General features: G+C 42.0%; 3 protein-coding genes across 3 annotated transcripts; 1 reads left to right on the forward strand and 2 right to left on the reverse strand.

The window, feature by feature from the left end:
• Window positions 1–18795: 18795 nt before the first annotated feature.
• PDZK1 (PDZ domain containing 1) lies at window positions 18796–25123 on the forward strand (the record flags this gene model as incomplete). The annotated part of the gene is made up of 8 exons (XM_084305982.1): window positions 18796–19005; window positions 19309–19561; window positions 20476–20612; window positions 21738–21933; window positions 22191–22387; window positions 22763–22957; window positions 23751–24050; window positions 25052–25123. The coding sequence occupies 8 exons, from the start codon at window positions 18796–18798 to the stop codon at window positions 25121–25123; spliced, it is 1560 nt and encodes a 519-aa protein (XP_084162108.1).
• A 1320-nt stretch (window positions 25124–26443) lies between these two features.
• Window positions 26444–42353, reverse strand: LOC311222223 (Golgi pH regulator). Its single transcript, XM_084306399.1, has 14 exons — window positions 42264–42353; window positions 40482–40541; window positions 39526–39629; window positions 38019–38125; window positions 37043–37144; window positions 33899–34019; window positions 33533–33613; window positions 30871–30980; window positions 29545–29633; window positions 29083–29175; window positions 28648–28743; window positions 27988–28077; window positions 27234–27299; window positions 26444–27073 (listed from the first exon to the last, which is right to left on the reverse strand). Exons 1-14 carry the CDS (start codon window positions 42303–42305, stop codon window positions 26867–26869), a joined length of 1368 nt encoding a protein of 455 aa, XP_084162525.1. The 5' UTR covers window positions 42306–42353; the 3' UTR covers window positions 26444–26866.
• Window positions 42354–51858: 9505 nt separating this feature from the next.
• Window positions 51859–53061, reverse strand: GJA8 (gap junction protein alpha 8; the record flags this gene model as incomplete). Its single annotated transcript, XM_084306422.1, has 1 exon — window positions 51859–53061. One exon carries the CDS (start codon window positions 53059–53061, stop codon window positions 51859–51861), a length of 1203 nt encoding a protein of 400 aa, XP_084162548.1.
• Between the last annotated feature and the right edge of the window lie 19028 nt (window positions 53062–72089).

Below are 72089 nucleotides of genomic sequence, written 5' to 3' on the forward strand. Positions count from 1 at the left end.
ATCCCACAGGAAGCTTATTGCAATAGATACCCTTCCTCACCCATAACCCAGACAACACATCTCAGCCTCAACAACTAACTTCTAAACAACACTATGCTAACATGCTTTTCTGCATTGCAGCTCCTCTTTACCTGATACCAGCATTGCCAGCAGCCATTTGGACCACGAGAATGGGGCTGCTACCTACAGTCATCTTTTGTGCTAAACAAAAAAAAAAAAAAATAGGGAAAGGAAAAATCATAGGCAGTTACTGGTATGTTCTTCTTGTGGCACAAAGGAGAGCTAGAGAGCTAGCATCACTTTACTCAGCACTGCAAGCCTGCCCTAGCACTTAAGTGAGCAGTCAGAAGTGCAGAGACCTTTCCTTGAAGTGATAAGTCTGTAAATGATATAAAGGAACCCTCGACCTTTAAATCAGAGAAAGAGACATGAAAGTGAGCATATTCTTTAAAAAAAAAAAAAAAAAAAAAAAAAAAAGACAACAGAGGCCAAAAATCAGAACACCCACCCACATGTAATAGCTCTAAACACAAGTAGCAGGCAACAGGTTATTGAGGCTATGAGGACACTAGCTGAAACAAATGGAAGTTACAACTTAGAGCACAATCATGTAATTACTGCTGCAGCTTACAGTGAATTGAACAAATCAACAATTCTTAAAAGACAGCAAAGGCCCTTTGCAATTGTGTCCATTCCTGAAAAGAGCACCTGCACCATTTTTTTTTTTTTGGCTGGAGTAAAGCAAGAGCCAGTCTCCCAACAAACTGACTCAGGACATTAAAATGAACACACAGAACAAAGGGCTACTGGCACCTTTTTTTCAAGGTGGGGGGGGAGAATTAGTTCTTCTTACTAACATGTTACTGTACTTGTACTCTAAGTAAGAGAATGATAATATGTGCATTAGGAAAAAAATGAGAAATTCTGAAGAAAAAGAAAACAAAAATGCTTACCAGGACATCCACCTGTCTTGGTGAATGGCAGAAGTGTTTCTTCACCCTAGAATATAAATTTTGCTTCTCACTAGAAGGAAAAAAAATGTATAGCATAGCCATCATTTTAGAAATTTCTTTGTGTGTCAGACCAGCAGGTAGAGCTTGGCACACTGCTTAGGAAGGAGAAAAGTTTTTTTGGCCTCCATTTTCCAAGTGGGTAGGTGCCTTGAACACTCTGAGTTTAGAAAAGTAACCAAAGTAACCAAAGTAACCAAAATTGAGAACTTCATGTTGTGTTTTTTTGTTTGTTTGTTTGTTCATTTGTTTTTAATTGGTGTTTGCTCCTCTACACTCCACTCTCTCTCTCCTGTCACCTTAGAACAAGACATGGAAGGAAACCACAACAGGACTTCTGCTTGTTCCTTATTGTCCTGTACTTGTAATCTGTGTACTTGTGTGATTTAAATGAGTACTTTTTGGTATGCTCTGATCTTTCTATATGCAGTGGAGAGCAGAAAAATCATGAGAGTGAAAATGACAACCAACAAGCTTTTATCTGCATTTTTCTACACTGCAGAGAAATTCCCTTGTAGGTTATAACTGCAAAAGGTTTAATATCTCATTGGTATCTGTGTTTTCTACAATATCTATTTTTCACTGATTCTTATCTTTCAGCTTTTTACAGAGTTAATTTTGGATCCTTTCAGAAAGGGTCCCCATAAAATTTTTGGTTTCAAGCCTTCAGTTATGAGTGGGCTATCCAGGACCATGAATTTGTATTGGCTTTTATCAAACAAAATCCAGATCTGGTAGCATTTCCTGTCTTAGATGACCCAGTAATTTTGGGACACTTAAAACATTTAGCAGCTTCAGAGGAAAGGGAAAAAGTGCGAGTCCAGTTGTTCCTTTAACAGCTTTAGAGACATGTGGAGTCTCGTGGCTAACGTGAAGGGAATAATCAGAACTGGCAATTCACAGCCTCTGCAACTCATTAAAGCAATCAAAACTCCTGGTATTAGCAGAAAGTAGTTCAGTGTCCCAGATACAGTTACTGAAAATGTAAAGCCTACATCCAACAAAGCCAATAGTTTTCAGATTTGCTTCCAAACTTCCTCAACTTAACAGGACACCATGCTTGTAAAAGCTGTTGACTTCAGAGTTCAGACAGAAACATCAGTAAGTTTGCAGATGACACCAAGCTATGCGCATGTGTCGATCTGCTTGAGGATAGGAAAGCTCTGCAGGAGGATCTGGATAGGCTGCACCGATGGGCTGAGGTCAACTGCATGAAGTTCAACAAGGCCAAGTGCCGGGTCCTGCACCTGGGGCGCAATAACCCCAAGCAGAGCTACAGACTGGGAGAGGAATGGTTGGAGAGCTGCCAGGCAGAGAAGGACCTGGGAGTGATGGTGGATAGTCGGCTGAATATGAGCCAGCAGTGTGCTCAGGTGGCCAAGAAGGCCAACGGCATCCTGGCTTGTATCAGGAACAGTGTGACCAGCAGGGCTAGGGAGGTGATCGTCCCCCTGTACTCAGCTCTGGTGAGGCCGCACCTCGAGTACTGTGTTCAGTTTTGGGCCCCTCGCTACAAGAAGGACATCGAGGTGCTTGAGCGGATGCGGAGAAGGGCGACAAAGCTGGTGAGGGGCCTGGAGAACAAGTCCCACGAGGAGCGGCTGAGGGAGCTGGGCTTGTTCAGCCTGGAGAAGAGGAGGCTCAGGGGCGACCTTATCGCTCTCTACAGATACCTTAAAGGAGGCTGTAGCGAGGTGGGGGTTGGTCTGTTCTCCCACGTGCCTGCTGACAGGACGAGGGGGAATGGGCTTAAGTTGCACCAGGGGAGTTTTAGGTTGGATGTTAGGAAGAACTTCTTCACTGAAAGGGTTGTGAGGCATTGGAACAGGCTGCCCAGGGAAGTGGTGGAGTCACCATCCCTAGAAGTCTTCAAAAGACGTTTAGATGTAGAGCTTAGGGATATGGTTTAGTGGGGACTGCTAGCGTTAGGTCAGAGGTTGGACTCGATGATCTTGAGGTCTCTTCCAACCTAGAAATTCTGTGATTCTGTGATTCTGTGATCAGCCATTCAAAAAGCACACACAAATTAGAGAACAGAGCATGATTTTTTTCTCTTATCCTTCCACTTTCATATGTCAGGCCAATCACAAAGCAACCTCTCCTCCTGTGGGGCAAGCAATGTCTTCTTTAATGTCCATTCAGTATCAGGTCTGTCCATGGAGAGTAATCTCTGTTACTCAGCCTTCACAGTGGAGCCTGGGTATACGTACTCACCAGCAAACAAGACTGAAAGGTCTCAGAAGTATCTCCTCAGAAAGAGGACAATGAGAAGCGTTTCTATTTGAGAAAGGCCTAGAGAGGTTTTAAGCCAGCTCCTTGAGGTACAACTATTTTTTCATCTGAGCTGAGTAACACAGGAAAATACTGAGAGTGCAGTGGAATACCCTCCCGTACTCCCACTATGTCATTTCAAGAAGGAGGAAAAAATTCCTCATTTTAACCCTATGAAAATCAATATATATATATATATATATATATATAAATAAAAGATCTACTTGCTGAGAAATTCTGAATAGATTATTTGTTTTGACATAAGAGAAACATCTTCAGATGTCTCAGGGTTAGTAAATCCATCAGGTTTACTAAAACAGCTAATAAATGTTCATGATAACATTGCATGGCAAGAATATATCAGAGCTGGGAAAAACAAACACAGGATTAGATAATTTATTCTCCAGTGTTCATCCTATGGACATATGCATGAAATGCATATATCCTACATATTTCCTGCTTTCAAACCTCCTCAGGGAAAAAAAAAACAAAAAACTTTCAACCCTTGTACATACTTATATTAAACCAAGAGATATATTTTAGCTATTGAAATAATATCTTTGTTCAAAAAGTAAAAATAAAAAGACAACATCAGAGAAATATATACACTTAAAAAAAAAAAAAAAAAAAGTGTCCTGAGGCTGCTTTAGACAGAAGATTTAAGGATTTGTCTTAGTGGTGTGCAAATAACGTAGAAGTAGCAAAAGAGGAAGTAGTGTTGACTTAAATCATCTGATACAAATAGAGAACAGCATAGTCCTGAGGAAAAACATATACGGAAGATAAGCAACTCAGATTAAGCAGATCACAGCAACTGATCCATAACTGGATAACACAGGTTCCAAGAAGTATTTAGTAATACTTTATTTTTTTCCTTTTCCTAGACACAAACTCAAATAGTTTTAGCTTTCAGCTCTGTAAATGACATGGTGGGAAAGCCTGGTCCTCATTAAATCTGCTTTTTTACCGCTTTGGGTCAGAAGTGCATCAGGAACAGGCACGGCAAAGCAGTGCACAAGACTCTGGATTTCTAATAGCCCTGCTTGTAATCTGTACTAGATACTTGGCCTCACCCTGATCATATGGCGGTACTACTTTTGAACCTGTAGGTCTACAACCCGATCAGGACCAAAAAGCACCCTTTTACCCTCTTTCTTTTCTTCAGTTTAAGCCCTCATTTGATGGGTTGTTTTTGTAGAGTACCACTTCATCATTACATATTGGCTTGTATAAATGACAAATAGGCTGTCATTATTGCTTTCTTATATCCTGAGTAAATATCTACACACACTGAATTAAAGCATTAAGGTTTTTCCATAGTGATTATTTTTATTAATCAGGCTGTGAAGCAGTATAGGACTAGTTTTGAAGAGAACACGAAGAGCTTACAAATTTTATACCTCAAGATGCATGCATTCTGTAACTCTAAAGAGAATAGGTCCATGTGCCAATTACTGAAAAGATGCCACCTTCTTTTTTTTAAATCAAAATAACAACATAAATAATGTAATTCAAATATCATAAAAGCAGGCAAACCTTGAGAAATCAACACTCCACAGTTGCTAAAGCTGATAAAATACAGAGCTTCACAGTATGACAGTGAATCAACAGACTAACATAGCCAAGTGATCAGAACCCTAGGCTAATAGAACGGGTTATCACCATTCACAAAGTTAACAAAAGGAGGTATTCCTGTAACTATTGCCCTAAGAGAATTTAAGACAATGACAACATCCTTCAAGCTTCAACTCCCTACCTGGTGATCCAGCTACAAAAGCACATAGCTAATGAATAGCACAACTTACTTAAGAATATAAATGCCTACCTGATTTAAGTGTCCATTAGCTACTTTTTCTTTACACCTCACTGTCACTAAACACAATTATGGAAAGATCTCATTCCATCATCTCCTTCAAAAGGATGCAGTGGGCTTAAAAGAAGGTATGACAGTTAAATCACATCACATCAGCTTTAAATATCACCATTAACACTACAGAATCTGACTCAATGAGTGACAGGTTGTGGTTTAGCTTAGGAAATCATTAAAGGAATTGGTTAGGAATCTCTTGCGCACACACAAGTGAAAATCAAGAGATAATAGTACAACACACACACCAAATAAAAGGCAAAACAAAAAGCACAAGAGAAGAATTTAGGCTACTTCTACTTAATTTCTTGGGATCTTGGCATTGATTATATGGACACAAGTAATATGGAGCTTATGGCCACAAAGAAGTTTCATTCAGACGTATTCTGGCTTCCCCAGTGACATAAATCTTTAAATTCTTCCTTCTGTGGATACTCTGACCAAAGAAACAGATTAATGTTATTTCAGCTATGTCTGAGGATAAGAGCTTTGTTCCTTTTCAGTCCTTGGTTCCTGAGAAGGCATGCCCCGCTTGCTCCAGCTCACAACCCAGTCCAACATTTCACACTCAGATGGTCACACAGGCCCAAATATTGTCATGCCACTCAGGAAAGGCAATTAGCTAAGATGCAGGTGAGCATTTACTAGAAAGTTTGTGTGTATTCTAGTGGCTGAAAGTGACACAAGTTCTGCTGTTGCCAAAACCAGTGAGTGCCCACTCACAACAAAGCCAACTTTTTTCTCTGTATGAATTTTAAAGAGATTTATTCTGTCTTTAGGCATGAATTTCTGGTAGGATCCATTACTTGTTTGGAGAGGATTTTAAGCAAATAATCATAAGCTCATAACCAACTCTACTAGATTTTATGACACATTAAGATATTTTTTATACTAAAATATTTTTTCCTCATATGAAGGTAATGTTGTTTTCAGATAGCATCTAGATTTATATTCCACACAAAGCTTAGAGTAAATGTTTTCAATGGTTACCAAGGGAAAGGGATGCATTCTGCATCTCTGCAGTGCCTAGCATGGCGGTTGCCATTTCCTTTTTGCAATAACAGATAAGAAGCCTTTCAAAACCAAAAAGTGACAGTAACTAATAAAGAGCAGGCCTTACCCACACCCATGTTTCTCTTAACGCTTCTATAAGTGTCATATAAGCCACATCAGAGTAAAAGACAATAACTGCCCCAACACAAAAGCAGACATAAAATGACCAAGAAGATGGAAATTTCTACAGCAAGTTTGTATTTTTCTTTGTTGTTGAGGCTATATTAAGACATTCTCTTATGATCACAGAAAGCAGCAAGAGGGGTCAAGGAACACTGTACAAGTTTAATTCCTTCTTGTAGAAAGATTGGTTGCACCTAGCAGAAAATATGAAGTAAAAGTTAAATCCTTGGCATGCAGAAAAGAGTCAAAATTATTCTCCTGACTTCATTTATATTTGCTGAGAATAATGCACATTACCCCTCCAGACATCAGTGCAGTCATAGCTTAGTGCACTGAAATGTTATATTATCTTTACTGACAAGGTGAAATAAGATCATAGAATCATAGAATTTATAAGGTTGGACTAGATTTCCAAGATCATCTGGTCCAACCATCACCCTGTCAACAATATCACCCACCAAACCATGTCCCTAAGCGCCATGTCCAACCTTTCCTTGAAACCCCCAGGGACAGGGACCACCTCCCTGGGCAACCCGTCCCAATGCCTGACTGCTCTTTCTGAGAAGAAATGTCTCCTCATTTCCAACCTGAACCTCCCCTGGCAGAACTTGAGGCCATTTCCTCTAGTCCTATCACTAGTTACCTGTGAGAAGGTAGCTGTAGAGAGCAATAAGATCTCCCCTGAGTCTCCCCTTCTCCAGACCATAAAAACCCCAGTTCCCTCAGCCGCTCCTCAGAGAACTTGTGTTCCAGGCCCTTCACCAGTTTCGTAGCCCTTCTCTGGACACACTCCAGGGCTTTGATGTCCTTGCTGTAGTGAGGGGCCCAAAGCTGAACACAGTACTCGAGGTACAGCCTCATCAGAGATGAGTACAAGGGGACAATCACTTCTCTGGCCCTGCTGGTTACAGTGTTCCTGATATAAGCCAGGCTGCTGTTGGCCTTCTTGGCCACCTGGGCACAATGCTGGCTCATGTTCAGACAAGTGTCTACCAACACCCTAGATTCTTTTCCTCCATACAGCTTTCCAGCCACTCTGCCCAAAGTCTGTAGTGCTGCATGGGGTTGTTGTGGCCACAGTACAGGACCTGGCACTTAGCCATACTGAACCTCATCCCACTGGCTTCTGCCCATCAATACAACCTGTCCAGGTCCCTATGCGGGGCCTTCCTACCCTCTGACAGATTGACACTTCCCACCAACTTGGTGCCTGCAAACTTACTGAGTGTACACTCCATTCCCTCATCCAAATCATCAATAAAGATATTAAAGAGGATGGGCCCAACACCGACCCATGGGGAACACTACTGGTGACCTGTCACCAGCTGGATTTCACTCCATTCACCACCACTGTCTGGGCCCGGCTGTCCAGCCAGTTTTTAATTGAGCAAAGAGTGTACCTGTCAAAGCCATGGGCTACTAGCTTCTCCAGGAGAATACTACGGGAGACCATAAAGGCTTTGCTGAAGTCTAGGATACTCAATAATATAGATGTATTACAGAAAGGAGGGGGATTTTCTGGATGGATTACAAACTTTGGGGACTGGGGAGGGTAGGGAGACAGCAGGAAAGGGAATAGAAGATGGGAAGAGAGAGATTCGCACTTGTTGCTGTCAAAGTCTTGGGCTTGGATATCTTCTGTCCCTCAGAGCTGTATTTTTGGAGGAAGAATATATCTTTTTGGTTGTGATTGTATAAGTATCTCTTCCTCCTGTTTCTTGAAGAAAATAGTGAAGTACATTTAATAAATGAAATTGAACACAAGCTACTGTCAAATTCAAAAAATCTGTCTCCAGATGTTTAGAAATGCTCATACAACAGATCTAAAATCAAAACAAAACCCACAGTTTTATAAGGGTTCCTATCCTAGGAAACAGAAAAATATGTGCTGAATGGAAAAAGATGACTGGTAGAATTATATTATTTTTTATGTCTTTTTCATATCTTGCATGTCCAAAGAACATTGAATCGATTAAAAAGCAGAACCGAGGACATGTCAAAAAATGCCCAACATAAAAAGCTGGAAAGAAAAGTCTTCCTGCATATTACAAGTGCTAGACGGACAAAAAGACTGCCAAAGGTATTGCCATTTGAACAGCGTTAATAGAACTTCAGCTTCAGTCACTGTTATCTAAACAGTCCTGCAGACAGCCTGGTTTCTGTGCCTGCATGTAAATACACACATGCACACATCTATTTGTTATGGATGGATACCTCCACCTAAAAGCTGACTCAACTCACTTCATTTTGAAAACCTTTAAATTTTTGTTTTAACAGAAACTTCCATGTTTTAGCATTGATTTCTGTCTGACACAGCAGCAAAAGAAACTACACAGACACTTCATTTTTAATTGTAAAAAAAAAAAAAAAAATCAGCATCTAATATCACAAATTTTTTATCAATAGAGAATATTTATGTAATAACTAAAGAGGAAATAATTGTTTATAGTTCATGTTCTCAAGTAGAAAGAACACTATGGAAAGCATTTCCATATGTAAAAGACACACAGCAAAGCCTGAGGGAAGAGAACTGCCATTGTAATTCCTCACTGACATGTCTAGAGGATAACAGAACACCTTTCTTCACTGTAAATACAGGGACAGCAATTTATTTATTTATTTAGGAAGACAGAAACCCAAAAAACTAGGAAGGATATTCTCCCCTTCCTCACCCAAGACCAGCAGGATGGTAACATCATTCCTGTTTGCTTCTCCTTTATTTCCCTGACTCTTTTCACCATATCAGAAGCATGTGGTCACCAGAAAAGAAAGATTTAATTACCATTTAGCTACGTGCAGGATGACTGATGAATATTCATTTGGTGGATCAAATGGACTTTGCCTCATGATTAAGGAGGACTTCAGTGAGCTAAATATTTCTATTATCACATCACATGGTGTTTTATATAATACTTGTCTGGTCATAGTGGGAAAACATCACTGGTAAAATAAAGGGCAAAAGGAAAGGGCTATACTGATTTTTGAACAGCTTAAATATGAGAACAAATATAAAACATCTCATATTACTCTACTGAAGGAGACCTTAAAACAGTCCAAGGCTCTGATTCACAATCCCTGTCAGACTTAGCTGTAGAAAGAAAGAAGGAGCTGAAGAGGCTGCTGCCTCTTTGCATAGGAAAAGGAACATCAGACACCATACCTCTATGTGATAGAAGTTATGGAGCACAGCCTTCAGCCATCACAGCCCTGTGTATTAATATAAACTGAAAGGGATATTGTGTCTTCTTAATACACTGGGTTATGGTGGCTTAAACGAGGCGTACCACTTTCCTGGACCTCAGTTACAGGGGAAAAATATTCTGCATGGAATAGGGGACAACTTCACAAAAAGAGGACATGAGTAAGAGCTTTTTTTCTCCCAGTGTGCTGCATTTGAAAATCAATTTTCATTAACTAGTTTATGTTTTAAGAACCCAAGGATGGCACTGCAAGGAAATGAGTGAGCTTGTGCTTAGCTAGTACATGGTAAGCAATATAAGTAAACAACCATTATTTAGTAATGCTTCATTACATGGATTTTTAAGTGTACATGCTCCCAGGCAAGAAAGTTCAGCTCTGATCAGTATAGTAAGCATCGTTAAGTATTAGAGAGAGGGAATGTTTTTAATGCAAAATATCCACATAAACCTTTTGTCAAGAGAAAAACACTGGTGGTGATGTGTATCATTTGATGTCAACCTTATTTTCAGAACTAAACATATGAAATATATTCTTAATAAAAAAAAATTACCTTTTAGTCAAAGCTTTGTAACTTTATATATTGGTATTATAAACTTCAAAAATTTACTTCACCAATCTGTCATTCATTACTAGCCCTGTTTTCTATTCCTCTCATCCAGTGGAATGGCCATGAAAGATGTTCCTTCACCATCTTCCAACAGAATCTTAGTGTCAGCCATGATTTAAAATAACATAATAAATAATAAAAGGCTTAAAAAGAAATTGGAAGTGGTTCAGAATCTAAAAAAATTTTTTTTTATTTTTTGTTTTAGACTCAAACATGAGCCTGTATGAACTTGTTAGACATGAATAACAGTTAGACGGAGCCCATCATCTTGGCACCAATGTGCTGTAGAGGTCCATACACACAGCTCACATCTGTGTCCAAAACATGGCCAAAAAGTGACCTGGATCAGGTTTCCTGACAAAGGAGATTTTGGCAAATAGCACTTACTGAAACTGCCCTCTGGCACAATATGAACTGTACTAGGTTTGGCTTTCTTTGCTCCACACACTCTGAGAGCACTGTAAAACCCTGAAACAAGCCACATGCACCCCTACATTTCAGGCTACTAGAACACGTGCAGCACAGCTCTCAACCTATTTCAGATGCTAAGTAGGAAAAATACTATTACGTTTATTGTCACCATTGCTCAGTTGCCAGCAGAAGACACACTCACCCTTCCTTGAAGTTAGACAGCTCTTCAGGTCTTTACAGAGAATGTGTGAACAGGATACAGTGGCACTTTCTGCTAATATGCTCAAGTCAACTCCTTTGAAAGCCTTCAGACAATGAAAATAAGGTGCCTCAGACCTACAATCCCAAAACATCTATAGGTATAATGCTACTATACTATCTGGCCTGCTGGTAGCAAAAGACAGTGCTAAGTTTTTGCTTTGGGGAGGGTTCTTTGTGGGAAGGAGACTAAGAGTTTTCAAAACCTATGAATTTAGGTAAAGTCAGAGATTCTAGTAAGCACCAGTGTTAAAAACACAGGTGCTTTTCTCCATTTACCAATGGCTGGGAAAACAACGTGACTACTCACAACTGATAGAAAATGTTTATTTCCAACATAAATCTAAAATTTAGCAGATTAAAAAATATCTTCTTTGGTAACACAGGATTTCTTCTGAGTGAATATCAGAAAGGTCTTGCAAAAAGAACAATTGCAAGTATTTTGTCAATGTTACCCCTAGCAAGGAAAGGAACAAAGGTCCTTATATTACCACAACTACGTTATAGATGAAGAGGAACATACCTTGGAGTAAGCATGCCCTCAAACTCTAGTCCCTGTGCTAACAGAACCACATCACTTAAGTCACTGTGACTAACTCCTGCAACATAAGAGTCCTGCAAATTTGGAGTTTTGTCCGGAGATCCATATGCTTCAAAATTTTAAAAGATCTTTTCTCTTTTTTTCTTTTTTTTTTAACTTAGGTTTCTCATTTTTGTAGCTGTATGAATATGCTTGAGAACACTCTTCCAAAAGCCTGAAGAATGAGAACAGGAGATATTGTAAGCCACCTTTATTCTGTTCCTGTCTTAAATATTTTTTATTTTGCTAGTGGAAAGGTAGGAGGTTTTGAATTTCTGGTATCAAGAGCTTGTCAGCATTGGATGCACTAGAACACCTTCCACACAATTTACACCTCAGTCCCACAGATGTGAAGATCAGCTCTAATGCATGCAGGGTCCTGTTCTTGAGTGCACATGGAGATAATATCCTCTTTGTGACTTGTCATCAGCATCCCATCCAACTTCTTGTCCAGGGCTAACCACCAGACCAAGACTCAACTCAAAGAACCTCTCCCTCCCCATTCTCATTTACCTTGGTAATTTACCTCACCAGCATTTACCTCATTTACCAGTTCACCATGCCAGAAGCTCCTAAGTGTTCTGCTGACTGCTAGATGTTCCTCCTTCAATTTTCTTTCACCTTATTCTTGAAAAAAATCTTGTCTGGACCCCAGACAACCTCAGATAACTACCACAGTGGCACTACAACCACAAAATACCTTCTGACATCATTTCACATGCTGTGCTGTTTCCTTATGTGCTGACCTGAAATCCTTGTATGTGCTCACATCCTCCCTGTGCTTAGCTACAAAACTGTGAGCTGCTGTGAATCTCCTTCTCTATCTTCCTCCTTATGCAATCTTTGTCTCACTTGTCTGAAAGACTGCAAAACCACCTTATGCAGGGTCTGACTACATTTGTCTAGTGTTTACAACATTGGGACTCACTTGCATAGGTTTCTAGACTACAAGGTATACGAAGAGGAACAACTCGTAATCACAACAGGCTTACAAATCCACTTAGAGTAAGTGGATTACATTAAGGCTTTTATAGCATTGATGCTTTTCCTGTTGCTACACACATAGGTTATGCTTATTTCTATTACCTTTCCTCTGAATTGAACAGACAGCCATGGAAAACACAGGTGTTATTTCTAATAATCCATTTCCACAGCAAACTAATCAGGGAAATCAGTCATTTTAAAGCTTTCTAAAACTGAATGAGCCTTTGTAACACAAACTTCACACTATCAATCGCTAAATACCTTAGCATAGCAAGATCTCCAATTAGGCTTCCCCCACTTCAGAAACACCATCAGTTCAGTCCATGTCTATCAGCAGATCCCGCAGATGTTTTGGTCCGGTGAATAAGATATATTCAGTGGGTTTACACAGGCCAACAGACAAATACACAACCTGCCTCTCCACCATGGGATAGGGAGAAAACAAAAGGAAGGCAAGATTCAGATATTGAGATAACAACAGTTTTATGTGCAGCAAAAGTTGTGCATGCAAACAAATCAAAAAGAAGAATTCACTCACTACTTCCTATGGGTGGGCAGATCTTTAGCCACTCGCTGAGAAGCAGAATGTCAACAAACATAAAAGTTGTTTGGGAATACAAATACCATAACCAAAGATAGCCTTCCTCCCTCCTCCTTTCCCCAAGCTTTTAATGCTAAGTGTGACCTCAGATGGCATGGAACATCCCTTCAGTCACTCTGTGTCAGCTCTCTCAGCTCTGCCCTCTCCCAACAATTTGTTCAACCCAGCCTACTCATTTTTGGGGTTGAGGGGTGGAGCAAGTCTTGACGATCTGCACACAGTTCAACAACAGCCAAATCACTGGTGTGTTCTCAACACTGTTTCAACTGCAAATGCAAAACACAGCACCATACAGGCTGCCAAGGAAGAAAGTTAGCTCTGTCCCAGCCAGATTCCATACAATCTCAACCCCTAATCCCATGCCATTTGCATCATGCTCAGGTCCCACATAATCTGATACAGCTACATGTCCTCTGGACTTTCATGCCATCTGTCAAGGACATCACTCAGGATAGAAGAAGTATCATATTGGTTCATTGGGCACCAGGACTGGCTTGGTCTGGGTCACCACTGTACTCACACAGTTTACTGAGAGGCTCATTCCTTTTTGGTTCAGATAGTTCCTGCTGTATTGCTTACTATACCATGCAAGTCAAATCACACATTGTTTTCCAGCAAGGATAAATATCCTTGAGGTACACACCAAATTTCCCCATCATTCCACATTAACTACCAAGCACACCTTGATCCATGAGCAAAGACAATACCACAAATGGCTCTTCCTTTCCCCAGGGGAGAGCAACCCATGCCGTCTTTCCTGTGTCCCTGCATGCACTACAGGGACCTGATCTCCTCCCACTGGATGAAGAGATTTTATTTTGGCAGGACCAGGACTGTTAGCAGATCCACCAGTTAACACTAGCTAAGTGGCTTCTGCTAAATTTACATCCATCTGCTGCCATTCCCAGAGCTCAATGCTCACACCACAGTCTTCAACAGTCCATTGTATCCAATCCTTCCAGAGGTTTGTGTGTGATAAAAGATGTGGTTCACCAAATTAATTCCTTGAAAAGTAAAAAAAAAGTTTGCTTGTTCGTTTGTTTGGTTTGGGTTTGGTTTGGTTTGGTTTTGGTTTTAGAACTGAGTAGCACTGACTCAGTTCTTTCTGGGGTACTGTGCCACAGAATCTGACTTATAAGACTCAGGATGATGTTTTAGGCAGTGGTATGGTTTACAGCGTGTGCTTCTGGCCACCTAGCAGCAGCATGCACCATGCACATGTATCATGTGCCTTGGCAGACTTATGGAAGTGGCCCTATTCAGCCAATCTGCTAAACCTCACCATATCAATATCCCAGCCACCGCCCTCTATTCCAAGGACGCTTTACTCACATGGGTTGCTTGATTGCGGTGCATGTTTTGCATCCACAGGTAGCTTGTGTGATGTCCTCAATGGTGAATCACCACTTCTCTGTACATTGCATCTCTCACAATTACTCTCAGTGTTTCAGATTCCTCACACTTATTCATCCTATTTTCTTCCCCTGTCCCACTGAAGAGGGAAGTGAGAGAGCAGCTAGATGAGCATCTGACTGCTGGCCAAGGTTAACCCACCACAGCCCTTTATCTGGCACCCAACATGGGTGATTTGAACTGGGAACATCTTGATCTGCAGTCAAATACTAACTAGTGGACAACACACCACAATGCAAAACTGCTCTTTTTAAGACTTTTCTTATAGCTGGAGAAGGTTCTTGCCCAGAGCAAAGATCAGGCTTGCCTCAGATCACCTCCTTGACTGAGTTTCCAAATATAATTATGAGTAGAAGAGAATCCAAAGCTTCTGCAAAATGCATGTGATTTGCAATTCTGCAGGCAAGGACAAGGCAGCTTATCAAGGCATTAAACATATTCAGTGAAACTTGGTTAAATAAATCACCTTTTAAATCAACCTTTGCCCAATCAAAGTCCATACTTACCTATAGGTACAGCCACAGGAGGGAGAGGAGCAAAAGAGAATTCCTGTGAAGGCTTCTCCACACAGACATCACTGACATACAGGTAAGACATTCCTTTTTTTTTTTGCTAATCTCTCTTCCCCTATAAAACTCCATTTAATGAACCTGATAATCTTGCGTGTAAAGCTTGCATGAGGTGAAAATAGTAGTAGTCAGCCCAACGTAACCTTCCTTCCATTTCTACATATGAAGAAATACTCTTTCCTCTAAAAGCTTACTCTTCCTTCACCTTTGTGTACCACTGGTTTAACACAAGGTCCCAGTGTTTGTCAAGAAAAACTGCTTTGAGCTGTAGTTGAGGTCAATATGATTTGATGCATACCAATGTCCAAAGAATAGGGTGGGCCATCCCTGTATGGAGTTAGTCCCAATGCAACTATGCATGGACTCAAAACAGCATTAAACACCTCACCATGGGGAACAAGTCATGATCTGCAGCCTTCCTAACCATGTATGATGAAATTCCCTATATTCTCCAGCTTCAGTGACATCTGTGTCAACTCTCTCACCTTCACACTTTTCTATGTGCTGCCCAACTAACCCTACCAATGCACTTTTGGCTTCAAAAACAATCTGTGGCACTGGTAACCAGAGAGGTGCTTCAGCAGTAGGCTGCTGTCTAGATCATGGAGAGACTTGACTGATTTTTCTAAAAAATAAATAAATATAAGTTTCCACATATATTATTCATATGAGTGATATAAATTAAAAAAAATAATAATAATAAAATAAAATAGAATTGCAAGGAACTCTGTGCATGCAGACATGAATTTTCTTAGTATTCATTAGGTTGTGATTAATGTCTAATCTCTGCAACAGAACTTTGGCCTTCTCACAAACTTCTATCTGGAGAGAGAAAAAAAAATCCACCCAGTAAAACACAGACCATCAGGTTTGCTAATTACCTGGACTTTCCAACCACAGCAAGTAGTCATCATTCATCTTGTTCCTATGTGATCACAGATCTTTGGCAGGATTTCCTAAGACAGTGAACTTTGGAGTTGTTACTTGGCTACAACTCTCTCTTACTTTCCAAATCTAATACCCACCCTAATGATGCACATCACCTAAAATGGAGTTTCACTATATAATAAAAGCATAGAATAGGTTAGGTTGGAAGGGACTTCTGGAGGTTGTCTAGTCCAAACCCCCATGCAAAACCAGTCCAGCTTGGATGAGGTTGCTCAGGGTCTCATCCAGGTATGGATGAGACCTCATCCCCATCTCAATCCAAGGATGGATTCCACAGCCTCTCTGGGCACTTGTTCTAGTATGTGACAGCGCCCAGGATTACAAAGCTGCCCTTAAGACCATCTAATTGGAATTATTACAGACAATCTTCATCTGTTTCCTCTCATTCTGTCAGTATTAACCTCCAAGAAGAATCTGTATCTGCGCTGTCAACACAATCCAGTTAGGTAGTTGAAGACTACGTAAAGATCACCTCTTTGCTTTCTTTTCCCAAGACTGAATGAACCCAGCTCTCTCTGCCTCTCTTGAAATATCTTGTGCTCCAAAATCTGAACCACTTCAGTGGACGAGCTCCAATATCTTAATGATTCAGAGAGTTCAAAACCAGAGACAGTACTCACAGGTGGTCTCACAAGTGCCAAAAATAGAGAAGCAATGCCTCCACTGACCTGTTGGCTACAGGTCAGATGCTCCCCACTATACAGTTGACCTTCTTCACTGCAAAGCTACACAACTGACATTCAGCTTGTGTGTTTGTGTGTTGTCCTGCAAAACTGTCTTCTGGACAGCCAGAAGCCAGCCTGAATTGTTATGCATGGTCTAGATACAGTTTCTTTCCTGTTTTTCTTTGTTGAACTTCAAGAGTTTTCTGTCATGCCATTTCTCCAGACTGTAGAGGTCTCTCTAAATCGGTCCTTCCCTATCCTCTGTTCTATTGACCTCTGTCCCTCTGTTTGGTATTATCCATCAGTTTGTTGAGAATCTATTCTGTTTCACTGTCCATGTCGCAAAGATATTAAACAGCATCAGCCACAGTAATCAGCCCTAAACAATGTCACTAATAGCCAGCCAAGAGCTGGATTAAATATTATTGATCAAAACCTCCTGAACCTAACGGCCCAGCCAATTTTCTGCCCGTCTAATTAGATCCAGTCCATATGTCACCAAATCAGCTACATTGGCTGCACAAGAGACTGTCTCAAAGGTATTGCAAAAGTTAAGGAGATCAGCATCCACTGTTCTCTGCCTGTCACAGAGCCAGTCCACTCATCATGAAGTTACCAGGTTCATCAGGCATTGTGAAAAACAGTAAAACTGTATTGCACATCCTCAAACAACTTCCTGGCCTTGACACGTGCCTTGACACAGCCTCTAGGAAGATTTGTTCCTGAACATTCAGAGGACAAAGGTTGCTGCCTAATAGCAGTTCAGTAGCAATCCCCAGCATCAAGTCCTTAACCAGCTGGCCTCGACTTCTCTGGGAAAGTAACACAGCACCCTGGAGACACCAACTGGAAATTCTGCTCCAATCGTCACAAATTCATTGGGAAATCATTTGAATCAAACTGCTGCCAACATTTCTGCAGCTTGCCACATCCAAAACCAAATTTAATTTCTTCCCTTCCTTTCCCACACAGCGTTACATGTTTATATTGATTGATGTCTCATTGCATTGTTAAGGTCATTATGGTTGGAGACAAAGTTTTGCAGACAGGCAGCAAACTGAGGCTTTATGGTCATTTCAGGATTCATTTGATAATAGTAAGATAAGTATAGCAGCCCAAGTCCTCTGTTTCATTTCACACAGACAGACAGTATTAAATTACCTCTCCTCCAAGTGATTACCAGATGGCACATTCACACTGTCAGCAGGTGTATGCCTGAATATTCCACGCTTTTGTTAGACCTCATAATACAAACCTATATTACTATCTTACCAAAGTCTCACATATCACAATATACTTCGGTAAAATGTCTCTGTTAGCTCCTCTTCACAACAGAATCAGAGTCTTTTTATTAAGATTCTGAGGCGGAGGAAAACATGGGCAACTCCAAGAACTTTGACTCTACCAGTAACTTCTAAAGAAAACAGAAATAAAAAATTAAATACACCATTTTGTTTGGAAACTGAGATGTAGAGCTAACAAACAGCTGGAAAAGCTTTGTAGCTCTTGGAGACAAAGGTCTAGCTAGTTCCTTTAAAGTCTTTCCCTTCAACCTTCCAATGCAAGTCTGTCACCAAGGGTGACCTCGTCAACAACGCTCCAGTTACAATTTCTTTTCCTGAAGTTTAATTTTGTTTAGCTAAAATAACTAAGAGCAGTAATGCCTCATTAGTATGAGGTCCTTCCTTGATTCCACCTGCTCTTCCATCTGCACAGGTTGCCCAAAGAGGTTGTGGAGTATCCCTCCTTTGATATATTCAAATGTCACCTGGACGTGGTCTCAGTCAACCTGCTTTAGGTAGCCCAGTTTGAGCAGGAGTTGGACCAGATGACCTCCAGACACACCTTCCAACCTCTACCATCCTGTGAAAACTGTCTGTTACTTAACTTCTCTATAGTGTTCCAATATTTTGGTGCAGCCATTAATTTTCCTCTGTAAGACATAATTCTGTTGTTAAATTCTCACCTCAGTTTTCACCATCTTACCACAGGCAGACAACTGCTTTCTTCCAGCTCTTCATCTTGCTTAATTTGCTTTTAGATAGAGCCAAAATAAGTGAGGAGGGGGAAGGAAAAAGGATTAATTCCTTCTCCCTTTGTACAGCTGGATTTCCAGAGCAACAAAACTCCAAGAATTCTGAAGCAAATTGTCTCAGAATATATTTAGAGGGAACACATCTAGGTCAGCTTGCTATTTTCGCTCACACTTACCTTTTCCATCCTGTTTGGTAGAGATGACTTCTGTTCTCCACCCCCGAGAATGTAAAGTGACCAGAAAAAAACAAAAGAGCTACGGATTCTCCCTGCATATTGAGAAGGACACAGCAGGACATCTCATCCAGAATGTGGAAAAGAACAGTCCAGCTGAAAAGGCTGGCTTGAAGGATGGAGACAGAGTCCTCAGGGTTAATGGCTTGTTTGTAGACAAGGAGGAACATACACAGGTACATCTCTGTTTAATCTGGGATCCACACCACTCCTCCATGACCCAGACCCACTGCCATTATGGAAAGCTTTCTCTTCCATTTTTATGGCATTTGCAGCTAGGAAGCCCAAGAGCTGAGTCAATTGCTCTGGATATCTCCCTGCGTCATTTATCGCCCACTATGGGCCTTTGAGGTGCCTCCATATTGCATAAGCAGAGGAATGTGACAACAAAACCAGTAAAACAGTGTAATCCTTTCTGGAGAAATCTTATAGGTCAATCACTCTAGCACCTGCTTGCCATTTCACTTTCTTCACTACAGGTGGTGGAGATTGTGAAGAACAGTGGGAAATCTGTTGTACTTCTTGTTCTGGATGAAGCATCCTATAAAAAGGCAGAAAAGGAGGGAGTGAACTTGGAAGACCTGGGTCAAAAGGTGTCAAAAGGACAGCAGCAGAAGCAGCAGGCCACACCACCCATGGCCAATGGAGCAATCACTCCAGCTCCACAACCCCGGCTCTGCTACTTAGTGAAGGAGGAGAAGGGCTATGGCTTCTCCCTGAAAACCATAGAAGGTGAGAGCTCTGGGAGGGGAGATGGAGTATATGTGACAGCAGAGACAGAGGAAAACACTGTTGTAGGAGCACACAAACTGTTACTGCTAGCAGAGGGGAAGTAAGCAGTGAGGTGGTTTCAGATCCATCTCCAGCCCATTTCTGTACAGCATATGTTGGTTTTTTTTGAGGAGCACATTTTTATGGGGTGCAGAGATCAACTTCTGCAGCACAGGCTTGAATATCAGACATAGATTAAAACTGCTGCTTTAAGTCCTGTTCTATTCCTCCAAATCACCTCAAAAACTACCACACAAGGTTCTGGACAGCTGTAATAGAAGGAAGACCAAATGCTTTTCCTGACTTATTTCATTTAAAAAGTGAGGAGTTTTCAATCTCTTTCACGCATGCCTATTTTTCCCCAAGGCCAGTCAACAGAATAGGTAAGCCTTCTGGAAAGCATCAACTCTATAAAGATGGTATTTATTTCAGAGCACAGTATAATTGAAAGGCCAAACATGGAAGCCTTCCAAACACAGGAAGTTCTGAAGTGTATAAAACAACATTAAACGCAGCTCCTTACTTCAAACTGCCAAAAATAAATAAATAAAAACTCTTTCAGCTATCTTCATCAGCCCTTTTGACAGAGAAATGCATGTGAAATATATGCAGAACCCTTTTGGTAGAGGAATAAGATTATTTGAGCTGCAGGCAATGAAAAAAAGAAAATGCTTTCCTCCCCCACAGAAGTGATTTTTCCAGGGTAGAATAAGAGACAGAGGTGTGACTACATTAAAGGTTTATAGTGCCACTACAATTTGCACATAAGCAGAGATCAAAAGTGTCTAAGGACACCAGGGCTGGACTTCCTTAACCATCAAATGCAGCCATGTTTCAGTGAATTACCCTGTGTACTGAGTTTTCATCTATTTCAGGTAAGAAGGGGTTGTTCCTAGTAGATCTGTCATCACAAGGAGCAGCTGCAAAGGCTGGTGTCCAGAATAACGATCGCCTCATTGAAATCAATGGAAAAAATGTGGAAAATGACACACATGAGGAAGTGGTGGAAAAGGTATTTGTTTGCATACTGATTCATCTCCTGTTCTGGCCCGCTTTCACAGCAACTTGTCAGGGTTACTGAGGAGACAGATCTGGCTAGTTTAAATGTTTCACTCTAAATCTCGGAAGCTATTGTTTGTATATGATCAGCACGGCAGAGTACCCCTCTGCTCTGGTTGCGATGTCATGCGGCCTCTTGAATTGACTCTGAATGAATACTGCCATCAAAACAGGGAAAAAAAAAAAAAAAAAAAAAAAAAAAAAAAAAAAAGCTAAATAGGAGAACTATACTGTTGCCAAGAATCCTGTTAAATAAAACATGTTCTGTTTCTAGATGTCCTGGAAATACTCCCAATAGTAAGAGGACAGGACATCAGATGTGGCTTTCAGGGCAGGAAGAGGGGGAACTCTCTGATGATACAGTTAGCATGGAACAGGGTAAATTCATGTTTTTAGACAGCAGTTCCTTTCTCCTACTAAGAAGTCCACAATTAACGAAAATTAAACTGCAAGTAATTTCACTGCCTGGCCTCAGCTGCAAAGAACATTGCTAATGAGGCTTCCAGCTTCCCACTGTTGGCATTGCTAAAGCACAGCTGGAGCTGAAGAGATTTCAGAGGGCCGTGAGGCAGGCAGCATGCTCTGGCGTGCCAGAAACACTATTGAGTGCACACTACTATGGAACAGGCTGCCCAGGGAAGTGGTGGAGTCACCATCCCTGGAAGTCTTCAAAAGACGTTTAGATGTAGAGCTTAGGGATATGGTTTAGTGGGGACTGCTAGCGTTAGGTCAGAGGTTGGACTCGATGATCTTGAGGTCTCTTCCAACCTAGAAATTCTGTGATTCTGTGAACACTTCTGTTTCATGGGCTACTACAGCATCAGCTGCAGACTGATGTCAGTTAAGATCAGTGAAGAGGGCACCCATTAATCTAGAAAGGAACTGGAGAAAGACAGAATTAGACAAAGAGGTTGAACAGACTCAAAAGACTTTAGAAGCAGTAATAGAGGGACATGAAAGAGGACCAAGGGTACTCACACCATTAGCCTATCAGTATACCAGTTACTGAAGTAGCTACAATTCCTACATGTTGTTGAAGGGGTCTCATCTGACTGAGACTGTTCGTGTACTTATGCAGGTAAAGAATTCTGGAAATCACGTAATGTTTCTACTTTCAAACGAAGAAACAGACCGCTATTACACAAGCCAGAAAATGACACTGAACAAAGAGAGAGCCAACCTAGAACTGCTTCCCCTCAAACCACGACTTATTGAGCTCCAGAAAGGAGAAAATGGTTATGGCTTTTATCTACGTATGGAACAAAACACCAGTGGTAAGAACCAAATTAACACACAGGCCATGACTTTTGCTATACAGCTTATTCCTGTACAGGGTTTGCAAACCTCATTCTCCTTGTCTGGCTTCTTAGTACTCACCTCAAAGAAATCCTCAACAGACCTGTTGCAAACAAGACTACACTGGGGAAACTGCTTCAACCCTCAGTGAACAATTAGTCTTTACTATACAAAATAATGTTACGCTTACCAAGCGTACTCCTTCACGTTCATCTTTTTTCTTTTCTGATCTTAGATCATGTAATCAAGGATGTTGATTCCAAGAGCCCAGCAGCCAAGGCAGGTCTCAAAGATAACGATATCTTAGTAGCTGTCAATGGTGAGCGAGTGGATGCTTTGGATCATGAGAGCGTAGTGGGAAAGATTAAACAATCTGAGACCAAACCCACACTACTGGTAGTGGATAAGGAGACTGACGCCATGTACAAACTGGTAAGAAAATGCAAGTTACTGCTAAAGATTCATAATTCATCATTAAAAAGAGACAGAAGCAGCAACAAAACAACCAGTCTGCTCTGGCAGAGACTTCTTCATCTTGAAGCAAATGTCTAAGACGTACCCATACTTCAGCAAAATCAGAGCTACGTTGCTGTGTACCCTTTTGAAGAAAACACTGAACAAAGCTTATCACATGGATCAACATTCTAGTTTTCTACTTGAACAGAAAGTAACAGCAAAAAGTAGTTCATTGCAGTTTAAATCTGAATCATTAAAAAAGGTTTCAAATAAAGCATAGTTAGCATAAAAGCTACAAATTTTGCCGTAGAAGTTTCTATATTAAACTTTCCTTTGTCACTGTTTTTTCAGGCTCAGATTTCTCCTTATTCATACTACAACAGAGGAAAAGATCCAGCTCCAGCTAAAACAGAGGAAAAAGTGGAGTTGCACAGTGAGCAGAAAGTGAACCACAAACCAAGAATCTGCAAGATGGTGAAAGGGCCTAATGGATTTGGCTTCAGTTTAAACATGGCCAAGAACAAACCTGGACTCTTTATTAATGAGGTACTAATGCAGGATGATGTACAACAAAAAGCCTGGGTAGTCTGTTGGGCAGTGTCCTCCCTTCCGTGGTGTAAATGCATTCAAGAAATGACACAAAAAAGACAAGTCTCTTCCTCCAGCTCACTTGGATATGAGCTGTAATTGTTAAAGTCAAACCGATATTGGAGGACCAAGATTAAATGTTAACACCAAAAAAAAAAAACCTCATTCCATTAGATACCTAAAAGGAAGCAGAATCCAGGTTTTGCCTCATTTTTATTTTTATTCATGAACTTGGCATGCTAAAATTAGTATTTTAAATAGGTATTTTTGAGCTATAGGTTTCCCTAAAGACATTAAGACGTCACCTGTGGAATTCAGTGTGTCTAAGAGTCAAATTTCTGTTATCTCAAATTTTATCTATGTCCTTAGTTTTACTGAGGGGTTCCACTCATTAATAAAGAATCTGTCAAATGTAGTAAAGTTAAATTTAAGTTACTGCCAATAATACAAAAATTGTTTTTTCACCTTGTCTTTATGATTCTACCATGCCACCTATAAGGAAAGTTTATAAAAAAATCCAGATGCATCTTAAACCTCAAACAGATGGGTTCTATGTGGATAATGACTAGGCCTATTACTTCTTCCAATCTATTTGTTTCCTGCCCCACACATCCCTCCTACCATGCTTATTTTGCTGTTACATAAACTAATAACAAAAAATGAGCAGTAACACAACAGTCTAGCTAGCCATAAGTTGCTAATGCATCTCCTCAAGTTTTATGCTAATATCAATTTGAACTTGCCTTTGCAGGTACAAAGCCACGGGCCAGCTGACACAGCAGGTGTAGAAAATAATGACTTTTTGGTGGAAGTGAATGGGGAGAATGTGATGAATGAGTCCTATGACAAAGTGGTGGCAAGAATCCAAAGTAGTGGTGACAAGCTAACAGTACTGGTGTGCAGCAAAGATGCATACAAGTACTTCCAGGACCAGAACATTCCCATCACAGCCTCTATGGCAGATCCAATCCATGACACTTCTGAACCTGCTGCTTATGCAGAAACCATACCAGCAGAGTCCGAACGAACCTCCCCTGAACCAAGAGAAAGGGTGAGTAACATTGTATTTCACAGATGTTGAGGTACCATTTAGCAGACAGGAAAAGAACTTTTTTTACCTACTATGTATACCTGAGCTAGGATCTTTAATTTGTGTTGTTCTTTTCAAGTCAGTCTGTTATTAATAGGGAAGCTGTGATTTGATTATTGTAAACAACTCATCCTTTCCCCCACATACTGCAAGTGAGTATCTTTAATGCAAGATAAAATTGCAGAAAGAAACATACAGAGGATATTGTGAAATAAAATAATCCATACAGTGTGAGCCTTAATGAGGCAATACAAATCATTAAAGTGCAGAAGAAAAAAAAAAAAAAAAAAGGTGCTTAAATACACCAAAAAGCATAACCTGCTTCAGGGGAAACAAGGTGGAATATTTCAAAACAAATCATTTTGTAAAGAGCAATTGACAGGTTATGATGACAATTTCTAAGAAGTGTGCAGATTTTAAATTATCTTGCTCACATTATGATAGTAAAAGGAATCTGAAGCATGACACAAGTCAGAAAAACAGCAAGGTATTTCTTCTTGAAACAGTCATTTTGAACCCTCTGAGTGGTCAATCTTCAATACTTTTTTTTTTTTTTTTTTAATCATGCAAGAGAGACAGTCAGGGAAGAATAAGACCAATACTGCCTCCTATCTATTTTTCATTACCTTTGTCTGCAAGTGTCCAGCTGCAAGATTTTTTCAAAAGTTCCTTAGTCACCAAGCAGCATTTTGCAGATCTGAAGTCAGCAGCATTTTTGTGTGCAAATTCAGCAAATACAGGATTCAAACAATAGGAAATCTTTGTTAAACAATTTTCTCTGTTAAACATAAGTAACCAAAGAGCACTTCAATGACAAAAATCCCATTTGCTGGCTCATTTTGTCATCCAAACAAATGTATGATTAGTACAGATTAAAGCAAGAGGCCTTCATGACACTGCAGACTACCCAGCATGTTTATGAACTAAAAATAATTCAGAACTTATTTATTACTCCTCTGCAGGCAAGTTCATCCTCTTCTTCACATTCAGTCGCCTCAGCAGGAACAGACAACAGTGACGACACAAAGTTCTGAGGAGTCAAATTATGATAAGAACAAATAAAAAGTCTTCCAAATACTTCTTCTTCAATCATTCTTTGTTACTACACCTCCAAGACTTGGCTACCCCTAGGAGACCTCCATACCCGTAAGGGACCACAATAACTTGCTGAAATGCAGCTGCCTGAAATAAGCACTTCAGTGTAACATGCAGTCATTTAACATGCTGCAATTGGCTTTCTGCTTTGTGAAGTGGGGAGTCAGTCATTTACATCCATAAAGGCTTTAATAAGTAGAGGTATACAGTTAAGCATGCTGTAGCAAAGGGAGAAAACATTTCATAAATTCATAAGTATCTGAGCCTTTTAAGGATAAGCTCTTAATAAAGAGTAACTGTTTCCTCGCCATCTCCCAGGTGAGGCAGTTCTCTTTGTAATCCAAGCCCATTAACTTGATCTCGGTGGCAACAATCTGTGCTATATTTATGGCAGTACAACCACTGTGATATGTCATGAGCTGATGTACGCTATTACACTCCTTTCTCCTACTAACACTGCAGAAATTTCTTTCAAACATTAAGCTAAATTCATAATTTGTAATGTAAAATCGTTAAGCACTACTCTCTCTGCCTACAGTTGTGGATCTTGGTAGTTAGAAGTGTAATTCAGTCACGCAAGTTTGTCTCATTCCAAGTTAACATCACATTGTCTTGGATGTGACATAAATGGCTCTGTAATACTGCTATTGTACTCTTTGCCTCCTTCCTGTACACCAAAGACAATACAGAAATAAATTGTTTATAAAGTGGTTATTTTTTTCCCCCAGGTCTTACCCTTATCACCTATGAGCTGTGTTCCAGAAGAATTTCATAACAATGTCTGTGAGAGTGTCTATGGGAAGCTGCAAGTTCAAGTCACATGAATAAAATTTACTTTTATGCCTTGAATAACATCAAGAAGGGGAAACAGGCTACTGTATAAGAATATGCAGGTAGTGGGGAATACCAAACTTACAACATATAAGGTAAACACATTTATAACAGAGAAGGTAAACAAGGCATAGCTGTGATCTTTGACTTCAAGCTGAACTCAAGCAAACAGGAATCCAAAGCCTCTGTTCCATTTATACAGGCAGGGGAAACTAAGTTGAGATTCAGCAACAGACAGTTAAGTTCCAGCTGATAACAGCAAGTACTAACGATATACAGATGTTCCTTCAACTTCTCTCCATTTCACTTCTGCTAGGCAGTAAACCCCAGCCACTTTCTAGCTCACTTCCAAATAAATATTTCATGCTGACAAAAAACAACTCTGATGCTTGCATGAGATATTACAAAAGCTTATTTAATTCCACAGACACCCACAACCAGTTCAGGAATTATCATCCTCTGAATCCCAATTATGAGTTGCTTTTCAAAAAGAAAAATCACATTTCCTTGATGCCTTCTATGAAGATGTTCTTCTAAAACCAAGAGGTCTTATATCAGACAGCCTATTATGTAATTTCTGATCCCCCTAGATACTGGTGTACTATGGATTCCCTTTATTCCTCGGCAATGAATTATCTCACATTCAGTTGTGCGTTCCCTTTCCTTCAGGCTGTGGCACCTAAACAAAATGAGCCACAGGGCTTGATTGAAGACCTGTGGAAGTTCGAAGAGCCAGTTACACTGCTGGAATGTACAGAACAGTCATTGCTGTCTTCAAGTTTTGCAGTCCACAGGAGTTGCAGCAGTCCAGCAGAAAGGACAAAAGAGCAGTGAGTGACTGCAGTCCTTACTCAGAGGGCCATATGCTTTTCTGGAGCTTGTTTGTGTGCTAAGTAGAGAAAGAGGATACTGGATAGTGCACTAACTAGGAATATCACATCAAACCAACGATGATAGAAGTTGAACTGGAGCTCTCCCAGGACTTCTGTTATAATAGTGCGATACTCCAGAGGCATACTCATCCGAATCAGGAGCACTGATGATACAAAATACATACCCTGTAAATTAAAAAAAGATAAACTAGCAATTGTTTCACAACTGGCTATGTGGTTAAGATGGGTCAGCACATAAAGACTATTATCTCCATATATATGCACACAAATGTGTACATACACATAAAAGTATACAGGTGTTATATGTATGGTTCTGCATACTCACCATGATCTGTGCTAAAAGCAGTACAATAACATTGGAGGACTTGCTGCTGGAAATGGCATAGAAGAACTAGAAAAAAAAAGAAAGTACTGGAAATAAGTAATTCAACAATGATTCCTTACGATATCATGAAAGCAGCATGCCATTCAGTAGATTTAAAAAACAAAACAAAAACAAAAACAAAAAAAAAACAAAAAAAAAAAAAAAAAAAAAAAAAAAAACATAGGCATGTTTTTTGGAGAAGTGCCTGTACCTACTTTCAGAAACCTGCATTCTTAAACATGAATCTCCTAAGCCAGTGGCGGGCACCACATTATAGAAGTCATAAAAAGATACATTCATATTTAAGCTTAGGCACCAAAAGTCAGGTCATCATGATAAGTCACATGTCTCAAGTTAACGCCTTCCCAGTTTGATAAAAAGAACTAGCAATTCAAATTAGGCCATCTAAATACTTTTAATCACGATCTCAGCAACTTTACTAATAAAACCATGGCTATAGCATAATTTTGAACCCATGCTTACATTTAACATCACATTGAACATCTACATTTCTTCCTGAGAATAACAATAAAAACTGACTGGGGAAATACAGTGCAAAAGATGTTTTGCCTCCCTCTGCATGGATTTACATTCAGATATTAAAAACATAAATGTGTACTGAACGTTTACACAGTATATGCTCTGTCTAAAGTTAAAGACCTGATAACAGTTTTCCTCACCAAAAAACACATAAGATGGTCCTGGCCAAACCTACCTTTGTAAGTGTAATTAACAAGCCTCTGATAGAGGTGACAATGATTATTCCAACGAGAATAAAGGAAATGTGTTGAGACCAGAATTTCACCTGTATCAACAAGAGAAATACAATTAAGTCTCTAACACTAACCCCATTTACACCACATTGTATAGCTGCCAATTCTTCAGGATCTCTTTGTTTTCTAATTGTACTGATATCCATTGCAGACAAGTTTACATAACAGACATTTTCAAAATTATAATAGCAATCGATTACTTTTAACACACAAGGAATATAGATATAACATACACAAATCACAAAGAACCCTGTATTTATAGGGATAGATTTTAAAAGTGCAGACTAGGGAAAGTCTACATGTACAGGCAAATGTAATTACTCTGCAGATAAATATATTCATCTAAGCAGGGCAACTAGCATGTTTCTATTTGCCCAAAACAAGCACGCACATCACTGCCTCTCTGGCAAGACCACATCACCCTCCCAGCATAATATCAGTTTAAAAACAAAGTTCATGGTGCATTTTCCTTTCCTCTTCCATAAGTCGGAAGCCAAAGATGCATTCTCAGGGCTCTATCACTCCTACGTTATTGGCAGTATGATTTTATTTACTTAAGGTAGGAATTACTGAAAGGAGTGTAAGGATTAATAAATTCTCACATCAAACTGGATTCCCAAATAATTTACAGTGATCTCAATTCCTCTTGTGACTGGATCTGTCTTCCCCACACGGTCAAAGACGATATTGATAGTTGCCTGCAAGACAGAGATGGATTTACATTCAAACACGTACATAAAAAGTGCACCTCGCTGCTACCTGTGAGACTCTTGCTTTGCATGACTGAGGGAAGGAGCAGCTGGGTACTCTAAAAAGGTGCAAAACTACACACACCTAAGAAATACTTGTCTAAGGTTCTCCAAAAAGACAGATGCAGAGCTTTATTTAAAAAAATGTGTTATTTTCATTCAGAATTTCCAGAAGCAAGGTTTTAAGTAGACTAGAACCTTACTTAATGCAGTGCACATATAGCATAATCTATGCAGGGTATGACACTTGCATACATCCATATAAATCACAGTAAATAATTTACATACCATGAAGATTTTCCAGACACAGTAGATGGAGAAAAAGTAACCCAGAAAATTAAAATATTTTCCCTGGAAAGTTTTGGAGTACTCTATTCTCTCCTGGAGATACAAAAGGGAGGAGGGGGAAACAGAGCACAAAGAAAAGTATCATTACCATGATCATCCACAACACAACACCATACATTTTAATGGTGCACCAACAGTGGCAACTACACCTTTATCCTTCTACAGCTCTAAATTCAGAGGTTTCTGAATGACTTTAGGAACAAGGGGCATGCTCTAACGTATATCTAAACTGGAAATAAACCGTCATCAAGACCCGAAACTAAACAAACAGATTCTCACTCCACCATATCACAATATTTCAACATTCACCTACTAAACAGCTTACAATTTCCTGTAACATACATTCTCTTTCAAGCCACTCTGGCCCCCAGCGCCCATCTGGGCAGTTACTTTGGTTTGTACCTTTGTTGCATGCAGGTCAGCAGTTTCCAGAAAAAGCTGCTGACTCAGCTCTTCTAGGGCATCCACTTCTTGCTGGATAAGGGACAGATCTGGCAAACCAGCATAGTCAAGGCTAGCATACATCAGAAATTCTTAATTAAAAATAAAACATTCCCTGCCTTCACCCCATAAGCCACGTCTAATAGTCTGACTACTTTTATGATCCAGATCAGTTTTCTGATTCAGTCTTAGTGCTCCTTGCACCAAGGGTCCTAATGCACCCAAAGAAATCTCAAGGATACCTATCTTGCACAGTACTCTATTTTAAGAAGGCAAGTAACAGACAGCATTTAGGCAGTTAAACAACAAGCTCTTTATTCCTCTGCCTAGGGAACATGGTGCAGAACCAGAGCCCTCTAAGACCACTGCTCCAAAGTGATCAGTATCCCTTGTCATCAGAGTACATTATATGTCACTCTCCCATCATCTTCAAAACCAAAACCACTGCCACTGCCTAACTGCCCCAGGAAATTAGTGACTATCATGAAAAGTCTAGTAAAATAGCAAAATTTTGATTTTAACAGCCAGTGGAAAAGGAAAGGAAGAGGACTCCTTGGCCTTAAATATACAAACTGTGCACTTGAAATGGTCTGGAAAAAATTCTTGGTAGGCAATAGCAAGTTAGAGAAATACAGAGCCTTGTAATTGCTCTTGAATTCCTTCTACCCCTTTCACATGGGCAGAACAATGTCTGTTCACCTGCTCTTATCCACCTTTTTGTGAAACTGCTCATGGCTTGCCAACACAGCCAAAAAGCCAACTATGGGCTGGGTAAATTATTCCTGCACCTCAGACGGTGCTGTTGTTTTGCCCAACTATGCCACTAATTCTCCACCCTGGAAGACTGTATTTCAAGTTATGAAAAAAATATGCAAGCAGGTAAGTTGCGTGAGCCAAGGATACATCAGAACAGAAAACTTCCTCCCACTCCAGTGTTGTGACAGGGTAGACATCTGCAATGTGACACAGCAAGTGTGTACATATGTCCTGCAACCTGCTGTACACCTCGACTGTGGTAATGTAACAGCACATTTATATGGTCGGGCAGCAGCATACAACTCCCAAGTGTCTCTGTAAAACTGTGTGTTCAATCCCTGGGCAAAAGGTGAGACGATACAGTGCTAGAGAGCAAACTTCCCAGAAGCCATGAAGACTTTCACTCTGACCTTAGAATGTGTGGAAACACAAGTGCTTCATAACCCGCCTATCTACGGCTCTTCCTTTCAAAAGAAATGAAGACTTGGAGCCGCCTCCCAAGGCAGGTGCCAGCATGCAGATGAAGGATACTTTCACTGCCTGCAACAGATGTTGTAACACTTTTTATCATTCCCCAGAAGCCAGTGGGTTTGTTGTGCACTTCTCCTCTCTGGAACATTGTCCTGTGAGCCACTGCTATCCTGCAAGAACAGAAAACACAAGACTTTATTCCTAAAGTCTTTTTATAGAAAAGAAAAAAACAACAACAAAAACATCAACAACCAAAAAAAAAAACAGTTCCTCAGAAGACACTGTTAAACTAAATTCACTGCAAACAGATGCCCCCTTTTTATTTCCCTAAGCACCAATCTTGCTTCATAACATTATCTTGATTAGCTCTGGAATAGAGCCCAGATCTAATCAAGCAAGATTCAATGAGACACTTCCTAAGACTTCTATTCAGAATTCTGCTTCAACGCTTGAAGGGATTTACATCCAATTAAAAGTAAATATTCAAATGGCTTTCTCAGTCACGTGATTAGTCACTTTCTTCAAACACACGACTGTGCTAACTCAAATTTAGGAACTGAAAAAATTCTCATGCCCCTCTCTCCCCTTGGACACCTCTATCATGTTCCGCCTCCTCCAGAGAAGCGTGAGCACTGGGTGGTTTGCAGCAGCACTCTCTGATGTGCTGTCACTCACTACTAGGCTGCATGACAAGCTCTTATGAAGCAGAAACACATAAATCCATTATTGGACTGAACCACTGGACGCTCACAGTGAACTGAACATGACTTCTAAAACTCATCCAATACTACAGCAGCAGCTGCATATTGTCCCTCACACTCTCATGTGTACTGCAGCATAATTCCTAAAAGCACTGTTGGCTTCTGGCCTTGTTCACTCACATTTCTCTCTACTGAGATTTGTAAGCCAGCTATCCATCTACTCCTCAACTGAAAACTGTTCATAGGATTGTCGAGGCAATCCAGTTTGACAGTGTTTAGTCCCTTCTTTGTAGCTGCAGCCAGCATCACTAAATTTGGCACTGAGCCCTCTACAAGGTTGTTGATAAGCAGTGTAATAAAAAAATAATAATAAATCACTTCTTCACACACAGAAGAAACACCCATGGGGCACTCCTCACAGCACATATGCCCATAGACTGCAAATAACAGAGATCTAAAATAATCTAATCCCTCGCAGTAGTTGCAAAATATAAGCAATAATTGCATTTTTAATCCTTGTTATCTGTCCAGTACGTGGTTCCCCCTTTCCATCCCAAATGAACAACAGCATTGCAGCAGAACTGCATCTACGTCAAGGTGAAGTATGATACATGCGATATATCCATTTCAGGTGCTCTGATTTGACTTTGATATGAGGTAACATAAAGCAACGGTGTCACATAACTTAGGCATTCTGAACTTGAGACTTAGTTATGCAAAGTCTGCAAGGATGAGCATAAAGAACCTCCAAGGTTAAAGGCAAGTTTCTATAATGCTTCAACTGAGTACACTCAGGAAGGACAGAACAATAATTCCTGCGCAAAACGAATTAGTGAAAACAACTTTCAACAACTATCTCCAGAAAATGCTAGTCCCAGAAATCCTTACTTTTAACCCAACGTGACCCTCCCCCAGATCAGAGGTCCAAAAAATGCTGTACAAAAGAGCAGTTGGAAGCAGCACTACCCAGAAATCTTTCAGCTCCAGTGCCAGTATGTTGTTATGCTCCCAGTCAATTATATCAATCAATTAAACCTCTCCATTTAAATAAATTCTCTCTCTACTTACTGTCTCACACATCACCACACATACTGAGTTAACATTTGTTCACCACTTAACATTTCCAAAAGGGAAGAAAGAAGATATGCTTTGACTACACTTTCATATGCTAATACTGATCAGCACATATGCATGCTGGTGACTAATTCAGCAAGGTTATGCTATCTTGTAATACGTTAAAAGGTTCCATTAAAACATGAGTGCACCAAAAGTAAAGATTTGGGGGTTGTCATGAGAATTCAATGTCAGACGCACAGACCTTCAAAGAGACATGGATAATTTTATTTATTCTGTACAACTGGTAAGGTATGAAATATGCCATTTGTAACAGCACACTAAAATTCTTTTAGTGTAAATGCAAGTACATTGTTTTCTGAAAGTAGCTTTTTCACTTGGGGTGCAGGGAATAAGCTAGATCAACAACAGCAGAGTTCTGGCAGGATGCCTGTACACTACGCTACATTCACATTAGCAACGTTTTGCGAATCCACTGAACTTAACTAATATTTTTGCAAATGGCAAGGTTTATATAGCTGTGTCCACACCAGCTCACTAGTGTGCTTCAGCTTTGACCCAGAAACTTCAATATGTGTGAACTAATTGCTGTACCAAAACTGCCAGTAAGAGAGACCGACTGTGGTGGATTAAGGGTTATTTATTCATCAGGAGAGAAAAGTACATGTCTTAGACTAGTCAAGTTGCCATCAGAGAGAACTTGTCTGGGACGCCTAATCTGTGCCACTGTGGTAAGAAAGGGTGATATTAGAGCACAGGACTAGGAAGAAACCAAAGTTGCTTATGCAAAAATAAACCGTACAGCTCCCACCTCACTCAGCCACCTGATTTACTGGAACATCTAGCCCTGAGAAGACTAAAAGTTTCGGTAATTTGAAGACTACCTTACACCATGCTGACTGCAAACTCTTGAAATAAATCGTCTCATGCTACTGCTGACTTCTCACCTTTTTTTCTTGCTAACAATCATATCCATAGTCTGAAGGAGTCGTCGCTCCAAAGCGAGAATATCTGCATCTGTCACATTCCTGCAAAATGGAGACACCCAGTTAGGCCTGCTATCCCATTCCAGGGGAAACACGAATATGCTTATGGAACAAGGAAGAGAGAAACTTGTATGAATAGAACACACTCCAGTGATGGAAAATGGCAATAGCTAGAGTCAGCATACTTAGAGCATAGAAAACAAAAAGTTGTCACAAAAGCCTAAAGGATGGGAAAATGGCAACAAAACAAAACACTTCAGTCAATCCACCAGGAAAAGCAGAATAATCTCAAAAGGTGGACAAAGTATTTCACAAGGCTGCAATTACCTGAGAAAGTAGGACATGTAAGTGTATGGACAGTTGACAGCACCAAATCCTGACAGCAAAGCCATGAGTGTCACCCCAATCACACCCACGCGGCTGATGAGCTGTTCTATAGACAGAATTCCTGCGAGATGAGAAACACAACATCAATAACCAGTTGCTCTCTTCATTCTGCTCCACAGTTACACAATGTTAGGGATTGGACGGGACATTGAAAGATCATCTAATCCCCAAGTTGGTGCCTTCATGAAACAATACACATACAGAGCAGTCTAATGAAACCAGCTACCTTCACACTGCAATGACCAGAGATAATATGAAGCATAGACACAGAGTACGAAAACAAAGAGGTGACATTTTCTGATGGAGACTTTCTACCATGCTTAAAAACAGGGATGGGAAACTCAGGCTATGAGGAAGCTTCAGAGTGATCTGAAGGGGACTACCGGTCAATGCTATGGTCCTAAATTATTAAAACACTAGTGATTGGACTTTGCTGAGGTGGGAAGACAGATTATCTGCCAGACACTATGAAGCAGGCATCTTCGGCAAAGCCACTTCTGCAAAAAACAGGATTAGAATTACTAAAGGAGTTGCTCCTGGAAAATTGGCCCAAAAAAACCTCTCTGGACCATAGCGAGGAAGCCCTATCCTGCCAACCATCAGACATCCTCCCCGTATCTGCTGCAACTCGTGCTTTTAAGTCAGTAGAGGTGACCACAAAGCAGGCATTCTATCTGAGCACAAGATGAACTTTTAAACATATATTCACTAAACAGCATGAAGGTCAACCCTGTGCTGCAACCAGCAGCAAGCACTGAGATCACTTTTATTCTTCCAGCCTACACAGAGCTCCACTCATCTTCTCAGGACACAGTACCATGTGCTATTAAGCATCACTCACTTTTTAGAGAGTTCCTTATAGAGTAGCTGCTACACACAGCACATTTGGAGCTTACATGGTTGTAAAGCTGAGATGGCCAAGCGCCAAGCCGCATTTCATGCTTCAGAGAAGAGGAATAAATGATGAAAACACAGCAAAAGGTCTTGACAAAGGGAGACTGAGACACCCAGTCATGTGCAGCTGCACAGAGATTTACACCAGCTACAGAATGTGCTACAACATACTGGCCTTTTGCCCCACACACTGTCAGATAGCAGCAGTTAAAACAGAGGTGCCTTCAAAATGATACGACATTCCACCAGCTAAAGCAATGCTCCCCCATAACACTCACAGCATCCCTGCTCTTGTGATCAGGTCACATAAAACACATGCTTTATAACCTCAGATGAAGATAAGGGTCTCACACCAGTACGTAATCCAAGTAAAGAATAACCTTCTCTCTATGCTGAGCTCCCAAACTCAAGTCTACAAAGTCCTACTACACAAACTGCATATAGTCATACTACATCATCTAGGGCTCCTGACACAGAGCCCTGGTGCCCAGTGCATTTACCAGCTGCAGCACAGTGCCAACACCATCCCCAGGTAAAGCAACTCCAACTAAGGAAGCCAGTGCATGTACTTTAAAGGGCTTCCACAACAGGATCCTACACATCTGAATCAGAACAAAGCCCTGCCATTGCCTTGTCAGTACATCAGCACCCCAGCAGTATTGCAGGACAAAAAGTTCAGTATCCTTTCCTCCTAACTTCTGTCTACACCTGGCAGGATAAGGCACTGTGTAGCTGTTAAGTGGAGGTACTATCTTGTAAAGCAGAAGATAAAAAACAGAAACAAGAGAAACACTACCAGTTATGGAAATCTGCAGTCGTTACTCAATTCCACAGAACCTTTTCAGCAGTCTGAATTGGGATTACCTAAACCCTATAGCTAAACTCCCATTGGGTTATTATGTTCTGCCAAGTCAAGCTCCTTCTGCAGTTGAAGTGGATACACTTTTTTCTTGGCAACGAAACACTGTGCAGAGTGATCTGTGCTATTTACAAGCTACTGTACTTCGCTGGCAAATGACACAATTATAAAACACAGATACACACTTTCTCTTAGGTAACTTTCAGGATCACAGAGGAAAGGGTGAGCAGACTCTATAGCAATTGGTATCCTTCGATTTTTAACCTTATAAATGAGCACGAAATAAAGTAGCCTCACAAAGAATAGAGAGATTAAGCTGATGGATATCTATGCTGACAGACACGTTAACCAATTTAAGTGAAACTGCCTGAATCTTTCCTGTTGAGAAAAACACAGAAACAATTCTCTGGCACTGGGGATAATGGCAGGATAAGTTACACAGGAAATCCAGGTAACAACTAGTCCTTTCTAGGTCTAAAGCACACCCAGGTGTCCCTTACAAGACTGTAGAAAGCCTCAGTTATGCACATGCTGAAAAGATCTGTCGGGACCCCAACTATTCCAGGTCCACACAGTATCTTCACACTATAAATATTCTTGATTCCATGAGTGCAATGCAGAGATACCTAAGCTAATTCTGCATATAAATAGCTCCGGTATCCAGCAGGACTTATCAACTCACATTCTAGTACCATGCAACTGTGCTGTCTGTGGACTCAGGTGGTGTACGAAGCTGTACCGAAGCTAATATGCCCTGCCAGACACATTGCTAGCTACAGTCTAAATAGCTCTGCTGTTTGGAACTCTGCCATGTTTCATCAACTGGCCTGTCAGCCACCTATGTTAAATTGATCTGATTTCAGTCACAAAGAAAAAAAGATAATCAGACTGACAACACTCAGATGAAGGATTGCTTGTCAATTCTATTTTTAGAGTACATTAGTCTCCACAAGAAAAATAACAAGTGAAGAAAAACTGCGATCAACTTGTAACCACAAAACGTCATACGTTTTGTGGAGATGAAGGAAACTCCTCAAGAAGTACAGTGTTCCTGCAGACCTTAGGCTGTTAGGACTCATCCACTTCCCTAAAGTTTTTCTGTGGTACTGGGAGAAAACTTACGCAAATAATTCAGGTATATCCAACTACTTCTGTCTGACAACATTCAGATTCCATGTTTCAAATCAGACCGAGTTGCAAGAACTACTTTCTACAGTCCCAAATGTAGAGCTAAATTAAAGCTCTAAGACTGATTAAAGCTCCAAGATAAAGGCCAGATTAGCAAAGACTATTTTCAGGAGGAAAGGGATGAACAAGGATACGCAACTCACCGTGTTTTGGGCTGAGGATGGGAAATGGATCCCCCAGCTTCCAGAAGAAATACATGAATGTCAACCATAGAACACATGCAAAAAGTAGTTTCTGTCTGTGCACTAATGGAAAGGAAAAAACAAAAACAGCGCTTTAAAGAAGTTCATCCTTTAAGGCTTTTTCAAGCTTGCAAAATCACTAAACATTGGTCCAAAGGCTGCTTTGAACACAGGTAGCCAAAACAGGTGCCACCAGACAAACCCAGAGCTAGCAGTATGCACCCCTTCACTTCCTGCCAAACTCCTGCTCGAGACACCACCACCTTTTGAAAGAGCTAACACAGCGACACACCACTTTGGCTTTTCCCTAGGGATGCACAAAGATGCCTGTGCTGTGAACAGGGAACCACTTGGCTGCATCTTTCTTGTGAGACGCTGAACATGAAACTTGGAAACTTCATTATAATGCCAAAACCACATATTTAATACTCCCAACCTATATACCTGAGTGTGATGAGTATCAATAGCTTAAGGTTAAATGTGCATTAGCACATGGAAGAGGCCTCAACCAGACAGTAGTACACATGCAAAAAAAAAAAAAAAAAAAAAAAAAAAAAAAAAAAGGTCATGTATTGAGCTTTCCTGCCTTATTTCTTTCACCCCTTAACAGAACACAGGCTTGCCAACGTCTCCCAGGCTTGGCTGCAAGCTTAAAATTGTAAAGGAACAAATTCCAGTAACATTACTCCCAAGCACCAATCTTTGTCAAAACCCAGAAAGAAAAGCTACATGTGTTGGGGTCAGGTAAAGTATCCCCTAACTATTCAATAAATAGTTAATGCTCAGGCACTAAGTTCCACGCAGAAGTTAACTAGCTAGGAAAAAGTTAGGGGAAGAATAGAAATACAGGAATAGTGACACCTCTCTCAAAAAAAAAAATCTCACTTGTATGCATAGTCTCAAATTAGCAGCCCCATTGTGTAAACCAAGTACTCACATAATCTGATATTGCTCACAACAAAGTAACCGATGTAGAAGGGTACCATGAAGACTAGGATGAGCAAAATGACACACAGGTTCAGCTTCCAGTGAAAATATCGAGAGCTAAAACAAAGCCAAAATACAGATCAGCATGCTATAACACAGAAAATTTCTCAAAGAATCACATCTCAATGAAATTCTTGCAACTAAATCGTACGTTGGATAATATTGGCCTAGCATGTAGCATATTCTGTTGGTTTTGGTTTTTTTCCACCATACACAGCTCAAGAATGCGTATTTCAAAACTAACAACTACCCCGAAAAATCTGCTATTTTCAAAAATACTCTATTTTCTGAAGTGATTAATGCTGGTTGCATCATGATTCATCTGGTGTACTACTTGCCTAGTTGAACATTAGGTCAAAATGATGTATAAGAAATAATTAATTTTGAAATGAATGGCCGAGTCAAAAATGTCTAATTCAAATAGAAAAGATTAAAAATACTTACTGTTCACAACTTGATATGTTTCAAAGTGCATTTTTTCACATACAAGACATTGCCAAGAGTTTAAAACACACACACACACACACAATCAATACTCCTCTGACCAAAAGATATTAGCCAAATCAAGAAGATATTCATCTTGTTTGAATTGACTTTTCACTTAGTTTTCACAGAAAAATACATGTCCAGTTCCCAATACACACCCATACCCTGTTCATTCCTCAGGGAAGAAGAACATCAGAGGATCCATGTCACCTCTCCCCTAGCTAATTCAGAGGCAGACATTTTCATCTACACTGATTTCCAACCCTTTATTGAAGCTCATGAAAGCATTCTCCACAGTGATCTCTCTGACTGCAAGCTCTACAGATTAATAACGTGCAGTCAAAACTACCATTACCTTTTTATCAGTTTTGAACTTTGTGCCTTTCAACTCCTTTGATTGCTCTCTTAGCCTTGTATGATGAGAGACAATGAACAGGAATCCCAGATAACCTCTACATGTTACTGTTCTACCTTCTCTCTCCTGGTGATTTCTGAAGTACTCAGTTTTTACCAGCCCCTCTGTCAAGGGAGGATGTGCCTTTGATTCACAAAGACTGTAGTACTACATAAGCACAGTTTTCACTCCACAATTAGCTTCACATCTTATTGTTTTGACCAGTGCAAAAAAAAAGTGCTTACAGTTTTTACAGTCCTTAACATCTAAAATGTGCTCTTCAGCATGATCTGAAGTTTCACAACACTCCCATGAAAGAAACTGTTCTTTCATTTCACAAATGGAAAAAGCCAAAGATTAAAGCCTTGCTATTAGTCCACACCAATAAGTGGCTGCATGGAAAATCAGGAATTTAGGGCTTCTAGTCTCATGTTCTGACAAACAAATCCAGTCCAAATATCTTTGTTGAGTTGTTGACAATTTTCTCACAGAATTTCTGCAACCAAAATCTCATCTACCCATGAAGCTGCTGCTGAACACTAGGCAGGCTAGTCCTTCAGTCAGCTCCCAAACTCACCTGCTGTTCAGCACCCCCAAAATCTCAAAGATGATGAGCTCAAACATAGTACAAGAGAAGGCAAAAGTCACAGAGAAGATCACCTGCACAACATACTGTCGCACCTGCAATGAAGAAAATAAGCCAGAGATTTCAGGCATTTCCCTTCATAGAATGGCATCCTGATATCCCTGAGGTAAAAAAAATTAGTCACGAGGTAAAATTGCACACAACTCTTGCTTCAAGGCACCTCGCATTTTATCGAAATGGAAGAACAACAGCCTGTTAGAAATCAGAGGGCAAACCCAGAAGATGCTCAGTATTATACTGATTGAAGCTATCATCATATTTAACAGAGATGCCTTACACAGAAGGGACTTCAAGCGTGTAATGCCCTAGGGCAACTTGACTAACAATAGGCCCTTGCTATTGAGCTCCATGCTCTTTACCTTAGATTTAAAAATAAGATATGTATCAGAAAAACTTCGGGGGGTTGAAAGTGGCTTGTACTTATGCCACCTCTTGTCTAGACTATATTTTCTTACAGCTCCCTAGGGATAAGACAGTTTTGTCCCAACCAATCCTCAACAATTCAGCCATAACAAACACATCCCACCAAGGTGAAAGTTTAATTTGATTTTGACTCAGAAATTCTACAACTATGTAAGGCAAGCTTACTCAAGCAAAAGGGAAAACCTTCTATTACCCCAGGTCTTCCTCCACTTGTTTTTTTTAATTTAACAGTTTCCAATATAGAAACTCTCAGTGGCCCCAGAAAAAAATACATTTCCCTAGATACCAGGAGCCTTTTAAATACAAGCACAGAGGAAATGAAAAAGAAAGTAACTGTAAAGACAACTAGGAATAAGATAAGAGAGCTTAAAGAGAGGAAAAAGGCCAGAAGCAGTTTTAAGGATATTGCAATAAACAGGGCGTAATTTTAAGATACAGAATTGTAATGAAAGGCCCCTTCTTACCTCGTAATCTTTGAAGAGCTTGCGCATGAAGAATAGCCATCCAAATCCAAAGAACAGCACCTGCAAAAGAGGTGAAGCACTTGACATTTATATCCAGCAACTTGCAGAATATGAAGCTGCTCAACTCCTGACTGTAGATTAAAGAAATGGAAGGAACAGAGCTGAACCAACACACCCAAGCTCTACAGAAGATTAACCCTGCCATGGTACCACATAGAGAAGAATATTTTAAATATTCAACAGTAGCAGGTATAAAAGCCTATCATCTTAAAGAAGATTGAGCCAAGACAGCTTTTCTCTGTATTCCTAACTTCTCAGTACCTCAGTTCCTGGCCTGCCAGAACCTTTGCGCTGCTGTTTCTTGTTTCACACTCCTAATCTACAGAAGCAAAGTTTATAGTTTTTGCAGGAAACACAGTAATGGAGGCAAAGCAAACACCTGAATGACCACATTATGTCTCTTGCAGTGATATGCAAATCTTATAAAAAAGTCTACTTCCTTAGCATGGCACATGCATTTGATTTTTCTGGAGGGGTCTTAACACTAAATCAGACTATACTCTGACAGAATGTGGGAAAAGGGTGTTAAAAGCATCTCTATGGTAGGAAAAAGACAGTGCTGAATGGCTCAAACTTTAATCTGGAGTTGTAGAAAGCCACATAGAAAAGCTAGCTGAAGCAGGACAAGCTAATAATGCTTTGCATTTCAAAGGATCTCAGAGCACTCTCCAGGACTTAGTTATGTTTCAGAACACACCTGAGATGGACTTAACATCCCAGCCATTTTGCAGAGTTTTGCAAACTTAAAATAAATACAAATTATGCAATGCAGCCCAAACTAATTACCCTTCTTAACCCAGAAAAAGGAGCCTATGTTGTCAGGCCTTGGGTAACCACATCTATTCCTCAGAAGACTGAAAACAAGTGTAACGATTCAGAAGAACCCAATCCAAAAGAGAATTCACGATGTATTTAAGTTATCTTTGAATAAACCAAAGAGAAAAATCATTGTATGTCAGTAAGACAGCATCTGGACAGAGCACGTGGAAAGGCCAGAGCTGTCTCCCCGTGAAGGCAGGGCACTTTCAAAGACAAAAATTTAGGGATGCATGTAGGTGATTTCCTCGTGCATGAGAGGCAACTGGATGCCAGCAGTGGCACAGCAGAACACAGTGTAGATGTAGATTTCAGATGTATAGCTTAGTGATACAGTTTAGTGAAGGACTTGTTAACGTTAGGTCAGAGGTTGGACTAGGTGATCTCAGAGGTCTCTTCCAACCTAGCCGATTCTGTGATCTACAAGCAAGGAACTCCTGGAGGGCTGGGCGAGCACCACCAGGCTCATTGCCCTGAGAACAAAACTGGGCTAGGACTGAGGCCTGGAGACTGACAGCAGGTAGCACAGCTGGTTGGAGAGGGCTGCAGGCGCTGACAGGAAAATGACGAGAAAAGGCAATTTATTGCACGAGCCCCCTGTAAGCCAAAGCATGGTAACACGGTCATATTCACATACAGACGATCCACATTTAACAGCTGGGGAGGAGAAAGGAGAGGAAAACTTATAAATAAATAAACGAAGTAGAGCAAAGAGATGAGCAACAACGCTAACGTATGACATTATACACCAGTATCAGGCTGAGGAAGAGACGGCGGCCACCACTGCGCACGCGCGCCCTCGCGCCCCGCCCACTCCCCCCCAGAGTCCCAACGGCCGCTTCCGCAGGCGGCCCGGCCCGTCGCGGCCCGGCCGGCTCAGCGCCCCCCTTCCGCCCGCCCCGCTACCTGGGAGGTGACCATGATGGCGGAGTCGATGAGGAAGCTCATGGCGGACCCCGCGCCGCCGCCGGCCGCCGCCCCGCTCCCGGCACCGCGCTCCTGCCGCTGGCTGCAGCGCGCAGGCCCGGGGAAGGGTGAAGGGGCGGGGCGAGGGCGAGAAGCCGCCCCCCGCCCGGGGAGAGGGTGTGGGGAGTGCCTCGGGACGCGGGCAGCCACCCCGCGCTGAAAGCCTCCTCGAAACTGATGATGGGGATGTTAAAAAGAAAGATAATAAAAACAAGTGGAATAAAGTTGGTTATAATAAAGAAAAATAAAAATAGTAAAACTTTAAAATGCGTGTCCCTCACGTTTCTCCTCGGGGGAAGCGGTCCCGCCAAAGATGGCGCCCCTGGGCAGAGCCCACGCAGCCCCGTCCCCAGCTGGGGAGCAGGGGGTGAGTGTGAGCTGGGCGCTTGCTGCAGGCAGCATTAGAGCCCACAGCCAGGCACTGAGTTACTTCCCTGCCTGCATCCTGCCCGCTGGCGGAGGTGCCTGTCTGCCCCCAAGAAGTGCATGAAGGAGCCGAGGGAAAGGGACTCCGTGCAAGGGCGATGGTGGCCAGTGTCAGGGGCGAGGCCTGTGCAGCTGCATGGCGCCGTGTCCCGCGTCCGGCCCTTCCCGCTGCAACCCCAGCCAGGGGTGGCGGTCAGGCCTCGCAGCGTTGCTGTCAAGGAACGGGGCCAGAAGGGAAGCAGAAGTTCAAACAGGGAATTTCCTGATGCCTATCGGTGTGAGATCCAATCCTTCATGTCACGGTCCTGCCCTTGTTTGAACCTAGTGGTGTTTGTGAATTTTTTTCCCTCTTAAAAATATGCCTGACTTTTGCCACTCAAAACTGACTATGGTTGGGGTAGTAAATCACAGGGGAAGAGAGGGAATAAAGCAGGGCAAGTCGGGAGTTCAACAAAGCACGGAACACTTGCTGACTGAAAATCAGGAACCTTTATTCATTACAACTCATTTCACTAGGAAAATGGTTCTGCATTTGGTTGTGTTGAGTCACCGGATTAGTCCCACAGTCTCTGATAGTTTGGCTTTCTGTCTTGCTGTCAGTCATCTTGTTTTGAAATCTGTCTCGTTGTCTACAGCAGTGCAAAGAGAAAAAAAGCATTCACCTTTCATAGGGAAATGAACTGAGGGAGCACATTACTCTATCTGATCTGAGGCCCTTTTTTACAGCTTCTGGTATTGCTGCCAATTAATGTCAAGCTGAGATCAGAACTTCCCCATTTGTTCTTCTGTGCCTATTGCTTAGAAATTGATCTTTCCTAAAGTGATGAGCCTGTTGAGCTTGGAGGGACCTGTGGTGGCTCTGTTCTGCACTGGCGGGTTGTGGGGCAAGGTTGCTTGCTTGGTTGGTTGGTTTCTAAAGACAGAAATTAAATGGAAATCTTGTAAAAAAAATAAACTGTTCAAAGCCAAATTCTGGTCTTGTTTAACCTTGGCAATTCTGCTCATTTCAAAACAAGGGGAAAAAACAAGGTAGAGTTTGGCCATAGCTCATTAAACTTTCTTCATTGTGTGTATTTATAAATAGGCTTGAAACATGTCTGTGCTAAGCCGTAAATTACTAATCCCTGAGCCTTGGGAGAAACACACAGGGAAGAACATGATTCCTGTTGGAAACCCTCACATCCACCCCTCCACCCCTGCCCCAGGGCCTCTCCTGTAGGAAGACAAAAAGTTTAAAAGGCAAATAGGAAATTTATTCCATGTCGCTCCTCCTTCGACAGCCACGGGCATGCGTGTGTGGGGAGAAGAGTCCGTGGCACGTCACGGACACAAAGGCAGCTTCCCAGCTGTGACAGGCCAGTAGTTTCACCAGGCACAATATTGATGAAGGTGCCTGGAGTGGCAAGGCAGCAGCCGAGGAAGGAAGGCTGTTCAGTGCATTTCAGGCTTGTGCTTAGCTCCATCTTTTATTCTTCCACATATTGAAGTGTGAATGTGGGAATTTTATGTTCAGTTCATAGCGGGAACTAGATTGAAGTCTTTCAAGTAAAACGGAAAGGTGGAGCATATTGAATTAAAACAGTTTGTTGGGCTGGAGTATATTTAGAGATAGCATAGGTTTCCAGAAGGTGCTACAGGGCATATTCGTGACAAATAGGCTTAGCTGGCAGCTGGCCATCCATTTTGTTTTATTTTCTCTCCAGAGCTTTTCATAAACAGGAGCTCTGAAGCTGCGAGTAATCTGACATCATTCTGATTTCTGAATTTCTTTTGAATTTATTTGTGGTGAGTTCTGGGTCTTGATTCTCACCAGCAATAGATGAATTCCTTTGTGGGGTTGTCTATGGCTTTTCTTTGAAATAATATATGTATGAAGAAATGCCTGAGAGTTTTTGTCCCAGCAATTCTTCATACTCCCTGGTTGAAGGATTTGGAAAAAAAAAATAAAAATTACCTACACTAGCTCCTCTTCTTGGTTCTGCCAGATAAACCCAGGATCTAGGACTTAAAAGTTAAATTATTTTAATGTCACTGACCTTCTTAAAATCCAGTGATACCAGATCTGATAATGGGCAGGTAATTCATTGCTTACTTTGTCTTGCTATACCCTTGCCATGAGACTATGAGACTTGCCATGAGACTAAGACTATGAGCTCACGGGCCTCTTAGCATCAGCATTCGTCTGCAGCTGCCCCTCAGCTGGTGCCCTGAGCTGAACCTGGGGTTCCCTGCTGCCCTCCTGCAGGGACTGTGCTCAGCAGCTGCTTGCAGTCCAGGATTTTTTTGTGTGCTCATTTATTGAGCACTGAAACCCAATGAAACTGGGTTTCATTGTTCTGGTCATCTTTCCATCCAGCTCTCCCCTGGACTTCAAAGAAACTCAGTAGGAGCCAACTTTTCTGTTTAATGTTTCTCCATAAATTCTTTGCTGTGTTGACTTATGTTTTCTGGTAGGCTATTCCATGATTTTTTCCAAGCAATATAGCCTTTCCTCCTAGGGAGAAAAAAAAAAAAAAAAAAAGCTTGTTTTGCTTTAACTGGGCTAGGCTGGATCCAGCAAGGCGAAGGCCAGCAGTCTTTGTTTTTTCAAAATGTTCTGTCAGTAGCTCTGTAATCACCTTTTCTATTCAGTTCTATTTCATCGCCGATCAGCAAGCTTTAAAATGCACAGTTTTTTTGTTGACAGTACACTAAAATGCAGTCCTCTACACTTTCAGATGGATTTAAAGGCACGGTTGATACTGAAGTACTGGAGCTAGCAAGGTCTAAGCCCCTTATATTTCTTTGAGTTTCTCAGTTGACAAGTTTACTCATATATTCCTAATTTGCAGTGGTCTTTCCAAACCAGTTACAGGACACATGGTTCTGGCCCCCTGGGGCTTCTCTAGCTACCAAACACTGTTTGGTTGTGTTTGTGCATTGGCCTCTGCTATGATTAGTTGGGATTGCCGGCTGAGACAACGCAAGCAAGCTCTATCAGAGCACCCCAGAGAGGCAGAAAATGCCCCACCCATCTGGTTCACTACACAGTGGCTTCGCTGAGTTTTTGGCCTCTGGTGGGATAGGTAGTTGAGGCTGGAAGGAGGCAGCTGGTCCAACCTCCAGCTCAATGCAGCACCAATTTCAAAGTCAGACCAGTCAGGCTTCTTACTCTAAGGATGGAAAGCCCACCATGACTCTGGGCACCTGTTTCACTGCTGAACCCCTCTCCACCTGAACATTTTTTTTCTTGTCAGAATTTTTAGTCAAAATTTTCCTTGCTGTTACTTGTGATCATTGCCTCTGACCCTTTGCTGTGCATCTCTGTGGAAAGTCTGGCTCCATCTTCCCTGTAATTCCCCATCAGGTAGCTGAAGACAGCCATGAGGGCTCCCCATCCCGTTAGCCCTCTCCTCTCTAGGCTTCGAACTGTCTGTTAGGACAGCTGAAAGAACAAATTGCTGAGAGAAAAACTTGCATTGGTGATAGAGACACGAGTCTTGCCCATTCTACTGAAATAGGTTTATGCCAAGCTAGTTGCAAGGAAAGAACTGTGTGCCAGGCTATGTCTTGGCAAGCCAACACACATTTATTTGCCATGGTTGCTACCCAACTGTATAATCACATTTGGTGTTGGCAAAAAGCCTTTCCTGAGCCCTGTTAAAAGGTGTAGCACACACAGAACCTAAGAAATGGTGCTATCATTCTGTCTGGGGAAAAAATAAAAAAATTAAAAAAATAAAGAGTCCCATACTTAGACGACTCCCCTGATTTTGGTATGCTCATCCAGCCCTGGCCCTCAGGAAATCTGGCACCATATGCCATTTTATCACAGCAGCCTTAGGCTTATGGGAAGGCTTTAGTCTAGTTTTCATGGGTATTCCTGTCTTTATTAAACAAAACTGCGCTTAGGCTGGGATTATTCTCAGTTGTACGCCTGAAAAGCCATTTTCTATACAAACCAGCAATCTGCCACTTTTTTCAGCATTGTGTGACATGGCTGCTCTCTCAATGTAAAACTGCACAGTCAGTGAGTTACCGAGTGACTGGCAGGAGTGACTGGACTTTCCTCCCTCAGTAAGTAGATTTCAGACCCACTGAAACATGAAGACATGAAGAGCAGAATTCCCCTCAAATCCCTCCCATCCTACAGAAGTAATCTGTACTTCATCATTCTTTTCAGTGCTAAGAGATTGTTGATATCTATCTCACTTATTGGAAATAATGTGTAATATGACAATTTTTGTGTTTTTACGTTCACGAAGGGTGTTTCTTCCTGCATGCCACGAGCAATTGTAAACTCTTCCATAGAGTTTCTTCCACAGAGATTCTGAAAAAAATCACTTGAAATTTGCATCGAGTGGTTTTAAAGAGAAGCCCAGCAATATGATGCATTATACAACCCTCTCCCAGATGCCTTGTGAGGCCCTCAAAGTTGCCAAAGCTCCACCAACTTGCACCCCCCTCCAGAATCTGGCTTATTTAAGCATAGGTGTTGCCACAGAATGATGCTGGGATGGACAGGAGGGGTCCGTGGAACCTCACTGTCACTATGACTTCATACAGCCAAGCCAAGGCTAAGGTGGGAGAAATGGGTGGGGAATCAGCAGAGTCTTCTCCATTCATGGCAAGTCCACATCGGTGTTAATGTTGTCAGTGCAATGCAGTGTTTGCATTTTCAAAGTACCACCTTTCTTAGTCAAGGAGTCATATTAACCAAGTGAGAAGTTCTGGCAGGAAATAACAAGGATACAATGCATTTCAGCAGTGCTTTTCATCAGATCATTCCTACTTACTTTACAAACAGAATTAAAGAAGCCTCACAACATCCCTGTGAGGTAGGTGGAAATTCTTACACCCATTTTACAGGTGGAAAAAGCAGGCACCGAGAGGTAAAGTGATTATCACAGCAAGTCAGTAGCAGAGCTGGAAATAAATCTAAGATCATTATCCTAGGTCCACTGCTCTAGACACTAAGAACACCAACTCCCACATGCTATCGTAAGCTAACACTACCTTTCTCTTCTACTTTCACCTCCTTTGGTGAATTTGACACTTGCATCTTGTGCTCCTTCCAGAGAGCCACGTGATCAGTTAATGATGTATTTGCACAGGGAGTCAAGGGGGTAGTACATACCTTTAAATGATCCAGGCATGACTCGTTGTCCAGTGACTTTCCCCTTCCCAAGATAATTTTCCCTGTTCTCTCTCTATATATGTTTTGCTTAATTATTTTTGAATACACTGAATCCACAGCTCTGAGGCTGCTACGCAACTTCACTAGCAATTTCTTGAATAAATGATTAAATTTGTCTCACTGAGGGTGGAATAAAACACATTTATATGCTATCACATTCAGAAATAATCCTTTGCTCATCTGTAGGGCTTTCCATCCAAGGACCTCCCATCCTATTACTAACACAATATATTGAGCCTCACATCATCTTCGTGAGGTAGAAAAATGATTCCCAATTGTACAAGAAGGAAGAATGACTTGCTGACAGTCCCACGGTGATTTCACTGCAGAGATGAGGCTGAACACCATAAAACCTGACTATTAGTTCCCTGCCCAGTTTGCTGAGAAGTGCTGCTTTGATGCCGTGGCTCATACTTGGCAGCTGCAGCTTCTTCAGCAGCCTGGCAGGGCACTCGAAAATTGGCTTGAAAGAAATCAACAAGCAGCTGACGGGATGCAGGAGGAAAACATTGGCTTAATTCATTGCACTGTCATGACCTGGAGGAAGAAATGAGCTTTCCTGTGGCAGCTGTGAAAGAACTACAGAGTGTCCATTCAGTATGTTGCATGTAGTGTATTCTACCGAGGCACTCCACTGAAAAAGAATGACATACTCAACATCTTGTGATTAAAGACTGGATTGTCTGACAGCCATATTATGAACCATAAACCTCTGATGAATAAGCACTCATCTCTAAGTAGTCCAATGATCTAATGAAGGTAGGCATGTCAGAGGTCAGGAACAGGGATGGTTATTAAAATATTTTGCAAGTATAAGGACTTTTCATGTAATTAGAAGGAAATGGGGGTTGGGGGGATGTTCATCTACTCTGGTAAATTGGTATCTGGAAGGGTCAGATGTTCTGAAGAAAGTAGAAGATACCTCACACTGAATGGTTACAGGTTACTCTCTCCCTACAGGGAAATGTGTTTCCAACACCCTTCAATGAGTAGGATCTTTTATGATCAGAACTATTACAACTCTCTTTTACCATCTCTGTGAAGAAAAAAATAAAATGTAATGCATCCCATCTAGTACAAATGCGGTGGTTTTGCTGTTCATCTAAATCATTGCTCTTTCTGGGATTCTAGCAGAGTGTTGGACACAATGGAATCTTTTCATAGAATCACAGAATGGGTTGAGTTGGAAGGGACCTTAAAGCCCATTCAGTTCCGTGCCCCAACCATGGGCAGGGACACCTCCCACCAGCCCAGGTTGCCCAAAGCCCCATCCAGCCTGGCCTTGAGCACCTCCAGGGATGGGGCATCCACAGCTTCTCTGGGCAGCCTGGGACAGGGCCTCACCTCCATCACAGTAAAGAATTTCTTTCTAATACCTAATCTAAACCTACCCTCCTTTAGATTAAAGCTATTACCCCTTGTCCTGTCACTACACCTCCTGACAAGGAGTCCCTCCCCAGCTTTCCTGTAGGCCCCCTTTATGTACTGGAAGGCCGCTATAAGTTCTCCCTGGAGCCTTCTCTTCTCCAGGCCGAACAGCCCAACTCTCTCAGCCTGTCTTCATAGGAGAGGTGCTCCAACCCTGTGATCACCTTCACGGTCCTCCTCTGGCCTCACTCCAACAAGTCCATGTCCTTCTTCTGTTGGAGGCCCCAGAGCTGAATGCACTTTTCCTTCTAAAAAACTCTTTTCTCACTTTAGTTTTGCCAGGTGTCTTTGTGTTTACTATTCTCGTTTCTGTAGTAAAAGAATGAGTAAATGGTAGCCTCCAAATTCTCCCCCTGCATGTTCCTTCACATATCTTGCTTTGCCATATCTTTTCCCAAAACTGAGGAGGTACCTTCCAGTCTTCTGTCACAAGGATGTCTCTCTTAAAAACCTAGCAGCCTTTCTCAAAGGAGCAAAGATTATGACCACGGGCTGCAAACCTTGGGAAAATACACAGTCCCAAGGGGAGCAAAAGGATTAATAGTGTAAAAAATACATGGCACTGCTATGGTGCTGAAGAATCCCAATGCACCCTACAAACTTTCTACATATGTACAGCTTATTACTTCACACATCAGTGAAGTTCAGCCACCTTTGTGCTAGAACATGGCAGCTGCGAAACAAGGAGTGGGACCTCCACCGAGCAGGTTACATCAGTGACAAAGGTGATTGTACCAGGGGTCGCCTGGGCTGGGACGCAGTAGAGCAGGACAGCTCGTGTGAGTCCAAGCCCACCCGAGACCCATCTCAGACACCCGTTTGACTTCAGTGGGCTTTGAGTCAGCCCTGCTACAATGGGAGTCGGCAGGGGTCTTTTCTAGCTAATGTCAGGATGAGTTTTATGCATTGTGCCAAAGACTGTTTTTTTTCCTGACCTGGATTAGAGCCTGCCCTGGGAACAATGGAATGGGCTGCAGCCCAGCAGAAAGAATTCGCTGAGCTGGCAGGGTCTGAGGTTTGCAGAGCAGAGCAAATGAGAGTGCATACCTGCACTTTTCTGGCATGAGGCTCAGTTTTAGGAGGGACACAGCTGGTAACCTAAAGCTTTTAAATGTACTGCTGCACTGTCCCAACCCAAAGGTGCTGCTGCAGTCGTAAAAATAAAAATCCACAGACATTTAAACATTTGCAAGCACATGCTTTTCTGCCTTTTGTAACCAAAAAGATTTATCGAGGCTCTGAGAGTTCTGCACAGACCTGTTGGCACAAGAGGTCTAAATGATCTTTTGAAAGGTCTTGTTTTATTCAAGACTTTGGCCTTTTATGTTGAAGTAGACCACTGGATGGCTCCAGTCTGTCAAATTAAAAACAAAGGATGTCAAAAGACTATTATCATATCAGACTTTTCAAACTTGAACAACCAGTTTTGTATTCAGAGGTTTAAATTGTCACATAGTCACCCAGACCTGTGGTTTAGGTTCACAGGTGCCTTCAGGACACCATACCTGAGATTTGCTGAGTGCCTGTAAGTCTGGGAGCTCCAGGAACTGAGCACATGTCAGGATCGTGTCGTGAAGGCTTGTATTTGGTTTCGTGCTCAGGGGACTGTAGCTGTCCCTCCTTTCACAGAAAACTTCCCACGCTTGCTTTGCTAAATCGAGTTTCAGACCTTTAAGTCACAGGACTACAAGTAAAAAATATATCACTTGAATTTATTCTTCCCAGTACTCTGAAGTAGGCTTGGGCTGGATGACCCTCTTGGGAACAAATAATCCATCTGTGGGCATCTGCTAAATCCTAGAAGAGAGCTAGTGTTAACCTTGCCCACTGTCACTATCACTTGAAGAGTAAAAATATTTTTGAAAAAAAGGAAAAATATTTTTACCTAACTCAAATTTGCATGTATAAACAAGTTGTGGACATTTTTGGCATTTTCTTTCTGAATAGAGAGGGGAAATAGTGCTTACTGTTATAGTGTGGTGATGCTAAACACAGAATTCACTTTGTTAATTAAATAAATGCAATTCCATGCCAACGGTGAAGGGGAGATCTGCTCAGTATGCAATAGGTGAAAACAAAAAGAGAAATACTAGATATGGTCGTGTATCAGCTGTCCCCCTACCTGGCTGGCTCATGAGACAGATCCTCCCCATGTTCCTAGAAAAATTTGGAACACAAAGCTTCCAGTAAGTACATTCACAGTGGTGGCATTTGGGTTTCACTGCTACATTTGGTCTTAAAAGATATCAGTTATGTTTACAGCATCAATATTACTGTAAGGATTGAGCTGGCATGTGGAAACAGGGAAAATGTTTTTTTTTTCAAATGGACATATAGGGCAAATAAGGCACAGTTACCATGATAGTACCTTTCCAGTTGAGAATCTCAAGCAGAAATAATATTCAAATGACCATTTAGCACTTTGCCTAAAATAACTTTTGATTCTTTCTCTCTTCTTTTCTTTTACTCCTTTTCCTTTTCATGTGCTCCCCGTATCCTGTACCCTCATACAGTCAAATCATCTGACCTGGCCCGGCTGCTGGCTTTACTTAGCCTGCTGAGAGGTCTCATATCAGTGGCGAGTTCAGCAGGTGCTGAAGGCCCTTCCACTTCATCGCTCGCCACCTCCTCCTCTGCTTTCTTCACCCCTGGCTCTTCCTGAGGTCCTGGCTGTTCCTCTTCTTGTTCTTCTTCCTCCTCTGCTCTTACCTTCTCCTGTTCCGGTTCCTTTGCTTGTGCATATGATGGTAACCTCTCATCAAATGCCCTGGAGAGATCTTCCAGTGGCCCCATCCCAATCTTCTCCTCGAACTCATTGAAGGCAGACGGAAGGGGACTGGGCTCAACTCCTACTTCTGTGAGAGGGAAATAGTGGGACACTGGCTTCTCTTCTTCTAGCAGCTTGTAGCCTTTGGCCTTGGAGATGGAGGAGACTGTGATGGCATGGAGGGGCTTCTCTGGCACCTCCCCCACTTGCTCCTCTGCTGGTCTTCTCAGAGCCTTCCGGATCCTTTTCAGGATCAGGTGACTGATCTCCACCAGGTTGAGGAAAAGGGACACAGAAGCCACCACCAGCATGAACATAATAAAGATGGTCTTCTCTGTGGGCCTGGAGACAAAACAGTCCACAAGATTAGGACAGGGCCACCGCCCACAGCGGTAAAGGGGGAGAATTCGGAAGCCGTAGAGGAAATATTGGCCAACTATGAAACCCACTTCAAAAAGCATTTTGAAAATGATGTGGGAGATGTAGGTTCTTAGGAGGGTCCCCTCCAGGCGAAACTTCTTCGTCCCATCAGGGTTGTTGCCTTTGTTTTGATTTGGAGCCAGGGGCAGCTTCTCTTCATCCACCTCAGCTTGCTGCCGCCTCTCAGCTTCCTCCCTCTCTTTCCTCTTCTCCTCCATGCGGACATGGTGCACCGCATGCCCAAAGTACACTAGCGAAGGTGTGGATACAAAAATGATCTGTAGGACCCAGAGCCGGATGTGGGAGATGGGGAAGGCCTCATCATAACAGACGTTCTCACAACCAGGTTGCTGGGTGTTGCACACGAAGTCTGACTGCTCGTCTCCCCATACGAGTTCGGCAGCTGTCCCCAGGATCAGGATGCGGAAAATGAAGAGCACTGTGAGCCAAACTCTCCCGATGACAGTGGACTGCTCATTCACCTGCTCTAAAATGTTCCCCAAGAAACTCCAGTCACCCATTTCTTACTGTCTAAGGAAAGAAAAAAGAAAGAGAATGACCACAAGTTATGCTAATGTTTTCCCACTGATGCCTGTTGTTGCTTTCAACTAGTATTTCCCTAACATGCTTTGGAAACAGAAAGAAGGATTCTTGCTTGCCCTGATCACAACGATTTATTAGCAGGAGAAGTTCTGAGAAGCCAGAGCAAACTGCTTACCAAATTCTTTCTTCTTTGGCTCTAAGCAGTCACTTACTTTTGAGCCAAGGAGTATATTTAACTCCTTTTCCAGATAGGAGTCTTCTGTGGTCTCTCGTAAGCTCAGTTGTGTGTGCCTGCTTAGAGTTTATACACGTACAGACACTTGCCAGCAGTACAGAGGAACACATTTATCAGCATGCAGCTGCAGCAGTTAGAAGGAGTGAAGCTTTCAAGCACCCAGGCTCTTCTTCAGCAGAGCCACACATGGGTCAAACAGATCTCAAATTGGTGCCCGTCTTGTATATATACAAACCTGGACTCTCTATAGGTTGCATATATTAAACGCGTATTAGAAATCACTGTTAGGTAACAATAGCAATAGCAACAGCATTACTATGTAAGTAATATTTTATAAGATTAATAACTACCTTATTTACTATTTCTGCTATACAATAAACATTATATATGATATAATTATTTAGCATTATTGGAGTTACTGAATCTGCCTTTCAAGTCAGTTGCGTCACTGACATTGGAACCAACCTAGAGAGAAACACAAAGATCTGTCACTGGAACCTAAAATACTAGTTTCTCTGTAAAATGTGTGTTGCTATCCCAGGCTAACACAGAGACAGAAGCCAGCTACAGATATCCTATTGGAAAGCTAAGAAAGTAGTCAGTTTTCAAGAAACACAGATCAAACATTACATCCCTCAATATTTTTACATAATAAGGGGTTATTCCTGGCCAGGGCTTCATCCTGTGTATCCAAAACTTCCTACTGTTTAATTTTAGGTAAGGGAAAAATCTATGAATGCAGGAATAAAGAGGAAACTTTTTAGGGGTTGTCTGATCTAATATATCGCAGTAGTCTGAAGTCTCTGAGGAGTGCAGAATATTACAGTGACCCAGAAAGAGCGACTCGTGGACAGCACCAATAGAAACAGCTAACATTATTCATAAAATAGCTGTTCACAGGGACCTAGAAGTCCATCTTTCAGATGCTACCTCCATGTATAGTTTTCCAGATGCAGACACACATATACACGTGCTAGGAAAAAAGAATGTACAGTCAACAGTATGGAAATCTGAGTATTTCAACTTCCCTCCTCCTTCAGATAGCACTGGGATATATTTGTGATGCCATATGTTATGACACACCAACGCATACCAGTCTGTTTCAGCTACTCTGTGTACATATTCACACATAGACAAACACACAAAATATTGAGAGTTCTGTGACTCTGGGGAATTTCACAAATTTTCAACGAAAAAAATCCTTGTGATGTCATTTTTCTAAAACAAGATGGACTGATTATTCTCATCTTCAAACACCGTAAAATTTTAACCCCAGACATTCACGTTAGAAAATGAAGACAAAACACAGTCCTTCAGCGTGCATAAACACCTTGCAAGCACAAGCAGCAAACATATAATTTAATCACTGAAGAAAATTGCTACTTTCTCAGTCATTAAAGTTGTGTAAAGGAGTGTGTTAATGTCAGCACTTACATTAACAAGTCTAGCAGAAGATTATGCTGTTTACATACATTATCTAAACTGATTTAAACATTCTCTTTCTGCAAATTCACAGAGCAAAGTACACCAAACAGTTACCAATCATGTGCAACTCTGTAAAAAACATGACTGCACAATATAAACTCCATTGTTCCCAGGCACTGCAGTGAACTACATCCCTTTCTTTCCTTGTGAGTCACACTGCTATCCACAGCTACCAGTTGAACATTTCCATTACAGCATGGAAGAGCATTCTAGACATGATAAACCTTATCACACAGAAAACTCACTGTAGAAGAGATGGAAAAATGTTTCCTGACTCTATCAGATGCAGCTTGCTACACTTGGCTAAACTCCTGCGATCACTTGCCACGTTTTTCAACGCTCTGTCATGGCCACCCTATTTCCTGCAAGTGAAGTTACTCAAGGTTTCTCAGTTGGCTTAACTTTAAGGAACAATTTTGGGTGGATTGGAGATGAGTAGTACAACCAATTCAGATGCCTAGGACTCCACCTGCAGTCAGCCAGCTCCTCAAATCTCAGAAAAAAAAAAATAAAGAAAAAAAAAGAAAAAAAGAAAAGAAAAAAAAAAGATTAAAGAGATGAATTTACACAGTCCCCTTTTCCCTTAAATTGCCTGTCATGAGGAAAAGAGCAGGAGTCCACCTAAGCCCACTCAGAGTTGACAGACTCATATTCTAACTCACATGGGCTTTCTGCAAACCCCCTCCCTGCTATTCCAGATGCTGCTATCTGAGCATGCTACCAGCAAGAAAGATCGCATAGATTAAGGATGTTGAGCAAGCAACTTGCCACTGGGAAAGGTTCCACCGAAGAATTGTGTCCCCCTCCTCTCTTGGCACTCTGCAGTGAAGAGTGAACTTTTGTCTCTCTTCTTCCCTACCCTAAAAGTCCCAATCTTGTCGCACGACTGAGCAGATATGACTGAATTGGCTCTGATGGCAGGTTTTAGTTGCCCTGCAATATTTAAGCTCTGAGCCAGACGGCTTTATGAAGTGAGTGGCAGTTGGTGATGTGGGGAACAATAGAGAGAGAAAAAAAAAAAAAAGAGAGAGAGAAAGAGAGGCAGAGACACAGAGAGGAGAATCCACTGAACATGAAAAAGTGGAGGGGGGAGAGGAGAAGGCAGTGGGCAGTAAAAACCTAATTCATGCATAAAGGGGAGTTTGCACAGTTGAGCAGGGACTGAAGCATCTCTGCAGATCTGCTGTGGTTCAGCACAGCTGTGTGTGTCCCCACTCACTAGTCTTTGGGTGTCATCATGAGACAGGTGAAGACGGAGCACCCACATCTCTGGTGGTGGCAGAACTAATTGAATTAATTTATTACCCTAGTCTGAGCTCTGACAACCAAGGCATACGGCTGATTTCCAGCACAGGTGGTCACTAAGGCACTGCATCTGAATTTGGCATTCTTGGATGCTTTGGTCTGCTCTTTAACATCTTTTACTAGGAAAAAAGAACCATCAGTCAATCTTATCCAAAGCTGAGAAGTACTAGTTTTACTGCCTAGCCTTTCAGCGTCTTTGTTCTGCTTAGTTTTTCTTCCAAATGCATTTTGCACATGCATCAAAAATGTCTAAAACAAACTGTTTTGTTAAGGAGTGTAGCTGAATTCCATCAGCCCAGCAAACAGGAATGTTACCTCAGGCATACTTGCCTACCCTCAGCCATCTGCAGAAATGCTGGAGACCCTACAGAAGAGAAATATCTCACGTTCAGTAATGCATCTGCAAGGACAACTGCGCAATGAGTTTTGATTATGAGGTAAAAGATATGACTTTATGCTGAGGTGGTATTTTTGTAGGTTTTTCTGTATGAATTGTTCAGAACATGCTCTCATTGCCCAGCTCCTAAGAAAAAGAAGATTATGGATGCAAGATCTCCTAGGCAATGATACAGGTACCAAGCTTATAAAGTGACAAGTCAGCAAGTTGCTCTGCTCCCTCTTTACACAAAATCACCACGGAATTTAATTTCCCAGAATAGCTCTGGGAGATGCTGTTTCTAGAAAAGCTGTCATTTGAAAGAGATATTATAAGATGAGGGCTACAAAATTATTATATCTTCAAACCAATCATTTGAGGCCTTTTTTAAGCATTTCTGGGCATTTGTGCCCAAGTAGGTTCAGAGCTTCAATTCAACAGCTGTCTTCCCAAGCAGTTTTTAAGCTGAGTTGCATAGTCCCAGTATCTAAGGCACAACTGGAAGCAGAGAGGATGGTTTTCAGGCTGGATTTCAAAAAAGCTAGAGATGGAAGAGAATCAAATTTTGCAAGAGGGACCAGTTTAGAGACAAAGAAAAATCAATCTCTATGCATGAAGTTGGAATAAAGGTCATATTCTGAACACCTTAATAAATCACTCTCTTAATAGAGAAGTAGTAGAGGTCTGGTACATGACATTTTTCAGCTCAAGCTATATAAAGCATTGGAAGAGACTTCCTGGCGAGAGGACACACAGAGGAGAAGATACAGAGCCCAAGAATATGCACTGATTAAGAACAGGCACAGTTTGTTCAACGAGAGGAATAAGGATGGTAAAGAAGAGCAAGGAATTATTTTGTTGTTTTGTTTTGCTAGACGCTGCTGAGATAAACTAGGATGAGTACATGAGTCATGTACTAATGGTTGTCACTGCCACCCTCATCCCCACTTTGGGAAACAGTAAAAGACAGAGGACTGACTGACACAACCAGGAGCTAATGTCTGTAAATAATGCCTGCAAGCTGCTGTATCACAGAGGCCAAATGGTTCAGACATTAAACTGCCCATCCCTTTTCAGACTGAAACTATTCTTTTGAAAAACAGCGCTGGCTGAACATGCATATCCCTTTTCTGGGCCCTATCTCTCTAATTAAATAAGCCAAAACTGAGATCTGGTATGTAACTACATGGCTACAGTCCATCTCTTAATTACATCCAGCTACTGTCAGAGACATTTCCCATTAACTTCCTATCTGCCATTTGCAAATACTCTCCAAATATCAAACACTTTCTGGCAAGATGCAAAACTGCTTGCAAGATGTAGCTGATGCAGAAATTGTGTTCAAGTTACTCATCTTTGGGTATATGTAACCTTCACTTGAACGATCAGTGTGAGTTTTTTGCTATCACTGGGGTGCACAGCCTTTAATATGGGAACAGTGAGCTTGCTGGACATTTCTGGTTTGGGGAAAACCACATGGTGCCTTTAACTGGATTCCTGAAAACAAACAAACAAACAAACAAAAAAAAAAAAAAAAAAAAAAAAAAACAAGGCAACAAGGCTCTGGGACAGATTTTCCAGCTCACTAGGGCCTCCTCCTCCTGCACAAGTACAGAACATAGCCTAAATAAAGATGGCCAATGAGGAATTCCTCTTGTATTGGGACTACACAGGGAAGTGATTAAGATGGGGATGGAGAAGAGAGGGCAGAGCAGGAAAAGAACAATTGGACTTGACTCTCTCAGCCATCGGGGAAGTGCTGGGAGTCAAGGCTACCTTTGTAATATGAAGGTGGTGGCTGTGAAAGAAAGGAGGAGAGACAATAAAACCAAAGGTTTAGAAGACTGGACCTAACAGAGCATGGGACATCTGTGTGAGTCTGCACAAGAACTGCAACACTGACAGTGCCAAATCAACTCTGATCAACACTTCCAACCTGTGTACCTGGCCTAATTTTTATGCTTTCATTAAGTAATGTGTAGAAGTGCTGAGTACATCCATCACCAAATACCAGTACAAGAAATACTTGTGGCTGATGTGAGTAACATTGTTACAAGGACTTCTTGCCTTCAGAAAAACCATGGATGTCTCTAGCACTTTTAAGACATTATTTTCTTTGGAAATAAGCTTGCTTCATTGAGGAGAACTCATAGCAAGCTCACTACCCAGTACTTCAGGAGAGCACACTTTGTCCTCTTCAGGGATCTGCTTGATAGAGTACCTTGGGATAAAGCCCTGGGGAAGAGGAGTCCAAGAAAGCTAATATTCAAGAATCACCTCCTCCAAGCTCAAGAGTGATGCATCCCAGCAAAGAAGAAGTCAGGCAAAAATGACAGAAGGCCTTCACAGATGAACAAGAAGCTCCAGGACAAACTCAAAAACAAAAAGGAAGCCTACAGAGAGTGGAAACAAGGACAGGTCGCCTGGAAGGAATACAGGGAAATTGTCTGAGCAGCCAGGGAATAGGTTAGGAAAGCTAAAGCCCTGATAGAATTAAATCTGGCCAGGAATGTCAACGTCAATGAGAAAGGCTTCTTTAGTATCTCAGTGATAAAAGACTAAGAAAAATGTGGGTCCTCTCCAGAAAGAAACAGAAGACCTGATTACCTAGGATCTGGAGAATGCTGAAGTACTCAACAGCATCTTTGCCTCAGTCTTCACCAGCAAGAGCTCTAGCCACACAGCACAAGTCCCAGAAGGCAAAGGCAAAGACTGCGAGAATGAAGAACCACCCACTGTAGGAGAAGATCAGGTTCAAGACCAGCTAAGGAATCTGAAGGTGCACAAGTCTATGGGACCTGATATGATGCACCCAAGGGTCCTGAGGGAACTAACAGATGAAGCTGCTAAGCCACTATCCATCATATTTAAGAAGTGGCAACCTGGCGAAGTCCTCACCAACTGGAAAAGGGGAAATGTAACCTCCACTTTTAAAAAAGAAAAAAGGAAGACCATTCAGATGAGAGCCACAAGGATGATCAGAGGGCTGGAGCACCTCTCCTAGGAAGACAGGCTAAGAGAGTTGGAGTTGTCCAACACAGAGAAGAGAAGGCTCTGGGGAGATGTTAGAGCAGCCTTCCAGTACCTAAAGGGGACATACAAGAAAGCTGGAAAAGGACTCTTTATAAAGGAGGGTAGTGATAAGATAAGGAGTAATAGTTCTGTACTAAAACAGGGTAGGTTTAGATTAGATATGAGGATGAAATTCTTTACTCAGAAGGAGGTGAGGCCCTGGCACAGGTTGCCCAGAGAAGCTGTGGATGCCCCATCCCTGGGGGTGTTTCAAGGCCAGGCTGGATGGGGCTTTGGACAGCCTGGTCTGGTGGGAGGTGTCCCTGCCCGTGGCACGGGGTTGGAACTGGGTGGGCTTTAAGGTCACTTCCAAGACAAATTGTTCTGTGATTCTATGACTTCTCATTCTTGAGCTGCTTTGAAGTTGGTCACTGAGCTCCCATCTCCTGGCACCACTGAGACAGTAAAATCTCCACTATAATTCAGCCTTTTGCTCACAAACTACGAGGTCACTTGGGGAATGTGAGATTTTTCATTCCAGATGGATTTCCAACACAGACATGATGTCAGGACAAGGCAGGGCCATGCTATTGAACAGCTCTGTTCATGCATGATAGCAGATTGTGCAATTATATAGCGCATAACCCTGGATAATGATACCTCTCCCTCAAACAAAGTTATCTTCTCCTGATCTGCTTAGCTAGAAAGTGGCACATGCTTCCTGTTCTTCTGCTGAACACACAAACCTTTCACTCATGGCTGAAGCTGAATACCAGATATATTCAGCCTCCCTGCAAGAACCTGGGAGCTTTACCCAATGCTCTTCTCTGCTAGATGACCACCCAACTTAGTGGATGTTTGCTTTCTAGTAACATGCTTCTTTGTCCATCCTTGAGCCAAACTGTCTACCAGTCTGATCATTAGAGATGAGAATCTCCCCAGACTTCCTCTTCTCTCTACCACCTACTGACCTCAGAAATCATTTAAACGTAGCTAGTGCTGGGCAAATCTTTGGACAGAACTTGCCATGTCCCTGCAAAACTGCCAAATGTCAGTGTCCCCATTTTAAGGGCAGAGCTCTAAGATTTTTCCAGGATTTGCCCAAAGTTGAGCATCTTTTCAGAGCCCTCAGGGAACTGGGGAATATATTTCACTAGAAAACTTCAAACAAAATGGAAAGAAAAGAGAGGGAGAAAAATATAAAGCATCAAGAAGGAGGGAAACTGGGGAAGTATGCAAGTAACAGAAAAGGTGAAGTCAGGGTTGGATTAATCTGGGGCTCAAGTGGAAGATAAATACTTATGGGAAATATGTTTTTAATTTAAGGGATGGAACAAAACTAGACAACGAATAAAGATAAGCAGAGCAAAAGTGGAATGCCTTTCAATATCTCTTTAACTTAAATGCAGTTCTGCTCTGAAAATTACTGTTATAAGAGGACCTGGGGAATTACAGGCCAGTCAGCCTGTGATACCTAGAAAGATACTGGAGCCAATTATGAAACAATCAATTTATAAGTATTTAAAGGACAATAAGGTGATAAGAAACAACCAGCAGGGAATTCTGAAGAACAAACCTTGTCAAACCAGGCTGATGTTCTTCTTTGACTAATAGGTCTGGTAGATGAGAAGGAAATGGTAGATATCAACTATGTTGACTTTAGTGAGCATTTCAGAAATATCTAGATCACAGACTCCCCCAGAGCAGCAAGCAGACCACTGTGCAGCATCTGCACATGTTGAAGTACCATAATAAAGGGTAATTATCAGGGCTTCGCTTTGCCAGCTGGGAGGATCACCTCCCTGAAGTTCTGGCCCCAGGGCTGGTCTGCGTTTCCTTGAGTGATTCAGACAACAAAACAGAGGACAAAAGGGAAAGGATGTCAGCTGTGTTGGGGTCTGCCATCCCTTCTGAAGGCAGAGGGATGGGAGAGATCAGAAGTTGAAATGAACAGGAGACACTGGAGAGCTGGCCTGCAGAGGTGATTGCATCAAGGTATAATTCAGAAATGATGAGGGCATAGACACCAAACACACTGGTCCAAAGTAGATCATGACCATTTTGACAGCAGTGCAGCACAGAAAGGGCTGGGGTGGGACCGAGTACAAGTCTGTTAAGTGAGATTCCCACAGAAAAAGACAAATCTCATTCTGAAGTGCTTTAAGGGGAGTTTTGTGTATAAGACAAAGGAAGCAATTATTCTGTGCATTTACTGGGTAGTGCTGAGCTCTCAGCAGGAACAGTATGTCCAGTTCCAGGCACTACATTTTACAGAAGATGTTGACGAATTGGAGAAAGTCCAAAAGAAAAAAAAAAAAAGATAAGAGATGAAAAAAAAAAAAGAAAAAAAAGGAAAAAAAAAAAAAAAACATGACTTATAAGGAATGGATAAAAGAACTGGGTTTGTTTTCTCTAGGAAAAGAACAACAGGAGGGGAAGCATGGTAACAGTCTTCCAGCACATAAACATTTGTTATAATGGGTAGAAAGACTAAGCAGTTGTCCTCCACATTCACCAGAAGTAGAAGAAGAAATAATCAGCTTAATTTGCAATAAAGATGATATAGCTAAACATTAGAAAAACACTTTGCAGCGGTAAGAACAGCAAAGCACTGCAGCACACTGCTTGGGGAGGCTGTAGAATCACAGGAGGTTTTTATGAAGAGGTAAACAAACATCTGTTAAGAATGATCTTATCTCATAAAAAGGAAAACAATTGGAAGGGAAGGGGGAGGCTTTCTGAGGTCTTCGGCCCTACAGTTTTATGATTTCTTGGCACTTGTCTCCAAGAAATATCTTCAGTAAATAAAAAGTATCTTGCCACCCACCCTGAAAACTCAGCCTGGACATCCTGAGTTGCCTACACCACACAGCGCAATGCTGAGCTGGGCAGATATCAGCTCAGGTCTGAAAGCAGGTCTGCTGTGTCAGCAACGTGTTCCACTTGAGCTAATTATCTCCTCTCCAGAGAGGGGCTAATGAGCTGGGGCAGTGTGAAGCACACTGGTGCTATGCTGCTTCCCATGCTGGGGCTAGCTCGTGCCAGGCTAGCAGAGGTGTCTCCACACCCTCTGCCTGCCCTGCAAGGAGGGCTGTCCTCGAGGAAGCTTTGGGATGGTCACTGCTTTATACTTCACTTCAGTAAGCAGTGATTGCTCTGAATGTGCTGTGGATTTAGAGCTTCATGCTTAACGTAACCACATTTCGTAACCACAATTCGTTCTCCTACTATCGCATATGTGAGATTAAATGCCGTGCCTTATTTAGAGCATTTCATCTGGACATTAAAGCTAACCATGAAAAACAGCATGCGAGTGACCCACGGCACTGCCAGTAAGAACCTCTTCTTCTCGCACAGTTTAGCGCTGACCTTTTCCAGAGATGCTGATTTTATCTTTGGAGCAATAAGAGCCACTCACCTCATCTCGGCAGAACCGCTGGAGCGGCATCCGCAAAGCAAAAATAGGAAAACAGCCTCTGCCAAGCGGTCTCTCGGGCTCCCACAGCCTAAACCACTAGCGGGCGGTGTTTTCTCACTCATGCACTGCACAGCACCAGGGGAAACCGAGGGATGCAATGGCTGAGAAAGGCGGCACAAGGTGTCTGTTATGCTATGTCTGCACCCTACCTTTCTCTTCCCTCATGTCTTAAACCTTTTCTGCAGATACAAAACTAAGGCGAGCGCAGGAAAGTTAAGACGATGCAGTTGATCTTAAGATGATATGCTTGGAATACAATTTTTATAGTACCTTTTTAATGGTTAAATAGATGTAGATAAGCTGATGTGAAGATCACTTTTTTATGGCATTGATTTTACCTATGTAAACAGTGTCGACTTTGTTGATAAAGCACTCCTTTTGCTAGTATAGTCTGTGTTTTCTCTTGAATCTGTATCCCTTACCCAACAAACGTTTGTGATGTATACCAACTGACCTGCACGATTTCCCCTTTAATAACAGCACAGTTAATAATAAAATCTGAACTAAGCTCACAAAGTAACTGTAAGGCAAAGGAGATACGCTGTCAATGGTCAAAGGTAGGTGTACTGCAGCAGAAGCACAAACAGCACTAGGAAGAGAAGAATAATCTTAGACACGATTTCACTGCTCGGCGTGACTTCACTTAGAACTTGACTGAGCTTCACAGACTTTACAACAGTGCCCAGGTTAGAAATTCCATGTTCTCACCCTAAAGCAGATGTTATTTCTGAACAGGTGAGCTGGGACAGGGCACAGAGCTTGTAGGCAAGGTGTAGCATGTGCATTACAGAGCCATCATAGAGAAAATACTTTTCCTGGGTCCCCATGTGTCCTCTTACCTAGCCCCTTCTCTTGCCCTGAACCTGCCCTGGTCAGACATGGAGATGCAGCACATCAGCTGGAGGGCATCACTGAGAAGACTGGCAGCTGCATACTTAGGTGGCCCCTGGACTCTCTACATATTTTCTACATTATGTCCTTTCCACTGCTGTTGAGATCCTCCTCAGAGAGACAGATTAACTGTTGTGAGGTATCAGAGCACTCAGGGAACACATCGCTTACCGCCAATCTGTACTACATAAAGCGGATCCAGGGACGGGAGGAACATGTACCTGATAACACTTCTGGTAATAATTGCTCCAGGCCTGCCAGTAAAATAGGGGCTCATATTTCCCCAACCCTTGCAGAGATCCGTGTGTTTGTTTTATCAAGGCTTTTTGTACAATCCCTTAACATTCTCAGGCACAAGATGCTGGAAGGGACCAAGCTTCTGAAGGACCTGAACAAGAGGGCACGTCTGGAAACTTCTTGTGTTACCTCCCTGTCCACAAGGTTTGTTGCCTTTCAGTTTCTGCTGGGTGCTCGTTCCCTAGTCATTTCTCCCTTCTTCTGGGCAATCCTAACACCACCAAGGCCTGCCTTGCTGAGTGGTAGGCTCAGGGCTCTCAGGAGCGTTGTCACCACCCACTCTCCACCTTTATCTCCCTGCCTTCATTTCCACACCACATCATTCTGAAATGGAGGTACCCCATGCACACAAGGCATGGAGGTGGCTCAGGAAAGCTCATAAGCAGGACAGGGCAGTGGGAGGAATGGCAGAGCAGGCCACCATCCCTATTTCTCCCTGTCCCAAGAGATGAGCATACCTGCCGTGCACTCTGGCTGACCTCAGCGTCCCATTTCCCACAGCAGAGTACGTTCCCAGCCTCTCTGGGGAGGACATCCGTGGGGACGGTTCCTGTTTCCCTGCCCTTTCAGTCATTTGCCTTCCTGAACCTGATATGATTGTTTCTTTGGGCACAGTGTAAAGATGCCAGCAAGGAACGGAAACCTCTCATGCCTCAGCAATTTATTAAGAAGGATGTTATTGAACTTGGAAACTGTTGAGCCAGTCGTTCTCTTTTCCTGATTAAGAAGATAACCCACTCATCCAGATAAATCATCCATCCAAAGGTCTTGGGCATTCCCTGAGATAATTTGGCTTCAAATTAATAAACAGCAAGGTGGAGGGAGGCAGGAAGAATATGTAGAAAATATAGATGCTAGGGCTGAAGGGCTTCCAGTTTGAAGAAACCTTTTTTTTTTTTTCCCCATTATTTCCAGCAAACTGCAATCCCTTAGAGTCCTGTTACTACTCAGAATAAATATTAACAGTAATATGGTTAAAAGCATTATTAGGATCCTTGTACAAGGAGCATTAAGACTCTTTGGGTATCCCTCATTCTGTGTCAGACCTGGCAAACTTTCAGCAGCTACTACTTTGACGAGTCCCACTTTGGAACAGCAGCTGTCAATAACTCTTCTACTTTCTCAGCACCACACGCCCCCATTCTTGTCTGATCGATAAATACCATTACAGTGAATGCAGGTATTACTACAGATGGTTCCTCAGCAAAACACAAGCATGTATTTTAATGGTTTGTGACTCCGGTCCCTTAAGAGAGGAAGAGCGTCCCTGAAGCTCTGAAGAGAGGATGCAAACAGTAATAAGTTGTCACCCTGCTCCAGCCCAGGAAGCAGCATGTCTGGCTTTCTAATCCTGCTGCTGTACATCAGCTCTGCTGAGTGGTGTCAGGTATATTCAGCTGCAGCCCCAGCTTTTCCTTTCAAAAGTATGTCCTTCTTTACAGAAGCACAATATAGAAGTCAAGTCCATTCTAATATATCATCTTCAGCTGTATACAGTCGTGGCATCCCTTTCCATTTTACATTCATTGAGGCTTTGCCTGCCCAGGATCCTACAGCTATAAGAAATTGTAAAAGATTCTGGGATGGCTTGTGTGACTGAGTGTTAAAATCAATGTCTATAGCCCTAACAAAGATTGAGATAGCAGAAGCAGGCTAGAAAAAGAAAAGGTATTACCTGGTCTCTTGCTTGTGATTTTGAATTCTGATTTTCTAATTAACAATACTGAATATCAGTATTCAAATAACTGCTGCAATGACTTGGATCTGCAACAGACAGCTGAGCAACACTGGCATATGGGAGCATTGGTTATTCAAGTCTTACCTAAAGAAAAAAGAAAGCTAAGTGATTATTTAGTTTAACACATGCTGATGTTGCTGACTTAAAAATAGCTCTAGGGATTTTTAAATGTTCTAAGCAGTTTTGTGATTTTACAAATCTTAAGTCCAAAACGTTCAAAACTTGTGTTTCACCTCATCCAAGTGGCTAAAGTACTGGTAGAAATGAGAGACCGGTAACAGGCTTACAGCTTAACTGCATTGTTAAATGAAAGCAAAAGAGGTCCAAAATGGTAATGCAATGCCTTCAAGGGCATAATGCTTTAAAAAGGTCTGTTTTCTAGCCCTGAAGAGAATTGGGATTTAAATAAGAAAATATGAATAACGATTAAGAACTGCTTAAAAGAATTTACTAGTCACCAAAAATACACAACCCCCAGTAAAGAACAGCATAATGATTAAAAAACTACAATCAGGTGTAAAAAGGAAGTGGTGGTGGCTTTAAAATAAGTCAAACTTGCATAGCAAATAAAGGAGAGGCTGAATATAAACCAGAAGACAGAAATTACAAAAAACTGATGATGGAAGTGAAATGGGAAAAAAGACTGATAAAGCATTTTTTTTTTTTAAAGTAAATTAAGAATGAAATGAGTCCTAATCAAGGTATTGATCTTTTATCAGTTGGAAATGTTAGATTGTTCAATAATAATGCAGACAAGACAGATGAAGTCAATAAAAACTTCTGTCCAACTGCCACGAAAAAAGTAGATGAAGACAACATTTTTGATGACTTGTCTATTCCTATAACTTATCAGAAGAATTAAATACCAGCTACTAAAACCAGGTATTTTAAAATCAGCAGGATGGGATACTTTACACTAAAACTTTCTTTTTTTAAAAAAAAAAAAAAAAAAAACTGCACAGGAAGTCTTGCACTATTTGTATTGATCTGTACCTCTTGGTGCAAAGGAGAAGAAAGCCTGTAATCTGGCATGTTGTAAAGTCTACATAGAGAGGCATAACTGTGGTATAATTATGTCGTAACTGTAATTATTCATAGCTAACTACAGACCTGTGATATGATCTCAGTCCTAAACTAAATAATTAAATGGCTAACACAGAGAGTAAAGACAAAAAGGAGGGAAATATAACTGGGGACAAGCACCCCTGGCTTTATAGAAAATTCATGCCATTCAACAGTGTTGATATTTTTCTCTGAGGAAACTGCACATATCATTGTTAAATATAGCAAAGCTGGTACAGTATGCTTAAGATCCTGGAGGGCAGTTTCCCTTCTATCTCATGGCAATTTGATTAAAGAACTTGCTTGACATAAAAATAAGATAACAGTCATTAAATGGGCTATAAATGGCCTATCGGACTGGTCCCAAAATACAACTGAGAAGCAGAAGTGGTTAAGTTTACAGTATGTTTGTACCAAAATCCTGTACGGCTTTGGTCTTTGCCCTCATAATATTTTTAGTCCATAACCTGGAAGAAAACAGTGACATTTGCAAAATATTTGTTAAGCCCAGAAAACAGATATATCATGAAAAGGGGGACAGCTGATCTAGTGCATCCCGGATGACACAGTTAGTTGGAAACACGCAGAGAGGGCTCGCTTTAGGGGAAGGAAGGTCATGTCTTGCACATCCAAAAGGAGAAGAGCTGTAGCTCTGCTACGGAGAACTTTGTCCAGGGAAGCAATGACTCTGCAGAGGACTCCGATCTCAGGGCAGCTGAGGAGCTGCACATGAGCTCACAGCAAAACTCTGTGCTTGAAAGAGCTAATGTGACCCTTGGATGTACATGTAGGTGTGTGTATCACCTCAATACTGTTCCTGGTTTAACCTCCAGTTTTCATAACGGTCTTCCAAAATCAAAATTATTTTTATTTTATGTCACCATTATCCCTTCTCCATGACCCCAAGACTCAGTAAATTAGAAAAAAAAGTGCTTATTTTCTGATTCAAAATCAGCTTTTTTTTTTTTTTATGACTACCTGCTAAAGCTGGTTTGAACAAAGAATGTACCTTCCAGGATTGTCTTCTCACCTTGTACTGATCATTTGATATCTGAGCTCTACTCTTCTTTAGTGCATCTCCCAAAAATAATTTATGATCCATGAGGAACTCCAGGAAGCATTATCCTGGGGATTTTTGCTCATGCATTTCAAAAGCTGGTCTCATCTGCAAGCCATGTCTCATCTCTCCGTTCTGGAAAGCTAGTGCCTGTCTTTGCTATCCATACAAGAGAAACAGCATGAAGGACAAAAGCAAGACCATGTGAGAAGCAAATGGAAAGTGAGAAGACTAGAATTACTGAAAAGTAAAATAAGAACATCAAAGAACACTCAGCAGAAAAGAAATAAAGGAATAAACATGCTGCCCAAGGACAATACATATGCCAAAGTACAGCTTAGAGACAGCTTGAATGTAGACCTTGCATCCTTCAAGTTTAACACAGAAGATGCCCCACAAAGCTTTTAGGGGCATTTGTATGAAAGGGTATCATGTATCAGCACCTGAGCCGCCCATAACAGACTTGTATCTGTCTAGCATGAAGATGCCAGCAACCTCCTGCTTGTTACTGTACTGTTTCAGCTCTATTGGAGTACAAATTCTTGTCTTGGCAAGCTGTCAGTAAACCTGCAGACAGCCCTGCAAAGACTGATGAATAGCCAGCCACTAATCATGTATCTAAAACAGACACAAAAAACCTCTTGCAAATTCTCTTGAATGCTATTTAGTATATACATTGGCACACCTGTTGAGAGCTGCATGATGCTCCTACAAGTAGATTTTAACTAAGCTGGGAATTGGCACTTGGGTTAACAGGTCTCCTCAATGCCAAAGACTTCAGTCACTGATGAATCTCAGATGTCAGAGGTTGGAACCACTTCATTTCCTGCAAGCCAGTCCAAAGAGCTACACTCTTTGGATGTATTGCCTATCCTGCCAAAGCAAGGGAAACCTGGAACTGTCATAGAAACATCTGTCCTGGGAAAAGTAAAGCTGCCAAGGAATTCAGGAAGGGGTATTGATTTCTGACTTTCTTTTCATGAAAGGATGCGTGGAGCACAAGCCTGGGCAAAAAGGCAAGCAAGGGGCAATAAAAGTCTTAGTCAAAAAAAAAAAAAAAAAAAGCAGGCTTTCTGCTAGTGGAGGGAAGACAGTAGGCTCAGACTGCAAGTTCTAGAGGCAGCGCTGACCTAACTCATGCCCCGGAAAGAGAGAAGATAAAATTTCCATAGACTGCCATGGAAGGAGAGCTGCAAAAATGTCAAGTGCTTCTGATGATGTCCCTTTTAGGCAAGATATTTAACACTGACAAATTAGAGACAGCCACACACAGACCACACATCCCTGACCCACAAAACACACTGCCACGGAACTGAGCCAGAGACCCAAAGAAGTGTATCTATCCAAGAGCACATATGGGTTCAACTACTGCATGGGCTACAGAAAGGGGAATAAGCTTCTCGGGAAGGGTTTCTATCTGAACAGCATAGCCATTGCGCAGTAGGGACCGAGTGTCCCTTCCGAGTCATTAACATGGCTATTTTGCACAGCAATAAAGCCTAGATAAGGGAACAGCCAAGAGCAGCACAGGTTGCCAGAGAGGGGTGGGGTAGAGCAGAGGTCCCTGTTTCAGTTCCTGACAAAGTGGTTCACTTTTACTCCCCACCACAAGATAGCTGCCTCAGTGGCACAGGTTATCAACAGCCAGAGGCAGACCCAGTAGAAGTGGAAATAAACACAGAGAGCGAGGCCATGACATGTTTCTGACAGGAGCCTCCAAGGCAGAAAGCTATAAGGACTGAAGAAAGTCTCCCGGGACCCCAGCAGCATGAGCACAACCACCCTGACCATGTGCTGGCTTGCAGTGATAACATTGTGTGCCGAGGTTGGCATGCAGTCCAGGTGAAATCACAAGTGGAAACGCTTCCCACCCCATGTGCCTCTGTGGTCACGTTCACAGCTCCTCGCCTGCTCACCATCCCTCACCAGGCTCCACCCAGCGCTCCCCTGCACCCGAGGGAACACTTTGCCCTGCCTGGCTTTCTTCCACTAGGTTGGAGTAGCACTGGCTCAAAAGCAGCCATTGTATTTTCTTAGGAAATACCGCTACAGCTAGTACCTGCTCATGCTGCACATGAAGGCCTAGCGCCTCCACGGAGATGTATTATTGTTGCCCCAACCTCCATCTGTGACAGCATTCATCTTCCCAGCACTTCTCTCAGAAGATCATAACAGCTACATTGCTACATCAACTTTTCCACACACACACCAATGTCACAGTTTAAATCTGTGAAGAGAAAAGTAAGAAATAAAGCAAAACCCTGAAATCATGGGAATATAGATAGAGATCTGGATAGGCTAGATCAACAGGCCGAATCCAATCGGACGACATTCGACAAGGCTAAATGCCAGGCACTGCACTTGGCTCGTAACAACCCCATGCAGCCGTATAGGCCTGGGGAAGAGTGGCTGGAAAGTTGCCCAACAGAAAAGGACCTGGAGGTGCTGGTTAACAGCTGGCTGAACACAAGCCAGCAGCGTGCTCAGGTGGCCAAGTAGGCCAATGGCATCCTGGCCCGCACCAGAAACGGTGCGGCCAGCAGGGCCATGGAAGCAATCGTTCCCCATACTCAGCTCCGGTGAGGCCACACCTCAAATATTGAGTAAGTTTTGGGCCCCTCACTGCAAGAAGGATGTTGAGCTGCTGGAGCGCATTCAGAGAAGAGCAAGGAAGCTGGTGAAGGGACTAGAAAACAAGACACGTGAGGAGCGCCTGAGGGAGCTGGGATCATTTAGTGGAGAAAAGGAGGCTGAGGGGAGACCTCATCACTACCTACCTGAAAAGCAGTTGCAGCAGGGAGTGTGTCAGTCTTTCCCACATCTAGCCCATGCCCCCTTCTCCCAGTAAAGAAGGGGCCTGGTTGCTCCTGCTGGGGACACTGTCTCCTCCCACCCTGCACAGCAACACAGACCCAAACCCACAGGTGCCACCACGATGGTGGAATGGGGCTCTGAAGATGAGGAGCTGGTGGCAGTGGCAGCTCCTCTTTGAAGTGTTGGTGCTTACCTTCACCATCCTCAGGGGCAGAGGTGGCTGCAGATCCCAGGGAGTGGGATCAAGGTAGGTGCTTATACAGGAAAAAGGAACAAACAGAGAAAGCTACTTAAGCTTCAAGTAAATGAAGATTTTTGCTTCAGTAGAGAGGGAGAGCAATGGGGCTTAACTGTTTGCAGGCTGCTTGCACAAGGCAGGGTGAAAAGGAGTAACAGCTTGGGTTGAGAGGGAATGCCTTCTGCTCTTGCTCTGAATCCCAACTCACAATCCCTTACCTGCTAGCAGAGAGCCAGCCTCAGACTGTAACTCCAGAAAGCACTACCATGACCATTGAGACTCACACCTTAGAAATTTGGGTCAGAAGAAATCTTTCCCATCTCCATGAGGGTCTACTTTCTGACAAGAATCCAGCCAGAATTTAAAAGCCACCTGTGCAGAATCCTCCACAGCCCTCAGTAAGTTTCTCCAGTGATTAACTACAGAGTTAAAAAAAACACAGTACTCTTTTCATGCCTTTTTTTTTTTTTTTTTTAAACAGTTTCAAATTTCAGTTATTGGACCTTGCTTGTATCAGGAACAGTGTGACCAGCAGGGCTAGGGAGGTGATCGTCCCCCTGTACTCAGCTCTGGTGAGGCCGCACCTCGAGTACTGTGTTCAGTTTTGGGCCCCTCGCTACAAGAAGGACATCGAGGTGCTTGAGCGGGTGCAGAGAAGGGCAACAAAGCTGGTGAGGGGCCTGGAGAACAAGTCCTACGAGGAGCGGCTGAGGGAGCTGGGCTTGTTCAGCCTGGAGAAGAGGAGGCTCAGGGGCGACCTTATCGCTCTCTATGGGTACCTCAAGGGAGGCTGTAGCGAGGTGGGGGTTGGTCTGTTCTCCCACGTGCCTGGTGACAGGACGAGGGGGAATGGGCTTAAGTTGAGCCAGGGGAGTTTTAGGTTAGATGTTAGGAAGAACTTCTTTACTGAAAGGGTTGTGAGGCACTGGAACAGGCTGCCCAGGGAAGTGGTGGAGTCACCATCCCTGGAAGTCTTCAAAAGACGTTTAGATGTAGAGCTTAGGGAAATGGTTTAGTG

Source organism: Netta rufina (assembly GCF_964035555.1).
Source record: "Netta rufina genome assembly, chromosome: 1".
NCBI lineage: Eukaryota > Metazoa > Chordata > Aves > Anseriformes > Anatidae > Netta > Netta rufina.

Bases quoted from the DNA above. Each gene is read 5' to 3' on its own strand.
- LOC311222223 (XM_084306399.1), bottom strand. From the start codon at position 42,305: ATGAGCTTCCTCATCGACTCCGCCATCATGGTCACCTCCCAG. The intron at 40,542-42,263 runs GTAGCGGGGCGG...CCTCTTTTGCAG, and splicing joins CCATCATGGTCACCTCCCAG to GTGCTGTTCTTTGGATTTGG. The intron at 28,078-28,647 runs GTGAGAATTTAT...TTGTTGATACAG, and splicing joins ATTTGGGAATCCAGTTTGAT to GTGAAATTCTGGTCTCAACA.